This window comes from Musa acuminata, chromosome BXJ3-5 (genome assembly GCF_036884655.1).
Source record: "Musa acuminata AAA Group cultivar baxijiao chromosome BXJ3-5, Cavendish_Baxijiao_AAA, whole genome shotgun sequence".
Classification (NCBI taxonomy): Eukaryota; Viridiplantae; Streptophyta; class Magnoliopsida; order Zingiberales; family Musaceae; genus Musa; species Musa acuminata.
This window is the reverse complement of record NC_088353.1, coordinates 37,930,563-38,002,120: the sequence shown is the minus strand read 5'-3', so window position 1 is coordinate 38,002,120 and position 71,558 is coordinate 37,930,563. Positions and strand designations below refer to the sequence as shown.

General features: G+C 41.4%; 6 protein-coding genes and 1 long non-coding RNA gene across 10 annotated transcripts in view; 4 read left to right on the top strand and 3 right to left on the bottom strand.

The window, feature by feature from the left end:
• Positions 1-6,938, bottom strand: part of LOC103985669 (RPM1 interacting protein 13) — a 7,947-nt gene extending 1,009 nt beyond the window's left edge. The window contains exons 1-4 of one of the 4 annotated variants that reach the window (XM_065150272.1): positions 6,410-6,938; positions 5,832-6,312; positions 497-583; positions 1-332 (exon numbers count right to left, since the gene is read on the bottom strand). The exon at positions 1-332 is cut by the window's left edge and continues 1,009 nt beyond it. In XM_065150272.1, the coding sequence (XP_065006344.1) occupies positions 1-332; positions 497-583; positions 5,832-6,197 (785 nt within the window). In that variant the 5' untranslated portion in view covers positions 6,198-6,312; positions 6,410-6,938. Of the gene's footprint in view, positions 333-496; positions 584-5,831; positions 6,336-6,409 lie in introns of all 4 variants that reach the window. The other 3 variants (XM_009403444.3, XM_009403445.3, XM_009403446.3) reach the window with 3 other exon arrangements.
• A 3,036-nt stretch (positions 6,939-9,974) lies between these two features.
• LOC135638477 (pentatricopeptide repeat-containing protein At3g24000, mitochondrial-like) lies at positions 9,975-12,520 on the top strand. The gene has a single exon (XM_065151596.1). It carries the CDS (start codon positions 10,116-10,118, stop codon positions 11,793-11,795), a length of 1,680 nt encoding a protein of 559 aa, XP_065007668.1. The 5' UTR covers positions 9,975-10,115; the 3' UTR covers positions 11,796-12,520.
• Positions 12,521-13,877: 1,357 nt separating this feature from the next.
• Positions 13,878-20,323, top strand: LOC103985672 (uncharacterized). Its single transcript, XM_009403450.3, has 8 exons — positions 13,878-14,168; positions 14,915-15,360; positions 15,448-15,520; positions 15,667-15,747; positions 15,853-15,916; positions 18,379-18,466; positions 18,559-18,643; positions 20,007-20,323. Exons 1-8 carry the CDS (start codon positions 14,055-14,057, stop codon positions 20,043-20,045), a joined length of 990 nt encoding a protein of 329 aa, XP_009401725.2. The 5' UTR covers positions 13,878-14,054; the 3' UTR covers positions 20,046-20,323.
• An 18,311-nt stretch (positions 20,324-38,634) lies between these two features.
• LOC135638101 (MDIS1-interacting receptor like kinase 2-like) lies at positions 38,635-42,703 on the top strand. Its single transcript, XM_065151056.1, has 2 exons — positions 38,635-42,051; positions 42,129-42,703. The coding sequence occupies exons 1-2, from the start codon at positions 38,763-38,765 to the stop codon at positions 42,488-42,490; spliced, it is 3,651 nt and encodes a 1,216-aa protein (XP_065007128.1). The 5' UTR covers positions 38,635-38,762; the 3' UTR covers positions 42,491-42,703.
• Positions 42,704-53,449: 10,746 nt separating this feature from the next.
• LOC135638409 (uncharacterized) lies at positions 53,450-62,130 on the top strand. Its single transcript, XM_065151525.1, has 2 exons — positions 53,450-53,656; positions 61,152-62,130. The coding sequence occupies exons 1-2, from the start codon at positions 53,450-53,452 to the stop codon at positions 61,920-61,922; spliced, it is 978 nt and encodes a 325-aa protein (XP_065007597.1). The 3' UTR covers positions 61,923-62,130.
• Positions 62,131-62,233: 103 nt separating this feature from the next.
• LOC108952788 (uncharacterized) lies at positions 62,234-65,694 on the bottom strand. The gene is made up of 2 exons (XR_010496431.1): positions 65,192-65,694; positions 62,234-62,969 (listed from the first exon to the last, which is right to left on the bottom strand). It is a non-coding gene; the product is annotated as an uncharacterized LOC108952788 (long non-coding RNA).
• A 953-nt stretch (positions 65,695-66,647) lies between these two features.
• On the bottom strand, positions 66,648-70,602 carry LOC135638408 (MDIS1-interacting receptor like kinase 2-like). Its single transcript, XM_065151524.1, has 2 exons — positions 67,314-70,602; positions 66,648-67,236 (listed from the first exon to the last, which is right to left on the bottom strand). The coding sequence occupies exons 1-2, from the start codon at positions 70,600-70,602 to the stop codon at positions 66,875-66,877; spliced, it is 3,651 nt and encodes a 1,216-aa protein (XP_065007596.1). The 3' UTR covers positions 66,648-66,874.
• Between the last annotated feature and the right edge of the window lie 956 nt (positions 70,603-71,558).

Sequence of the window (71,558 nt, the reverse complement as noted above, 5' to 3'; positions counted from 1 at the left end):
CTATAAGAGAGAGCGGAAGGTCGATATTGGTTTCTCAGGTGGATTGCATCTGGGTTTGAGATAGTGGCTGAGCAAGGCTGGAGTAAATTTGGTCTGAGAGGAACTGGATTGAAATGATGTAGTCGTAATGAATCTTGAGGTGGTGGGATATTTAAAGAAGAGTTATATGATGTGAATTTCTGAGGCGGCACAGTCAACATGTTCTTCTGTTTGAAGGACTGTCTCATTGATTTCCACCTTCCCTTATCAGTAGAATGGCAATGGTCGGTACCTAAATCACCATTGCCCCAGTAATCGCAGGGGGCTGGAGAGTCACAGACATAACAATGGCACTGCAATAAGTAGGCATCAAACTATTTACACACATGAAAGCATGATAGAATAAAATACCAAATAAAAAATCTTTAAAGTTTCAGAAAGCATGGGTAGCAAAATTGCAGCAAATCATAATTAGGAGAAATGAATACTAGTCTTGAGTGGAAAGGGCAAGACTCACCAGGTCACAATACTTTTGATGTGGTGAGGTGCTAAAAGGGAAATTAGCACATAGATGTCGTGAATGTGGGTAATCCCGGCATGCCAACTGCAAAAATATAAAATATGGTTAAAGAATTATTAGATGCTGCTATAAGGAAAAGATGCAGCTGTTGCAAAAAGTCATAAACATAAGCATGTCTCTTTTTAAGGTCAAACAGTAAAGAAGCTGCAGATTCCGACATTAGCATTTAGACAATATAAGCATTAAAAACCTATTTCCATTTTCCAATATGCAAATAGAAACTTGAACTAACAAGTTTAAACCCTCAAATAATATGGATGATTAAAATTGGCTAAAAACATGCATAGATAGTAAAAATTGATCATGCATCTGCCACAAAAAAGCAAGAAACATTTATAATAGGTGAATAATCATTTATCTAGAAAGATAACTGTTTGCTGACATCATTTTATGACAAGTTATCCCCTTCTTTTATTTAACAAGTGATCCCACTTTAACCTTGACAAAATAAACATTATATGCCTGTTCTAGGAACAAATATGAAACTTCTCTTTCCTTTTATTTTAGTTATCATACAATCAAATGTGGTATCCATGGACATTTTATCTTCTCCAATTTTATTGTTTCTGACATTACTGTAAAGGAATGTAAAGAAACCCTTGATGAACAAGCAAATTGTGACCACAAAAAACTTCAAAATTTAGGAATCAACAGAAAAATGCTAATCATATAGCACAAGATCTCCTGTTTCAGATACATAACCAATAATGTGGTTCATCAATGGACCAATAAACTTCTTCATGCGCCTCCTAAATTTGAAGAAAAGTGAAGATCTTGTTTTCTAGGGAAAGAGTACTTATATAAATGAAAATTATCACTTTTATGGAAGTCCCAAATTGTTATGCATTTCGCTCATAAGTGTAAATTCAAATTAAACAGACTGGTTTGAAAAGCCAAGGAATTTTCCCATCAATGCACTGCCATAAAGCTCAACTCAAATTTGAAATGCTCCAGAAATAGATCCAAGAACATTAATTGTACATAGATATTACATAGTACCATGAAACTATTTAAAATGGTAATAATAATAAAGCTGAAAGCATACAGTTATAATAATATTTCTCCACTAAATAAGATTGCTAGATTCATACAATGGACTGTGTCGTACAGATCAGTGTTATTAAAAGAGCACCTAGGGGTGCTAATGCATAAGGCTCGCTGAAGCTCAAATTTTGGCCTCACCAACTGAGGCATGTCTTGGGTACACACCTCATGAGCTTTTCCAAAAAAAACCTGTTGCCCACAAGGCATGCCTTTATAATGTTGTACTACCTTCATTACTTGCTATGGTGTCAATGTAATAAAAGGAGCAAAACTTGGGCTCCTTTTAGCAAGACAAAATGGCCAACATATAGAGAAGGATTTTCCTTTGTTGAAATGCAAAGAAAAACCAGACAGTTGGGTTTCGACATATCATTTCATGGTCCTGATTATCCCAATTATATCTTTCTTCAGTTGTTAATTCCCTACTCTATTGTTAATGTTTTCAACTTCATCTTCACCACCAATGGTGTTGCATTTGACAATTGACCTAACAATCTTTAATCATTGAGCAAATGTGCCAGAACATATTTTTCATTGTTTAGAAACAATTAGATCTAAGTACCGAATATGTTATTTGCATAACTATCCATCATGGATATTTGTGTTGTGTGCTTTGCTTCAACAAGATTTGTGCCTCATCTCGCACCTAGGCTCCAAGAGACCTTAGCTCTTCAATATGCTACAAGCCATTTACTTTGATACAAAAACAAAATATTAAGTGAAGCTGATATCCAATGTACACTGCTACAAGTCTTATGCTCAAATCTAGGAGTAGAGTGGAATTCAAAAGAGGATCTGAAACTATTTCTTCTCATATAGTGAGGTCTGATGTGATCTACTTATCGCCCACCCCACAAGTGGCAGAAAATACAAAATGCAGATGACTGAAATACAGAGACATTGGACAAGGGAAAATGGATCATGCCAGCATTATAGAACAGATCAAAGCTGAAGCAGCAAAGAAATGGAGATAGCTGGAGGATTGTAGCAAATCATTTTCCCTACTCAATAGGTTGCAGTTTACACGTACACACACATATAAAATGTACATTCATCAAATTAGATGTTTTTTGAATGTTGTTGACTGTATATGCAATTACTGTGTTATTTGATTCCTGAAGGTATTCATAGTAAATATAGTAATGACACTTTATGTTCATCAGTCATCACAATTTTATTGACTCAATTATGTAACTGCAAAGAGACAAGTTTATCTTACTAGAAAGCACTAGATAAGTTTTTGACATGAAGTATCTTTTTTACAATCAATATTAATATTTGACATTATTATCTTCCAATCAACATAAGTAAGAAATATTAATATATTTTTTCTCTCAAATTATCTCTCTTTTGCCCAAAATTTCATCATCACATATCATTATTGCCTCTATATGAATGACCATGGAAGCAAAACATATTTAAAAGTTAAATCTTAAAGAAACTAGGGAAGCTGTGGTCTAACTTTAGGTGAGCTGACAGCATTCTCAGAATTGCAACTAAGGAGCATGGTTATTGAAGTCCTTTAAAATGATAAAAGAATATAGTTTTGCAGATATTATTCCAATCAATGGAATCTGACCATGGATTTGTTATCATGGGGGTGTAATAGGTGGCATTTAAAGTTAGAAGACAAAAGTAAAAAATTGCCACCAAAGTGTGTTGACGACAATGAGTTAAGGACAACTATATAAATGTCAGCACAGGTTGGTGAGCTACATATTAAGGTTTGTATTGCTTGACCCTGACAAGAATTAAAAGAATAAACTTGGAGAATTCAATGGTAAACAAACTATATTAACTTGTTGGTAATCAAGGTTGAACTGAATAATCAGAATCTGAATCCACATAAGAAATCAATATAGATGGAAAAATTTACACCAATGGGACTTGGATACCAAGGCTTCCTGCTATTAGTATAATCATAAGAGGGATGAACTGAAAAAAAAAAAAGAAGTTCCATAGTTGCAAAGGAAATCAAAGTTTTTTTCCCAAGATTACTCATTACCAGTTTTGCGGTTCTTCCCATGTCAAAGGTATTATTAGTTCTCATTCCCTATAAGACTAAAAGCTTGTTTTTAAATGAACAAAATCCTCCTTCCTAAAAAGCACTAATAAGTTTATCTTTACATGAAGTTCATATATAATTTAGGAAAAAATAGATAGTTTTAAGAAATAAATGGCTAGATAGAGATAGAATATATTGACTGGAAACTACTATGTGGTTCTTCTTTACCAGTAAGGAACTCGTCCCTAGATTGCACAAAGGTGGATCATGTTTCTAAGACCTTTCATAAAAGGTAAATAAGGATGAAGTTGGATAACAGATTCATACTAGTATATTATATGTGGTGTTGCCGTGGTCAACATCCATATACTTTTAAAGAACATTAATCATACTAACTAAATGAACTAGAAATCAATGTTGACAGTACCACAGCACTTTTATTGAAAAGTATTTACAGAAAAATGTACCAAATCATGTGAAAAAAAAAATCATTCTGTAGACAATAGCACTGATTCTTTTAAGAAAGATGTCCTAGACTCGAGGCAAAACAACTCTCAGACTAAGATAAATAAACAAAAATTGGACTTTGTTTGTGTCTCATTGCAACAATAAGAAAATATGTCGCATGTTTCTTACGCAATAAGATTCCTTTAGAATCCTTCAATTAAAATTTCATGCCACCATGATAAATCTGAAAAAAGATAATTTAGTAGATCATGCCCATGCTATTATTTGTCATAAAGAATTACATGCACGATAACCATTGCTAAAATAAAAACTGAAATGAAATAACAATTAATTAGGTCTACATAGAAGTGATCAATTGGTACTGGTTAATTCATCAATTAAGTACTATAAATCTAATGAGATCTAAACTATTGTAATGCTCTTGGTCACAGTGGATCAAACATCATCAGAATCTGAAATTTTTAATCATCTGTTCATGGTGACTGATCAATGAATCAAGTAAATTAGGGAACATATTAATCATGGAATCTTAATAGCAAACAAGCAGAAAAGACAAGTTTCATATTCATTAATCTTTAGTCTCTTCCTTAATTATATGGCTGTCATTCAAAATTTTGCTTAGTCTGGGTTCAAATCTGATCGTGTGTATTTGCACATGCAAAATGCTAGTAATAAATATGTTCAAAAGAGTTATCTCAGCTTACTAGATCCAAGGTTAAGCTCAATCAAAAATATTTTAGGTGGAAACAATTGATACTAGCTCGCTGTGAACACATATCAACAGCTAATAGAATGGTGTTTAGATGATTAATGTCCAGTTTGCCAGTTCTAATGCTAAGCTAAAAGTATAGAGTTTCAATAAACTGTTGCATGCCCCAAAGCCATATCAACAGGGCATAGAGCATCCAAAATTCTCCGTATATAGCTAGAGACTGACAGTGGAATCATATCATGGTAACGCAAGACAAGGTAAAACGTAATATTTGTAAACACCAACGTTAAAGGGCACAAACTGCACTATGCACATGAACAAAGATGTAATTCAGCAGAAAACATGAGGCACACATAAGTAACATGGATATCATGAAAAACAAAAAAAATTAAAGAAAACCAAATTAAAAAAACTTGTACATAACTAGGACATTTTGCTGAACAGCTCCAATATCTACGAAGTTCAACTCAACAGGGATCTATTTTGAATGCTTAACACATGTTTAGTTCTTATAAACAAGTCTATAAACTCTTTGAGAGTAACAAGTGAATAATGTTTTCAAGCTCCACATGTTTCATATGTGTGCCTTCCAATGGACATCCTGATCATATCTGCATCAAACATCGCAGTCATGATGTATAACGTACAAAATACTCTCTAGTAACTAAAAAGAGGCAAAACAAGGGTTGAATAATAAAACTCTTCTAGATTTCCAAGGACAGTTTTCTTTACATTTCAATATCAGATTAATGCAATGCAAAAAGGACCTAGGGTACATATCTCTTATTGAAAGCCAAAATTTAGCCCTCGGTGAGACTAAGCTGGACGTAAAAGGCTTTAATTCTCAGATCAAATACACAAAGTACTAGTGCTAGGCCACATGGAGAATTCACAGTACAATGAAACTCTCCGCGTCCATGTAATTAGAAGGCAAGGCACGAATAATAGGAATAAAGCAAACACCACTACTTTGAGTAGATCACAGAGAAAGAAACATCATTATGTTTATAAGAAGAAGAGAAGGAAACAGAGTGATTCCCCACCTGCCCCTTCTCGGCGACCACTAGAAGGTCATCCTCCTCCTCTCCACCACTATCCTTATCGTGCACGACTGCAACCGGCTTATCCGGGCCAGAATCCAGCACCAAGCAGTCGTCATCGCCGCCGTCCGAGCCACCGCACGTCCCCGGAACATACGAATCAGAATTCGGCTTCCGCCTCTTCGCCACGGGGACCGAGAACTCATCCACGAACACCACGTCGTCCGATTCCTCCACCTGCCGTTCGTCCACGCGATCGTGCAACTTGTCGACCCAGTCAAAGGAGGAGCTGACCAACCTGTCCGGGCCGGAATACTCCTCGTCGGAGCTTATATCGACAAGGACGTGCTCCGGTCCCGTGAGTTCCATCGCTTCGACGACTCAGATTAACAAGAGGATTTCCCAGGAACTGCTCGATTCCACCGACAATTTGGTGCATCGGCTACGACTTGGGGATTAATGCGGCGATCGTCAACTAAACCTACTTTTCTCGACCAAAAAATCCATCTTAGATTAAAGAAAACACACATCAGAAAGGAAAAAAACGAGTAAAAAAATTCTTGGTTCAGAAGATTACGAACCAAAGGAGTAAAGGAGAGATTTGAGAGACTAACCCTTCAATTTTCGCATACCACTCTTGGAGACGAGAAGTAGGCAACAGAAGACGGGTTAAAGAGCACCAGCGTGAGCATAAGAGGAGAGAGATTGTGGGGGGGGCGCTTTCGAGGTTAGGGACGTCGAAGGTCACGTTCAATTTTCTTTTGTGATAGTACATATCGGCGTAGAGAACGCGGCGAAGGTCTCTTATCAGCCCGGCGATTGGACTCCTACTGGGCTCTGTTATTTGGTCAATGCAGAGGACCGACTGCAAACTATGCCCACCTCCTAAAGCAAGTCGGATTCAGGCCTTAATCCTTTTCCATCTGTCTACCGCTGCCCGTTGTCGCCTCCCTGCTCACTAAAAGAAGGCGACGGTAAACCCCAGAGGACCGACTGCAAACTATGCCCACCTCCTAAATCAAGTCGGATTCGGGCCTTAATCCTTTCCATCTGTCTACCGCTTTCCGATGTCGCCTCCCTGCTCACTAAATGAAGGCGACGGTAAACCCCAGAGGACCGACTGCAAACTATCCCCACCTCCTAAATCAAGTCGGATTCGGGCAGGTAGCAGCAAGAGCAGGCGTAACTGGTGGAGAAATTAAATTGTTCTTGCAACACATTCTCATGATGGGATGAACTCCCTCAAATCCGACGGCTGAGATTGCTTCTCTGGAGAGTATGGGCAAGAATTCCCTCTAATCATAACGAACTACCATTTCGCCTACCTGCCCAGTTATTGGAGGCGACAGTAACCCCTTCTGGGACCCACTTGGGGCCAACGTCATACAATATCAGCATGCAAGTAGCAACACGAGTAGCCGTAGCGGGTGTCGAAAATATTAAGCTTAAATTTAAATTGTTCCGGCAACAAATTCTCATGATGGGATGAACTGTCTCTAATCTGACGGTAGATATTACTCTTCAGGAGACGAGAGGCATGAACTCCCTAAACTGGATCAAAGAATTACCCATGAAGCGTACCTGCTAGCTTATTGACAGGAAACCTCAGCAGGACCCACTCGAGGCCATCGCGTCGCGTTATCAACAGGCAAGTGGGAAGAAATATTACTCAAATTTAAATTGTTCAAAAAAATAATAATAATAACACCTCATGGCGGGACGAACTCCCTCTAATCCGACGGCTGAGATTGCTCCACAGGACAAGATGCCCATCTCGACGTTGCTTCTAGGTGAAGGAATAACATGTTGGAAGATTGACGGTTTAAATTCCTAAGATGGCATATGACCGAGATTAAGTATATCGAGATAAAATAAAAAAATCACATGACAACTATATGCGCATTTGAGAACCTTTTAATAATATATTAATTATAACCATCTAAGTAATGGAAGGTATGGTAAACCAAATATTTTTGGTCTAGTCAACGTGATGATGTGGTGTAGGGCACCGGTGACATGGCGCTCAACCACATGTCAAGCTTCCATTAGATGTATACATCAAAAATTATTCTTATTATTTATTTTATATTAGTTTGTAGAGAAATCAAAATTAATTTTATATTAATTTTATCATTTTTACATAGTTTTTGACCCAAGTGATTTTAATATCATCTTAAATAGAGTAAAAAAAACAAGAATTCAACCTTTTAAATATAAAATTAGTAAAATAAATATTTTAGTAGGTTAAAACGATAAAAACGATTATTTTGTTTTCTAAATCATTTTCAAGTTTTCCTTCAAATTTGAGATGTTTTTATTCTATTGCTATTTTATTTAAAATATACCAATAGTATTATTGCATCATGTTTTATTTTATATTCAATAATTTGATTTGATTTTTTTGTATTTTTATAATTATTTTAAGATAAATTATATTTTTTTTTAATATTTTATTACTACAAATTGATATATTAACAAAAAAAATTATATTTTTTATTCTGAATCTTTCTAACATTTTGGTTGATTAAATCGATTCAAATTGATGCAGTTGAAAGTGTTGATCTAATTGAATGAGTCCCGAAAGAAAGATAAACAAGTAAAAGGAGAAAAGGATAATTGAGGATATTTTTGTCCTTACAAATTAAATCGGTTCGATTTAAACTGTTGATCTGATCGAACCATAAAAGCGAAATGAGGAAAAGGACAAAAAGAAAGTGGTAGAGGAGATTTTTGTCCAATTATAAGTGAGAGAAAACCGTGCATTCCACGGAAAAAAAAAGGTATAGCTCCAAAATTCCATAATAATCAAAAAAGAATTTTAAACATTATAAATAGAAACATAATTATAATATTACAAAACTATTTTTCATGAATTAAATATCAATAACTAGTATTTTTAAATTTAAAATTTTAATAAATTACGAATAATTAAGCTAAAATCATGTGAACAAATTTCAGGTCAGAGAAAATACATCCTGAATTATTTAGAATAGATATATAATCAATAAGATTAAAAACTATTTTTCATGAATTAAAAATTTTATCCAAGTCAATAATTTCAAAGTAATACCTAAAAGTACTTGGAAATTTGTGAATAAACAAATAAAAATTTAAACTTCAGAATAGTTCATTCTAAGCAGAAATATAATTAAAAATATTTAAAACACATTTTCGTGATTAAAAGTATTATTCAAGTCAATAATTTTAAATTAATAAATATAATCACTCAAAAATTTCGGAATAAGTCAATAAAATTTTGGACATAAGAATAGTTTATTCAAATAGAAACATAATCAAGAAGGCTTCAAAATATATCTTTATGAATTAAAATTTATATAAGATCAATAACTACATATAAAAATTCTCATAATAATTGCAAATACACGAAAATCACAGAGTTGCCATTCTAATTATGCTGAACTCTTTATTTAAAATAAAAATATAAACTATTTCTATATCAATTAATTCAGATAAAAGTCCTGTAATACATAAAAATTTCAGATAAAAAAATTTGAAATAGTTAGAAGATAGAGAGATCAAAATATAATTAAATAATAATTAAAATTAAAATTTATTATAATAATTAATCTAAATTTTATGTATTAAATATAAATATCATAATAAATAATTTCAAAATTATAGAATAATTTATACAAATTATAAGTCAGATTATGCAAACCTTTAACTGTAAAAATATGAATTTATATATAATAACATATTAAGATTCAGAGAACCTATCATTTTGATGATTGTCTGCACCTCTTCACTTAAACAATAGCCTTGTTCCATTATGATAAATAGTGAAGATTTTGTCAGCTCAACAAGTTTAGGATTCTGGTAATATAATTTTAAAAATAATTTTTAATCAATCAAATATTATCTATTTATTAATTTAAAAGAGTTTATTTAGGCTTAAAACTCTTTTTTGGATCATCCTTCACCAAATTTAATCATAAAAATTGAATATTTACTTATGATGGAATATTTCGTAATTCCTAATTATTTTTATATTTAAATTTTTAGAGACTATATTCTTCCCTCCTAAAAAGAAATATGATCTTAAATTTAATATTACCAGAATATTTCTGATATTATTTAAAACAGAGACACCGTTAAAAAACACACACACACACACACGCACTCTTTTCCAGCGAACAGAAATCCTAATTTTAAGGGACGATTGAGGTCACACTCAAGCTCCGACCCATCGTCGTCTCAAGAATCCTTTATTGTACGTGGGAAACGAACATCTCCGGGGGATCGGTTCGCCTTCTTCGTTTCTCAGTAATGCCGGCGGCCTCCTTCCCGCCGGCAATGGACCCAGCCCGCCTCCATGCACGACTCATCAAGGCCTCCTCCACCGACCGCGCCCTCCACAACAACCTCATCACCCTCTACTCCCTCTCACCTTCCACACTTCCCTCCGCCCTCCGCCTCTTCCGCTGCCTCCCCTTCACCCCCACCGCGGCCTCCTGGACCGCCATCATCTCCGCCCATTCCAACGACCCCGCCGCTGCCCTACGCCTCCTCGTCTCCATGCTCCGCCGCCCCAAGATCCCCTCACAGGCCACCCTTTCCGCCCTCCTCAAGACCCTCTCCTCCTCCCTCCCATCGTTTCTCTTCTCCGGCCTGCAGATCCACGCCCTCGCCCACAAGATCGCCCTCCCTCGCCTCCCCTTCGCTGGCTCTGCACTAGTCCACTTCTACTGCAAAGCCCGCCGTCCGCGGGATGCCCTCAATGCGTTCGAAGAAATTTCTGATCAAGATGAGGTTTGTTACGGTGCGTTGGTCGTTGGTCTGGCGCAGAATCATTGTGCGGCCGATGCCTTAAGTGTCTTTGCCACAATGAGGTCAGACTCTGCTGTTTCGTCGACAATGTATAGTGTATCTGGCGCCTTACGTGCAGCGGCTCACTCGGCCGCTCTAGAGCAGTCAAGGATCATACATGCTCATGCAGTTGTTGCTGGACTGGAGACCAATTTGGTGGTCAGTACCGCCCTGGTTGATGCTTATGGGAAATCGGGTATCGCCTCTGATGCTAGGAAGGTGTTCGAGGGAATGGTAACTGATGCTAATCTAATCATGTGGAATGCAATGCTAGGGGGATATGCACAACAGGGCGACTCCGAAAGGGCAACCCAGTTGTTCAATGAGATGTTGAGACAAGACTTTCGGCCTGATGAATACACCTTCCTTGCACTGCTCACTGCGTGTAGCAATGCTGGGTTGGCTGATGAGTCCGAGAGATGGATCGAATTGATGACCTCTCGATATGGGGTTGTGCCAGGACTTGAACATTACACATGCTTGGTTGGTGTGATGGCTCGTGTGGGGCGTCTGGCGGATGCAGAGCGCCTTGCCTTGACAATGCCGTGTGAGCCTGATGCAGCAGTCTGGCGGACGCTGCTTTCTGGTTCTGTAGTCCATCATGCAGTGGATATGGCCACGGTTGCTGGCCGGCGGCTCTTAGAACTTGACCACAGGGATGACTCAGCCTATGTCATGCTGGCTAATATATATTCGTCAACAGGGAAAATGGATGAGACAGCCAAAGTTTGGACAGAGATGAGGGATCATGGAGTAAAGAAGGAAGGTGGCAGGAGTTGGGTTGAAGTGAGGGGCGAGGTGCATGTGTTCATCGCAGGGGATAGGAAGCACGAAAGGATGGCAGAGATACATGCCAAGCTGATGGAATTGATGGAGGAAGTCGGCAAACTGGGTTACAAAGAGACGGATGAGGACCTTTGGTACCACAGTGAGAGACTAGCAGTGGCATTTGGAGTAGTGAGTGGATCAGTGCCAAAGGGAAAGTCACTGAGAGTGGTAAAGAATTTGAGGATATGTGGTGACTGCCATGAATTTTTCAAGTATGTGAGTAGGGTGATTGGTAGGGAGATTGTGGTGAGAGATGTCAACAGATACCATATGTTTCAGGAAGGATGTTGCACGTGCAAGGACTATTGGTGAGTTTGAACTTGGTGGCCTCACTAAAAGAGTGTAGATGATGGTGGTGATTAACACCACAACATCACCACCACTATAAGCTTAGTGCTCTCTGTTGTTGAGGTGGACTTTAGGAACACAACGGAACAAGCAAAGGAATCATATATATTCATCATACTACTAGTTATTTTGTTGACTCCATAGAAGAGTCTGTCGCTCAAAATAAGCTCCATTGATATTTCTGTACGTGATTTTGAATGCCTTGGACAAGATGACTCTAATGATAATTCTCTGAGACACTGGAATGGGGATAGTTTTTAGAGACGGAAGGTAGTGTAATAGCCTCAAAATATATGCTAAGACTCTGAGACTGTGACTATGAGAGCATCTGCCAAACTTGCTACAAACGCAATCCCGAGACTCATTCAAGAGCCAGACTGTTTTCAACTGGTTGGCAGCATCAATTCCTCGAGACCTTTGCATTCTTATTTGGGTGTTCCAAGTGCAGGCATCTCCAGCATATAATTCTTCATGCCGAAGTTGAGGCTGTCAAGGAAGGACCTTAATGTACCTGCCTGGTATGATGATAGCCAAGGGAATCTTGAGGGTCCTTCTCGTTTTGCCTTATGTGTAGATGCTTTTAGAATTTTTCTCGGAAAAGAAAAAGGAATTATTTGGAATGAGATGCTGTACTTCAGAATATTACTTTTATTTTATTTAACTCATCAATCGCTGTTTCGTTTCGTTCACTCAATCTGTTTTTTATACTCAAAATGAAAGATAAAAGGTAATTTTGTTAATTTTTATGAAAAAGCAAAAAATAATAAATACATCAAAATTTATGGACATTAGTAACTTTTTCATTTGGTAATGTCGGGTTGTAAATAATGATAACAAAATCTCAAAAATGTAATATTGAAGCAAACCATTTTCATATTTATCTTTTTAAATATAAATTTAGCATATGCATTCCTATAGAACATTTTTGGATAGATGTTATACACGTAAGGGGTACTAGAATCGTTTGTTTCAATTCTGTCAAATTTAAAATTGAAATTATATCAAATGATTCTGATTCATGGTTTCGGTTTGGGAATTGATAATTTTGATTCCAAACCAGATATATAGGTAGATGGTGATAATGCGTGCATAGTTCAACATGAGAACAGCCTCTCATCTTCTCTTACCCCTTCCTTGAGGGTAACCCCCACTCGAGGCGGAGGAAAGACATGCATGATCTGGACAAGTAGGAATTTGAAGGAGAAGGGGAGGATAGTGGTTCGTGGTTGCGACTCATGAGAGACAATGATGATCATTAAAGGTGATAGCTTGGAAGGGGCAAGAGAAGATGAGAGGAGGGAAGGAAAGGGATTACCTTCTGCTTGTGGGGAGGAGAAGGGGAAGGGGAGTGTGGCGGTTGATGGCTAGGACTTGTAAGAAGTGATGATGTCTGAGAGATGCGAGAATTTGGAAGAAGCAATGGAAGATGAGAGGAGGGAAGGAAAACAATGGCCTGCCACTCGAGGTAGAGCAACGGCATGATCTAGACAAGTAAGGAGAAAGAGGAAGCAGAGAGTGGTAGTCCTCACGAGAGAGAGAGGTGAGGACTTAGAAGAGCCTAAAAGGCAACAAAAGATGAGAAGAGGGAAAAGAAGCCATGGAGCATTCTTTGGGTTATATATATATATATATATATATATATATATATATATTCTCCCTGTTTGGCTTCGAATTGAAATTGAACCGGAACCATCGATTTTGGTTCCGGTTCGAAGTTATAGAAATCAGAACCAAATAATTAGAAGCTGGTTTAGGTTCGATTCGGGAACTATTGACTAGAGGTTTAGTTTTAATTTTTAATCGGTTTGATTTGTATTCAAATCGATCCTAACTACTTCGAGGGGTCTATTATTTATTATAAATTTTATAAGGACAGGTACCCTATTTCAGAATTTGTAAATACCATATGTGGATGATTCTTCATTTTTAGAATTTGGTCTATTTCCGTGTTGCTTCGGGGGTATTATTGGAAACACGACATGGCGACCGAGTGCCGTGCTGTTTCTTCGGTCCCCTCACTATTTTGGTCGCTATTCCCCGGTCCGGTTTTTGTGGTTCTCCCTCCCTTTTTTATGTTCTCCTTTCCATATATGCCACAAACCGGTCGAAGGCGTCGCCGGAAGCCATCTTCTCGCTCGCCACCGCGTATCAGCGGGTGGTCCGAGATTTAGGGTCAGGGTTGGGGCTTCGATCGCCGGATCCCTCGCCCACGCTGCCGGGGCGATGCCGTTGTGGAAGGACAAGGTGGCGGGGAAGCTGTCCCGGCTCCTCGCCGAAACCCCCTCGGCCCCTTCCCCTCGGCCCGTGGATTCCGCCGTCGCTCCGCCGGAGCCGCAGGTGATTCTGCTTGATCCCTCCTGTCTTTATTCTTGCTTTCTCGTTACCGTTAGTGGTTGGATCTGCTCTTGGTTCGTGTTGTTTAAGATTCTGATGGCACATTGCATTGTTTTCGTTGTATCATTTTGGACATCTACTAATTGGTATGTCTTCCTACCAGACCGTTTCCTTTATCTGTTCTGTGAACCTAATGTTATGCTAAATGGTCGGTTTTTCCTTGTTTGATGGGATGAATGTTGTATCTTGGAAGCCTGAGAAGGGTGATCGTCCTTAAGAGAGATGATTTCCTACCCAGTTTTCCGAACTCACGTGGATCTGAGCCCTTTTTTAAACTACTAGGTGATTGTTCGTCAAGATAATCAATGACATTGCAATCCGAGACACTGGATATCATATCTCGAAATGTAATGGGAGACAATTGACATGAGAAATATTTCACACCAATGGCTTGGCAATACGTGGATCCCAAATTATTCGAATCACGACTCTCAGCTAGGCTGAGACATGAAAAATCTAGGCTCATGCAAGAAATCACTAATACTTTAGCCCTTTTTCCAAGGTTCAGAGTACGTTTGTATCCTTATCAGTTGTGTAATTACAAAACTAATAATTTAGAAGATGCATTTTTTCAATAATTTTATAATAATTTATTGAATATGGGATATCCATTTTGATGCAATTGCATGCTGCTTTATCGTATTGTCCAAATGCATGGTATGTTTAGCTTATATATTTTTTTCTTGCAGGAAATTGGTTCACAAGAATTTGTTTCTCCAAAGAGATCTTCTTTCTTTTCACGCGTTTTTTCTCTTCTGAACCCAGCAAGTTGTGGTATCGATGCAAGTGAGCGAAAATCACCTACTAATTCATATGGTGGCAGTTCGTCATCACGGAGAAGACGGAAATTAAAATTTTTTGCACAGAAAGATAGATCACCTAATTTTCTTGAGGAAAGTGTACCACGAAGTGAGAGTGATGCAGTATCTGAGGGTTCAAAGAGAAACATGGACCATTTCTCTGACAATCCCAATGGCTCTCACATACTTGACAAAGCTTCTACATCACATGACTCTGCTGAATATCTTTGTTATCTCACAGACAAGTCTGTATTCATGTCTGCCATCCTTTTTGAGTTTTTTGGGTCATGTTTGCCTAATATTGTGAAAGGGTGCCAATGGATTCTTTTGTATAGGTAAGATGTTGCAAAGTCTATTGTTTGCAAGTCTCTGTTACTCTCATTGATTCTGATATATGTTTGCTTTTTCCATATGAAGGGCAGCACATGGAAACATGGAATATCACTTCACACGCTTCTTCGTAACAGTATTAACCTTCCAGGTCCATGTCTTTTGGTAAGTTTATATTTGTCTGCTAGTTTCTTCTGGTTGCCAATCACTTTGATTGAGAAAACTACTAACATCTTCATGAGGTATTTCAACCATTTATCTGTTTCACCCTGGGGAATGTTTCTCGTGAAATTGATTTTCTTACTTGCTAGATTGTTGGAGATATGCAAGGTGCTGTATTTGGTGGCTTTTTTGATGGCCCTTTAAAGCCTGCACCTAAAATGAAGTACCAAGTAATGCTCCACAAACTTGTCACAATGAAACACATCTTCTTGTAAAATCTTTTTATGTTGCTTTTGTAATTTCTCAAGTTTGATTATCATCATACACTTGGGCAGGGCACAACTCAAACCTTTGTGTTCACTACAATTTATGGGGAACCAAGGCTTTTCAGAGCAACTGGTAATTGTTTCACTCATGTACATATTTTAAATATGCACAAGTATTTATATTTTCCAAGCTCTTTTTGGGACCATAAGGAACTTTTTGGTGTTATAATTGATGATGTTTTTCTGATTTATTAGCAACTAGGAGATATCCTTTTGAAAATACCAATATTATATGTCTGGAATGGTATATAGATCATTGATAATCCTGTTTAGTCTTGCTTAACCACTTCCAGGACAATATTGACTATTGACATTACAGAAAATAATTCTGTACCTTCCCATCCTGTTGTTTTTTCTGTTGACTAATGCCTGACATTTTCCAGTTTGATTCACTTGAAATGCTCTCAAAAATTAGATTCTACCATTGTCAAAGTTGGTGATATTTTTGGATCAAATAGTTAGCTGGTAATGGATCTACACACATTTTTTCATTACTACTTGTTAAAGATGGTAATGCCATCTAAGCACTGACAAAGTAGACCATCATCATGGTTTCTTTGTTAAAAAGAAATTTGGTTGTCACAACCAAGATTGTGTCAGTGAGTTAGTGGTTTATATTTTTCTTGTTTGGACAGCGGGCCAGCAACTTTTTGTCCACTTTGTAGTCAAGCTAACAAAGTTGAGATTGTTCAATTTATGAGGTCCCCAGTTGTAATTTATTGATGTCAATGTCTCTGCATGGATGGTCTTACAGTCAATAGGGGCCAATAACATGTATGAAAGTTTTAGGACACTGTTTTCTTAGGAAAATTTGTAAGAATCAATTTAAGCCTCTGAGGTTTTAAAAACTGGATCAAGCAGATAGCGATGAGCATAATTATCATTTGAAGTTCATAAAGCTCACTCAACATCGACCAGCATATTTGATATAGTTTACCCAGTAGCTTCATGGGAATCTTGGGTACAAGTTTTTGGATGCATTAAAAGTTAGTGCTTTTTGGCTTCTTGTTATGTTGGTGTTTGCTTAGAAATTAGTGCATTACAGATTGGCTTTAACTGGTTTAGAAGTCATCATGAAGAAATTTATATATAGTGTAAGATGTATTTTAAATCAAAAGGACTTTTTTCACCATTTTTTATGCTACTTAAAAAAATGACCTATTTAATTTTTGAATTATTACATCCATTGCTGGGTTAAGAAATACTATTACTTCCTCACAGAAGCACGTCAATGAAGAATACTTTTTTTTGCTACCTTATACAATTCTGTGCCTATCTGGAATCTTTGTCCCATTAAAGTGCTTTAATTTGACCTGCCTTTAACTCAGTAGTCACATATACTGAAGTTTATCCAGTGTGTTATCTGGGTCATGGTTCACCATTGTAATGTATATCCTGAAAGAAGGATAGAAGAAATTTGTCCCATGCATAGTTCGAAAGAGAGTCAAAAAAATATAAAATATAGAATTCTATCTATGATTCTATTTAATTTCATATTGCTGTCATTCTCAATATTCCTTTCTACCATCTGTGGTTTCTTATTTTTATTTTCATTTTTTTCATCTCTTGGTATGATATATTTCAGTTTGTGTTTGTACTTTCCATTCACTGCGGACCAAACATGATCCTTTATGTAGTCTAATTTGGGGTTATATATTTATTTTTAACAATACCTTAATTTATTGTGCATAGCAATTGCCCAAGTTTTGATGGCAACAGTTTTCATACACAGATCATACATATTTAAAGGTCTTTATCACATTTAGTATATCTACTAGTTTATGAAGTGTTCTCTTGTACTTACTAGTACTACTCAAGGTTTGCAATTTCCACTATTGGTATGTCAAGACTCGGACTGGTATCATATGGACCACTATCGTATTGGTCTACTTTTATGTACCAAGTTTTGAAAAAAACTTAAAAAGACTGAAAAACAAAAAAAAGAAACTATCTGGTGCAGGGCCAGTTTAGGTGGTATCGACCTATACGGACCTATGGGATACATCTTTGGTAGGAGCATACCACCCAGTTTGCTTGGTAATGTCTAGGTAACCTATCAGACCTGTAAATATTGTCCATACCAAATCATACCGAATGGTGCTGCGGACATTGCTCATACTAGTATATGTACTAGCTTCTTGTGTACCAGATTATTTAGATTCAAAGGTTTCTATCATATTTGTAATATCTGCTTTTCTCTAATATAGTAAATATTAAATATTTCTGTGGTCTATGACTATAAAGATAAGGATTATTTTTCTTTTTGAAATTAAATTATCTAAAAACAATTGACATCAATATAGTTGAGGATGCCAATATAAAGTTGCTCCTTTACAACCTAATTGCTAGTGTTTGAGTTACAAACCCCACATATCTGCATGCAAGAGTAAGATTAACCATCCTTTTAGTAATAGTATAATGTAATAACATTGAATTGGAGTATGCATATTTTGATGAAGATAAAATGAAGCAAATGTATTAAGCATTGTTAATTCTTAATTGTATACAACAATAATATTGGGACATTGCTTGTAGGTGCAAATAGATACTACTACTTGTGCTTGAATGATGTACTGGCATTTGGTGGGGGTGGAAGCTTTGCATTGTCCCTTGACGAAGATTTGTAAGTAATGTGCTTTTAGCTTGTCTTTATGAAAAATTTTAAATTGAGCAGACTGTTGGAGTCAATTTTGGCTTTCCTTTTTGTTTGAGAAGGTTACATGGAATTAGTGGCCCATGTGAAACATTTGGAAACTTATGCTTGGCTCATAGTCCAGAATTCGAATTGAAGAATGTTGAGGTAATATTTAATAACGTATCTATGATATCTTTTGATGCCTTCAAACATCCAAAGAAGTTCCTACTATGCATGTATGTTGTTTCTGGTTTTTGATTGTATATTATATCTAAAGTTCAAATTTATGGCATTTTGGGAAGATGACATAGTTAAATATGTTATTTCTTCAAGGCTTTGCATGAAAATAGTGAAATTGTCTGCTTTTGATGAACGCAGTGTTTGGTTGAACATGATTGTTTAGACACTAGAACAGCTCTACATTTGTAAATGTGCAATGCTCCAATTGTGGATAACAGAAGAATTATTAAATTCCTGGTGCAAGGAAGCTGAAGTGAAGAAGTGAAAACAATAGCAGGGGGAAGATTGGGGATATAGACAACAACCGAGAGGGAGAGAGAGAGCGAGATGTTATAGTAGGCAAGGGCGTAACAAGCAGTCAATGCACATGTCCATTATGCTGATTAAAATATCTTTTATTGCTGCCAGTTAACATTGATTTATTTCACTAGTGGATACAAAATTTAACTTGTCACATGAATTTAGAGCTCAAACCTATCTTATTGGTCCCTTACACCTAAAATTACTTTTTCCTAATTGAATACATTAATCTTTTCTCATTTCTGCATATTTATTGGGTTTGCTGTCGATTTTTTTTGTTTGCCATGGAAATCCCTTTCAGGTTAACTGAAGTTTTAATTACTAGCATTAGCTTTTTGCCCTGAGGTTGTTGGATCTTCTTTTATTGTTTGCATTATAATATTATCCTTCTCTTTTATCACCAATAAAAAATCGTGTACAACGATATGAAGATAAAATCAGCCCCCGTATCTTTGAATTAATATTCTTCCATTTCTATCCATGTGACTAGCCCCCGTGATTTGTTCATACTTGGAGTTGTGTATTAATGTTATTTTAATAACCAGAAGTATCAAAAAATTTGAAAACTATTAGACTGATTAGGCATGCACATTTCACTATCACAAGAAGACAAAATGATGATTTTGCACCCAAGGGGAGAAGAAAACTTGGATCCTTTTAGTTAATGGATGGTGAATCTTAATGGATATGAATTGTCTACAAGAAGATTGGAAAAAAGTGTCTAGTGTGAAACCTCCTACATGAAGCAGGCTGCTGTAGTAACCAAAAACCACTAAACACTTAGTGAGAGGTGACCTGACATGCATGTAGGAATATGTGACTCAACCCTGTCATTTCAGTTGTCTTAATTTTTCCTTTATATTCAACTCTTTAATGGAAATTTTAATGTCAAGTACTCAGTCATTACTTAAAAGTTGTTTGAAGCTTCAATTTATCTATTGTTATATGTTTTTCTGTATCTGAGCCTGTTGTCATTACAATAATGCAGTTGTGGGGTTTCGCTCATTCATCTCAATATCTCACCTAAGTGGCGTCAAAGATGCTAATTTTCTGTTAATTATTTATTTAATTTCTTCTATTGAGAAGAAATACATTATTGAATTAATACCTCTGTTCTACATGATATGGTGTGCGTCTCCCAAACTGTTTCCTGTGACATGAAGTTTGTACTTTTTGCTCCATTATTTTGTTGGATCCGAAATGACATGTATCGAGTGTCTTTGTACAATGATTTTTCGGACCGAGTATCCAACCCTGAAATGTATGATATTTTCTCTTTTTTAAATATGACATTGAAGTGCACTAGCCCTGTTCTTGGTTTTGGAATCGGTAATTTCAGTTTGGAAACCGGTGATTTCTAATTTTTTACAGTCAAGAATCAAACCAAATCGAACTAGACCGTTCGATTTGAACGGAATGACAATTAGAATCGACAATCCATGTTGGTGATTCTGATTTCGATTTGAACAATCAATTTTTATATTTTTAATTAAAAATAATTTAGAGTATAAAAATATAATACTTTTTTAAGATTTAAAAATTGGATGTATGATGAGTGTAATGTTTTAGAAAAAGTTGATTTAAAAAAAAAAGTAAAATTATAAAATCTTTATTTATTTTTGGTGTCAAATGTTTTAATTATCCTTTTGGTTGATATGTCAAATAAGCTTAGTTGTCATGCTTGTTTGAGTTTCAGTTTTATTGGAAGGTTTACTTCACTAACTTCCAAATGCATCCCCCACACTAATTTGTTTGATATTTTTATAATAAAAGTACATAATATTTTTTTATACTCAAAAGATTTATTAAGCAATTCATAGGTAGAATTTTATTGGGTAGGAACATCCATACAAAATCTTTTTAGACCTTTTACTATTTAATTTACAAAATCTAACCCACAATTTCACTACTTGTGGATGACCTCACAAGAATGAAATTGCTTACTTAATTGGAGAAAAAAAAAGTTTCAAGAGATCGTAAATCTTCTTGTACATGTAAATTTAAAACATAACGAAAACACCTAATATGAAAAATAAAATAAAATAAAAAGTCAGTTGAGACACTTCTTGTAATTTATTTGCATATGCATGATCAAAACCAATTGAAAACATTTTAAACACCAAACAGTAATTTTCTAACATAATTTTTATCATTCTATAAATGTTATCCACATATGTTGTTCATAAAAAAACCCTTAAGGCAATTTTTTTTACATGGCCCAATCACTATCAGTTCAATGACAAGTAATACTCATATACAAGTGCATTTGCCGGTGATTATTTCAAATATCAATAAAATAAAAACACGACCATCAAAAGCTTGAGATAACTTTTGTCAAAAAATTTTAAATAATATGTACAGCGTGAGTAAAATAGTTCGAGGAACATGTTGGGCACTGAGATTTAAAATGTTTTGATAATAATTAATAAAATTAAATTTTTTTATCAAAACTAAAAGATAAATGTAATTCATGTCATATCAGCTAGAAAACCCGAAGGCAGCACCTCGACTGAGCTAACATGCTCTTGAGTCGTGCATCTTGGTTGAAAAACCCGAGACCTATCCCTTGGCCAAGCTAACCCACTCCTAAGCCATACACCTCGATAAGAAGACCCGAGGGTTGCATCTTGACTAAGCTAATATGCTCCCAAGTCATGCACCTTGCCTAAAAGAATCAAGGGTTGTACTTCGACTGAGCTAATATCCTCTCGAGTCATGCACCTCAGTAAGAAGACCCGAGGGTTGGACCTCGGCTAAGCTAACACACTCCTGAGTCATGCGCCTCGGTTAGAAGACTCGAGGGTTGCTCCTCGATCAAGCTAATACGCTCCCAAGTCATGCACCTTGGTTATAAGTGATAGAAGATAAGATTTCCCCAACTATACGAGGAAATCTCTCTATTCCGTTGGGGAAAATCCTTTATTCTGTTGAGGGAAATCATTTCTCTGAATCTGTATAAATAGGAGAGGGAACATGTTAATGTATTAAAGCATTTTTTATTTCTTCAATAAAACTTCTTCACTTCTTCAATAAAGCTTCTTCAGTAATTGTTCTTATCTTCTATTCTTTTCTATCAATAAGACCTGAGGGCTATACCTCGACCGAGCTAACACGTTCCTAAGTTGTACACCTTGGCTAGAAGACCCGAGGGCTACACCTCGGCCAAGTTAACATGCTCCTAAGTCGTGCACCACGGCTAGAAGACCCGAGGGCTGCACCTCAACTGAGCTAACCCGCTCCTAAGCCATGTACCTTGGTAAGAAGACCCAAGAGCTGCACCTCGGTCGAGCTAACATACTCCCGAGTTATGCATCATGACTAAAAGACTCGAGGGTTGCACTCGGCATAGCTAAAAGGCTCCCGAGTTGTGCACCTCAGTAAGAAGACCCGAGGATTGCACCTCGATCGAGCTAACACGCTCTGCACCTTGGCCATAAGGCCCTCTAAGGCAGATGCCTATCCAAGTTACACACCTCAACAAAAAAACCCATGCCCGAGTCATACAAGAGCATCCTCCAAAACCTCTATTTGAAGCCCCGAAGGATGCCCTTTCGGGGGGACAAATGATAAGGATAATCATATCATATTCTCTCTCAGCCACCATAGAAGCAGACACCTAAACAATACTTTTAGTTACCAATTTCCTAACGACGTCGTGTCATGAGTGCGCCCTAATCTGTCTCGCATTAATGGATGGCGGTATAGCATAGCCCAGTAATCCTTTCTGCTATACGAAGGATGAGAGGACCATTCCTGCTTGTATAAAAGAAAGAAGGGAGTATGACCACATGATGATAGCCCTGATAGTCCTTCAAGCATAGCCTGCCAGCAATTCACCAATCTTTGTTGAATCTCGTATTTTGATGATGAAATCACTTGATATGTGTTTATGTTTTAATCTGTGTTTTGAGTGACGTAGGATGCTCCGATCAGGATGAGACAATTAAAGCAGGAAAATCATGTTATGCCGGAGGAACATGTCCGAAGATTGGACGTCGGGCCGGTGGATCGGTCGACGTATCGACAGAAGGCTTCGGGTCGTGGACTTGGGCATCAGGCTAAGAAGAAGGGGTATTGCGCCAAGGATATCAGAGTTGCGGAGTCAACTGGCCGATTTATCACGGACAAACTTCTAAACAAGGTGTTTGATGTAATGCTTATGTATGCCTATGTCTTTTGGCATGTTCATGCCTTGTACAGCATGTAGAGGGGCGGCCGAAGGCTTAATAGTCCCATTTTAGTTGGGTTGGTGGCCTCTTTAGGCTTGTAAATAAAGGTTGTGTCATGTTGACACGTGCGAGAGATTTTTGGTCTATAATGGACCATTTTACCCTTTGTTGTGCCACTGTTCAGAGCTTGTAAAGTCTGTTTGTAATTTGCATCGTCTATGAAGTGTTTTTCGGAGATGTTTGCTTGTGGATCTCGATTGAGGCGTTCTCTCTAACCCGTTCTCTCTTTTGTTGGTCCTAAGGGACAATGGGAGGCTTCGGGGAGGCTCACCTTTGCGAACGGACACGCAAGGGTGCCGCACGACTTAGGCAAATCCAGCTAAGTCCGTGACATATGGTATCAGAGCAGGACAAGCACTCATAGAAACAGTTAGCATGCAAATGTGGGGGACCTAGCGGGCTTGCGTTGAGGGCAGTCAGCACACGCGCGACCGTTTGGGGGAAAAACGGGCATGGAGATGTAGGGAAAAGGAGTCGCTCGGTGGAGCGGGCATCTGACATTGGCATTCAAAGGAATGGCCAACCCTTCGCGCAAGAGGCACCACAAGAACAGGCAAGCTTGGAAGAATGTGGAGCGCACAAAGGTTGGGATGGCTGAGTTTGAACTATGGCTCAACGTTGACAACTATACTTGATGGTGCTCAAGACAAGCGAGGCGCTTGGTAATGGATGAGACCATCCAAGGTGGAATGAGTTGCTCAATGACCAAAAGAGTTATGCAAAGCTCACAGAGGTGAGGGGAATTGCTAACTCGAAGAATTTGGTACTCATGCATGGCCTTGTATGCGGACGATGGAATGTTCGTGGCCATCCCAAGGCGACCGAAACTCGGCGCCATGGAGCATTGATACTTTCTCTTCGGCATGTGAAGGATACGTCCGTAGGAGGCTGAAGTGTACAACGAGTTCAGCATGTTGCTAGGCCTTGAGGGGTGCAGCGGGGACTATGTTGACTGGGAGTCACAATCTAGCAAGTGCGTTTGCAGGAGGCAGAACAATGCACAGTTTTTTCAGCAGATCGAAGTAGTCCAAGGGGATGGTGGTCTCCCAAACGAAGAGAGATGTTGCTCCAACGGGATAGTTATCCAGGAGGGATAAGTCCTGGCTCTCCAGAGGGAGAATCATGTGAGACGGACCTCACATGTGAGGAGGAGTACCTCAACAAACAACAACTCCACGAAGCTCGATGGACTGAGCAAGCGGCGAGGAGTCGTCGCATGATCTCGCTCGAGAGAATGCATTGGTAGATGCATTGCAAGATCAAGTGGGGGAGTGACCTAAAGCAACTTAAATGAAGGCACACTTGGAGTCGATGTGGAGATCGGACTCAAGGGAGGGCTAACCCGTGGAATGGTGGGCGCGAGGGCCACCATCGACTCAATGCAAAAACGAGGAGCGGAGCAACTTGGGTGTAACTTGGCGAAGTACCCAAGCCGCATGAAGGGAGCCAGCATAGAAGTTGGAACATGGAGCAGAGGCACAGTGCTTTCCTTGGACAGAGGTCAAGGACATGAACTCTTGTAGAGGCAAGAGCAGGATCATGTTGTTCCATGGGCCATTCATTTTGTCGGAGTGGACTCATCTTGCATGGTGTCGAAGATGAAGGGAGCTTCTGGGCACATGCACCTTATCTCGGAGGAGCATTTGATGGAAGAACTAAGGCGACTCAATTTGCGGAGGCGAAGTTGGGTTCAGAAGGCCTTAGCACGGGGCAAGAGGACGCAGAGGTGGGTACTCTTGAAGAATATGCCACAGTGTTGCCATTCAAGTTGCCATGAAGGAAGCAGTGCGCAGCGGAGATTGTGTTGGTAGGGGCAGAGGCCCAGGATCTAGACAATGGTGCACAAATTACAGTGAAGTCGGTGGACTTCGGGAGCTACTAGGCGACGGACTGTCCTAGAGAATTGCTTCATCTAGGTGTGACCCAGGAGTGGGTGGATGAAGGTCGATTGCCAAAGGAGCGAACAAAATCGAAGGTGGAAGAGACCCTGCGATGTATTGGCAGAGGCCACACATGGAGGGTTCACAATTCGAGTTTATTCCACAAGGATCAGAATGCAATGGAGATGTCACCAGGAGGTGACATGGTGCAGCGGATCGTGGTGGAACAGTTCGTGGCAATGTGATACACACAACCTAGACCCGTGAGGGACTAGATCATACGGAGGTATGATCGGGATCTACTGGAAGCTCTACTTCGGTGAACAACACGACGGCAAGAAGGGCTATGATTCAAGGAGTGAAGGCCATGGTACCGCAGAGGTGGGTCTTCCGTGCGTGCATCGAATTTTACATCGGATGAAAACCTTGGTCATCAGCATATGGGGGCTGGGTTCCACCAAGGGAAAAGTTCGAATGCAAGTACCAGTGAGTCCCATAGGAGGGACTTGATCATGCAGAGGTATGATCGAAGCAACTAGAGAGTTGGACTGCTCCAGAGCTCATATTTGCTTAAGGGAGCCCGGCAAGTCAGAGGACAAGGCCGAGTAAGCAAACGTTGCTACCAAGGAAGCTAGGGAGAACAGAATCGGTGCAAACTTAATAATGCGATGGCAGAGGCCATGCATGGGAGTTGCAGTCTGTCTTTCCATCGACCGGAGGGAGCTGCTTGGAGAACACAGAGGTGTTAAAGCAGGGGGTCGAAATGGGCGAGGAAGCGACGACAAGTCCAAAGGGACTTAGCTACCCAAAATCAAGCATCAGTTAGAATGGAGGTGGACTCAGAGGAGTGCCACGGAGACATATCTACTGATCGTGGAGAAAAGGGATGCAGAGGCGAGGAGACGGATAGTAGGGCCATGGGCATAGCAGCGCCATGGTACCGTAGAGGCGGGACTTCCGTGAAAGTCATTGATCCCTTGCTCTCATGGAGGGAGAGCGCTTGGTCGTGAAAGGGGCCGAGGAGGTGGAGCATGCAAAGGTAATCTCCAAGTACCGAGACAAGGCTGAAGGGCAGAGGCCGAAGAACTTCGTAAGACCGGTGTCAATGTGCTTCTCATCAAGATAGCCGAAAGTGAAGGACTTCGGGTCATGCAAGAGTGCATAACCAAGGAACGAAGCAGGCAGTACGCGGTGCTGTACCTTTGCTACTCAGAGGAGTAGGCGACAGGGTTGATGGAGTAGACGGTACAATCCCAGAGGCGACCAAACCTATGAGAGAATTACTCCAAGTTGGGGTGAAAACCTCCCGCATTCCAGAAGTTCGATGGTATTGAGAAGGTGAATCACAGTAGCTAACTCAACGCAAGGAGTGCAAACACTTCAAGTGCTTCAGAAGTGTGAGCAAAGAGCAGGCGAAGGCCAGTAACCAGCTCGATGCATGAAGTACAACCTCGAGGAGGCGGGCGAAGTCAAGTAACCTTTGCCTTCTCAACTCTTAAGAGAATGGGCGAAACCGAGTACCCCAATTCTCTTATGTATCCAGCAGAGGAGCTCTGCACAAGTTCAAAGACCCTTCGAAGATAATGGAAGACAATAGTTGTCAAATCCTCACCAACGGTGATTAGTGCTACTGAGAGTAGATTGTCCGCTTCATTTCCCAACGAAATGCCAATCGAAAGCGGAAGTGATGCGAACCTACTTGGATGTGACAACTAAGTGAAAGAAGAGTCAATGAGCAAATTTTGTGGAGGAAGGACCCAAAACTTCAGAAGTTTGCGAGACGATGCTCGTTAAAGCTCCAACAAGCATCCACCCAGTTCAAGCAGCATGTGGAATTTTGAGAGATTGGCACAGTAAGGATGGTCTTTTCCTTCATCTGGCGGATCCGCAGGAATCAACAAGGATCAACACAACTCAGCCAACCCCACACCAGAGTCAGAGTCATTGGTGAGTTGAAGCAACATGGCAGATCAAAGATTCGACTACTCAAAAACAGCAGCGAAGAGCAGTTGAGAGTCAAGAGGCACATTGTAGCTGGAGCAGAAGATTGAAGACTCAGCAAAGGCGAGGAGTTGCAGTGTTGACAAAGGCTTCAACGAGGACGTCGAAGGAATAAGTGGGGGAGAATGTCACGGACAAACTTCTAAACAAGGTCTTTGATGTAATGCTTATGTATGTCCGTGTCTTTTGGCATGTTCATGCCTTGTACAGCATGTAGAGGGGCGACCGAAGGCTTAATAGTCCCATTTTAGTTGATTTGGTGGCCTCTTTAGGCTTGTAAATAAAGGTTGTGTCATGTTGACACGTGCGAGAGATTTTTGATCTGTAATAGACCATTTTACCCTTTGTTGTGCCACTGTTCAGAGCTTGTAAAGTCTGTTTGTAATTTGTATTGTCTATGAAGTGTTTTTCGGAGATGTTTGCTTGTGGATCCCGATTGAGGTGTTCTCTCTAACTCATTCTCTCTTTTGTTGGTCCTAAGGGACAATGGGAGGCTTCGGGGAGGCTGACCTTTGCGGACGGACACGCAAGGGTGCCACACGACTTAGGCAAATCCAGCTAAGTCCGTGACAGATTGGGCAATAGGCCGCAGGAGAGGACAATGCGCCGAAGAATCGGACGAAGCGTCGAGGGACCAATGACATGCTGGACAACTTGGTTAATTGCTTAGGATTAATTGTCTCGATCGAAGTTTTGTTTGAAGTGTGCAGGATTAACTATGATGGAAAAAAGACATGCAGCAGGAGTTACGCCGGAGTCAAGACTTTGATCACGTTGGGAGTTCGAGAGTTCGATGGAAGTCCGGACGGTCGTCGGAGGTTCTACGGGAACAAATCCGAGAAGTCCAGAAGCTTGCCAAAGAAGCTCGTCGGAACTCGCCAAGTGGATCGTCGCAAGTCCAGGAGTTTGCCGGAAGTCCGCAGGAGCATCACCGAGGGTTCATCGGATGATCGACGGATGTTCGTCGGAAGCTCGCCGGCAGAAGTGATTGACGCACCGGAGCAAGTTGCAGTAAATGTCTTAGGAAACATCGTACTTAGCATAATGATTAAGTTAGAAATGGGAGGTGATCCCATTAACTTAATCTTGGGGCAATTGGGCCCTTGAAAAACCTAAATTGGGCCGAATGGATCAACCCATTCGGACCCTGATTTATGCCAGGCGGTTGAACCGCCTCAGTCAAGCGGTGGCACCGCTTGAGCTCAGTCTTCGAGCTCTGGCAGGAGGTGCAACCACCCCTGACAGGAGGTGGCACCGCCCAGAGGCTCAGTCTTCGAGCTCTACCAGGCGGTGCAACCGCTAGATCCTGAAATTCTGGGAATTGATAGTTTTGAGCTCAGAATTCAAACTAGGTTGGGGCCTATAAATACCTCACCCTTTCAGCATTAAAAGGGCACCCAAAAACCACTGAAATTCTGATTTTACCTTATGATTTTTAGAGCTCAAAAGTGTTGTATGAGTTGAAAGTTCTTCTTCCTCTTTTCTTCCAAGTTCTAATCTGTTAAGAGAGGAAAGAAAATTATGTAAGGGTTGTCTCCTAAGCCTATCAAAAGGAGTGAAACTGTAAAAGGGTGGTTAGCCTTCGTCTATTGAAGGAAGGCCTCTAGTGGACGTTGGTGACCTCGTCGGTGGAGGAAGCCAAAAGTGGATGTAGGTCAAGATTGACCGAACCACTCTAAATCTCGGTTTGCATTTACTTTGAGCATCTTATCTTTACTGCAAACCTCCTTAAAAGCTTACTGCCTTCTGCGCATATACGATCGTGTTTCAAGCTCTGCATTTTATGAATCGGCGTTTAGACGTAAATCGTTTTTATTGTATGAACATCATATTTCAGTTTGCGTTTACGTTCTGATTTCTATCATAACTGCAAACTGCCTTTATATCTTTGCTTTAACTGCATCTTGCTTGATTACAAGTTAAAGTGATTTACGAATCGGATTTTCTACCGAAATCACTCTTATCGTACGAACGCGATTTTAATCATCGAAAGTTTTCCGTTGCACTAATTCACCCCGCCTCTTAGTGCTCTTGATCCTAACAATCTCAACATCCCCATCTCACCAGGATTAGAGCATGAGAGGATAGAGAGAGATTTTCACTATCATGATCAGTCAAGGAAGCCTGATCTTATCTTCGATCAACCAATGCGAAGGTTAGTCGGCCCAACCAAGCACCCAAGTATAAAAGCCACCCACTAGCTCACACTAGCGGGGGGATAGAGAGAAACTCGACACTCATTCCATTATATAGCTTATATCACTCTCTCTCGTTCTACATCAATCTCGCACTAACTTAAGCATCGAAGGGATTGAGCCGCGAAGCCTCCCCCCCCCCCGGCGACCAAGAAAGGACCATGTAGAAAAGAAGACCTCGATCCCTTTACCTAACCTCTCTACTCCCAAGTCAGAGCCTCCTCGACAGACAACCTCTCACGTAGACCTCTTGCAGTGGTTCACCGTGTCAGCAGCCCTACATCTGTATGAAGGAGACATGAGGATGGACCTGCACCTTTGGTAGAAAACCAATTGGGCTAACTCACAAGTTTATGATAATCATGACACCATTAATAATTTATATCTTATTTTTGGTTAAATTCTTTAGTCACTGATCTAGCCTTATTTCGAACTATAATATCTTGTTGCTTATTCATAAAGTCTCATTTAGTGATAATTATAATATGATCATTAGATCTAAGAATAAGTATCCAAACTTTATTTCTTTTAAATTGATTTAGTTTTTCATGTATTGTCGAGACTCATCAGTCATCTTTAAGAACATTATGCATTTAGGCTCAGTTTGAAATAAAAAATAGTATTTACATAAATATGTTTTTAATAAATAATGAGTTTGAATATCTTTTGATATATCTCCAATAATTAGCTACTTAGAATGTGCATTTATATATTTTCAAAGTTGAGATATCCAAGTTACGTTTAGAAGAAAAATCCTCATTCAAATTCAATTTATCAAATTCAAAATCATCATCAAAATCATTTTTCTTAGTTGCAAGAGATTCATAAAAAACAACATGAATAGATTTTTCAATGATTAAGAATCTCTTATTAAAAACTATTAGGATCGAGTTAGCACTAAGAGGGGGGGTGATTTAGTGCAGTGGTAAATATTAATCAGTTTGAAAATCTTCATATGATTAAAATCGATATCCGAAAAGAGTTTAACTTAAAAGCATTCGTAAGCATAGTGAATAAGTGAGTAAAGCAATTTACAATGAAAGTAAAGAGTTTAAAGTAAATGTAAACCAAGTTTTATAGTAGTTTGGTCTTCATGACCTACATCCACTCTCGATTCCTCTTCACTCGAGGCCATTGGCTTCCACTACTGATCTTCATTCAATGGGCAAAGATCAACTACCCTTTTATACTCTTTCTTATTTTCATGGGTTTAAGAGACAACCCTTACAATCTCTCTTTCTTAGACCTCACTTCTCCCTTTAGAAGAACTTTCTAAATACTAAGAAAAAGGAACTCTAAATCCTAAGAGAGATTACACAATTTTTCTCAAGTATTTTTTTCCCCCTTTCAACTCAATTTCGTGTTCAATTCTTACATCTCTATGCAAGAATAGCTGGGGTATTTATAGACCCCAAATGACTTCAAAATTGGAGCAAAAAAATGTCTCATCCCGGATTTCTCGAGTACTAGCGGTACCATCGCGTGTGCTGGGCGGTTCCACCGCCTGCAGCATAGACACTTGGCAGTACCATGGCTCAATCTAGCGGTACCACCGCTTGACACAATCTGGGAGATTGTGTTTGTGCGGTACCACCGCCCAGTTTGGCAATACTGCCGTCTGACATAGTCTTAAAGATTGTGTCTCGGAGACTGAGCCACTAACGGTGCCACCGCTTGACCCAACTTTTGGGTCACTAAATGGGCCTTTCTCTTGGCCCAAACCACCCCACTTTGGGGCAATTGGCCCCTAATTGGGTTGGCTTAATTAAATTCTAAACCAACCAAATTATGACCTAAACTAACTCGATCTAGACAAATTATTACAAAGCACGAATCATCTGTTATCCAGTATGTCATTGGTTCTTCCGGCGCTTCATTCGATCCTTTCAGCGTATTGCCCAATCGGCATATTGACACTCGCAACTTCCGATCTCCTTGGCGCAATGTTTGATCCTTCGGCCCAATGCCCGAATTCACGACACGAAGGGAATTCACGGCACGAAGCCTTCTGCCAATATATCGACCGATCCTCCAGCCCAACGTCCAATCTTCTGACATGTTCAACTCCGACCCAACGTTCAATTCCTCCTACTTCAATCAATTTGTCTCTCCTTGATCGAAACTAGTCCTGCGTCACTCAAAACATAGATTAGATCATAATATTATCAATTGGTGTCATTATCAAAATCCGAGATTCAACAATCTCTCACTTTTTAGTGATGACAACCAATTGATGACGAAGTTAACCTTAACTCCCCCTATCAATATGTCTTATTGATAGAAATTTTAAATTCATAGAATTATAAGTATTTCACCATTGCATGAATCATGAATATTGAAAGAACCAATTAATCATATCATTGCATGTAACATAAAATCATGCATAATCAAAATATCCAAGTATATCATCCGATGCATGATTATACATCATCATCGGATCTTCTCCCCCTTTGTCATCAACAAAAAGGAGAACTGTAACTAGCAATTTTTGAGACATAATTTCAAATCATTGCATAATTTCAAGTTTTTGAAATATCATATATCATCGCATAATTTCAAGTTTTTGAAACATCATTGCATATATCATCATGTAAGCTAGCAAGTTTTTTATATGAAAGTTAGTAATTTTTTTACATCTTTTGAGATGTGCAAGATAATACTTTTGTTTCTCTTGATATTGTAAGCTAGCAATTCTTAGTGATGTTCAAGATAGCAAGTTCTTTCTTCTCTTTTGAGAAGTACAAGTTAGCAATTTTGCTTCATAGCAAGTTTTTCTCCTTACAATGTATAAGCTAGCAATACTTTCTCCCCATTTGTCATTGTCAAAAAGAAGGGAAGAATACAATGTTGTAATTCTTTTCCCTTTACATTAATTTCCAAATTGAAATAAGGTATCATTTCATAAAATGATAATTGTTGACCTTCACATCATTTCATCAAAAAATTAAGTATTGCATGCATCATTCTAAATCATAAATATTTCAAATCATGATTATATTAAAATATCAAATTACATTACATCCTACCATATGATCATAACTTCTCATTTGTATGTATCAATATAATATCATGAGTATTTCATGCATAATTTTATAGCATCACAAAAAGAATATAAAAAAATATTAATTAGATGATGAGATATACACTTCATGAATACAAGGGAGTTATGAACCAAATTTCAAATTGTGAATATAAAAAAATCAAGAGAAAAATTATGATTCTTTTTTAATGACTCAAATAGCCAAAAGAAGAATAATAGTAAATGATCTTGATTTATAAAAAAATATTATGTTATAATTCTAAGAAATCAAGAGAAATCATGATTCATATGTTAAAAATTTTCAAGTTATAATTCACAAGAAAAATCATGATTCATAAAAAAATCTCCTTTTTAGTAAACGACAAGAAGAGAGGAGAACTTGGTTCATGCATAAGAAATATCGAGTCATCAAGTGAAGGAATCATGATTCATGTGATAAAAAGATTGTCGAATCATGCATTTGTGTAAATAATTTTTAAACTATCATTACTTCAATTCATCATGTATAATTTTAAAATATAGAACCATCAAGCATGAAACAAACATTTATTTTTAAAACATTCATCATTATTTTCAACTCATTCAATTTATCAAATCATCAAAATCACTTTCAAGGGATTCTAAATGACATAAATAGATTTATCAAATTCTTATTGAAACACCGATAAGATAGAGATAGAGAAATTTTCAAAATGCCTTTGTCTTTTATGCCAAATCAAAAATATGTATCATCATTTAAAAGCAAAATTCACCATGACAAAGATCAATAGTATAATATAAAAAAAATCATTATTACTTCAAATCATCATACATCATTAAATCATCAAGCAGGATTTCATTGAATATAAAGCATCTTCAATCAAAATCAAAAAATAATATGAAATCATTAAGATACACATTATTGCTTCTTAAAAACATACATTGGATTAATCTTATTTGGTGTACCAGCATTAAGATTTAAATCTAATATTTTGTTCCTTTATCATAAAGAAATGTAATTATCATAATCAATTTTTTAATTTTTCAAAAACACTAGAAGAAAAGCATGATGCCCTTTTATTTATTTATTTATTTATATTTTATATACTAATTTAAAATTAACTTATGAAATGTATCAAATAATTTCATAATAAACTAAGGGGATTTTGGTTACCTCGTCGTTGAAAGCCATTAAGGCGTAGTTCACCACCTTGTCTTCGTTGGTTTGCTTCTCGTCTTCGGATGAGCTCGATTTGTCCCAAGCCACCTTGAATACTTTCTTCTTCTTTGGCAACTTATTTTTTTTTAAGTTCATTTTTATTCTTAGTCTCAAGTTTTATAAATTTTATAAATTTACTTGTGAGGAGTTCTATATCATCATCACTTAGCTTTCACTCAAGTGGTCTTCTTTTGTTATAAGTGTCAAGTCCTTACTATTCTTTGGAAGGTTGTTCTCAAGTTCATCATATTCATCATATGCCTTGCAAGCCATTTCATGTCATCAATGAACCAATAAGTTCTTCCAATGGAAAACTATTTAAGTTCTTTGCCTCTTGTATTGCAGTTACTTTCGGATCTCAACTCTTTGGAAGGGAACTTAATATCTTGTTAACAAGTTCAAAATTTGAAAAATATTTACCAAGAGCTTTTAAACTATTAACGACATTCGTAAAATGGGTGTACATATCAACAATAGTTTTGCTCGGCTTCATTCGAAATAATTCAAAATCAAAATCATGCATCAAAAGATTGACTTTATACTTGTTAACTCTATTCATATCTTCGTCTGTGATTTCAAGAGTGTGTCAAATCTCATAAGCTGTTTCACAAATACAAACTCGATTGAATTCATTTTTATCCAAAGAACAAAACAAAGCATTCATAGCTTTGGCGTTCAAAGAGAAAATCTTCTTCTCCAAATGATTATATTCATTCATTGGAAGAGAAGACTTTTGAAATCCATATTCGACAATATCCCATAAATTAAAGTTCAAAAAAAGCAAGAATACTCTCATCCAAGTTTTTCAGTAAGTGTAGTCCGTCCCATTGAACATAGGAGGACGAATGATAGAGTGACCCTCTTGAAATTCGATAAAAGTCATTTCTCTTAGGTGTTAAACCAAATGAGAAAAACTGGCCCTGATACAAATTGTTAGGATCGAGTCGGCACTAAGAGGGGGGGTGAATTAGTGCAGCGATAAAAATTACGTCGGTTTGAAAATTTTCGTACGATTAAAATCGATACCCGAAAAGATTTTAACTTGAAAGCATTCGTAAGCATAGTGAATATGTGAGTAAAGTAGTTTGCAATGAAAGTAAAAAGCTTAAAGTAAATGCAAATCGAGTTTTATAGTGGTTTCGTCATCGTGACCTACATTCACTCCCGATTCCTCTTCACTCGAGACTACTGGTTTCTACTATCGATCTTCCTTCAATGGGCGAAAATCAACTACCCTTTTACACTCTTTCTCCTTTTCACTAGTTTTATAGCAATTAGGTCTCATTCTCCCTTTAGAAGAACTTTCTAAATACTAGGAAGAAGGGACTCTAAATCCTAAGAGAGATTACATAATTTTTCTCAAGTATTTTTTTCCTCCTTTCAACTCAATTTCGTACTCAATTCTTGCATCTCCATATAGGAATAGTTGAGGTATTTATAGACCTCAAATGACTTCAAAATTAGAGCAAAAAAAAGTTTCATCCCGGGTTTTTCGGATATTAGCGGTACCACCACCAGCAACACTGACACTGAACGGTACCACTACCTGACACAATCTGGGAGACTATGTCTATGCGGTACTGCTAGTCATAGGTGCCCAGCAAGCCAATCACGTGAGTGATGGCACGTGTGACTTGATACAGAATCTTTTTGCTTATTATATTTTGGCGTATATCACTTTATAACTATTGCATAAATGCATACATATATTGTGATGTCCTTAGATTTGTGCAATGGGAATCGGATCGTGATGAGATCATGATAATAAGATCAATTCACCTTTAAACACATATCCTAAATAATCCCGGTCATAGGTTACTCGAGAGGGACATCGTGATAACCGGATAGACTGGTGTGCTGTATACCCGTCCATATGATGGATGCAGCTGGTCTCATAGCTGCTCGTGTAGGGACACTAGGGATACAGTACAGGTGCTCATTGGAGAATGAGTTCATTGATTGATCCGCTTACGGAATGCTGGATGGTTGATGATGCCTTATTGTCAGACAGCGATTCCGTAGTCCTAGTGGTGTATCTGGTCCTTAAACTTGAGACACCAAGGATGTCCTGTATGAGTACTCCACTCTTTGATACCAGACTTATAGGTTTGGCTGTCCCAGATCTAGTACAGCTAGTCATTGGGAGTGGTAGTCGACCTTACAAGGGCTATTGAGTGTCGATAGAGGATCATCCACTCTCAGCGTCATGAGAGGAATATCACATGTGTTCTTGCTCAGACAAATCCCTGGCCAGGGTCATTCGGGTTGAGAGAGAAAGAGTTCTCCGGGAGAATCCGATTAGAGCGAGACTCGAGTAGAAACCGTATGGGTCTGACAACACCATGCTCGATATACGGTCTCTGGGATATTAGATGGATGAGGGATTATAGGTACACGATAACTGAGGACAAACAGGTCCAATGGATTGGATTCCCCTGTATCGTTTGGGGACTACGGCGTAGTGGCCTAGTACTTCCGTAGTCGATGAGTCAAGTGAATTATTACAGAGATAATAATTCACTGAGTTAGAAGGAGTTCTGACGGGTATGACTCACGGCCAGCTCGATATTGGGCCTAGAGGGTCACACACATATGGTAGGTATTGCGATGAGTAGAGGTTCGGATATGAGATATCCGACGGAGCCCTTGTCTTATTGGATGCATATCCAATACCCACTAAAGAAGGACCCATTAGGATTTGACAGGGGACCTCTATAAATAGGAGGGATTCAGAGCCTCATAGGCTAGAGTTTTTGCTTGCCTTTCCTATTCTCCTCTTCCTCTCCACCTCAGATCAGGCCTGGAGTTTTTGAGGAGCGTCGTCGCAACCCTGCTGTGTGGATCACCGCTAGAGAGGAGGACCCTTGACCTCCTTTACCCTCTCCTAAGGATCTGCAAGGAAACAGGGATATACGATCTCCCTAGGTAACACAATCTACTCTATACGCAGTTTCATGTTTCGCGGATTTTTGCGCACCAATCTTCGCACGACGACGAACATCTTTTTGGGAATCGGGGATTTTGTTTTCTTGTTCTTCAGCTGCGCATGTGATGTTGCCCCCATGATTTCCCAACAAGTACCACCACCCAGTCTTGTGGTACCACCGCCTGGCATAGTCTCGGAGACTGTGTCTCGGAGACTGAGCTACCGACGGTACCACCTCCTGACCCAACTTTTGGGTCACTGAACGAGCATTTCTCTTGGCCCAAAACAGCCCCACTTTAGGACTAATTGGCCCCTAATTAGATTAACTTAATTATATTCTAAACCAACCTAATTACGACCTAAATTAACTCGATCTATACAAATTATTACAAAGTACGAATCATCTATTGTTCGGCATGTCATTGGTTCTTCCAGCGCTTCGTCCGATCCTTCGGCGTATTACCCAATCGTCATGTTGACACCTGCAACTTTCGATCTCCTTTGTACAATGTCAGATCATTCGGTCCGATGCCCGAATTTACAGCACGAAGCCTTCTACCGATAAGTCGATCGATCCTCCAACCCGATTATCAAAGGCCCTTTCCACGAGAGCCAAGATTCTGTGAATGCTTAGGTGTCTCACCCAAAGGGAATCGTGACATGACGTCTAATCTTATGACATGTTCAACTCTAGCCCAACATCTGATTCCTCCTGCTTCAATCAATTTGCCTCTTCTTGATCGAAGCTAGTCCTGCGCCACTCAAAACGCTGATTAGATTATAACATTATCAATTGATTTCATCATCAAAATGTGAGATTAAACAAAAACTTATAAGCTTTAGAGATAGAAGAATATCAACAAAAAAAAGTCTTCATCTAATTTTGCATTAAATTTTTCTAAGGCAATTTTATCATTTAAAATAAAATATTTATAACCAAAAACTTTGAAATATAAGATGTTGGGTTTTTTATTATTTCACAATTCATAAGGAATTTTAGATAAATGAGGTCTTATAAAAATCTTGTTTACGACATGTCGTATTAATAACTTCAGCCCAAAAATATGTTGGATATGCTATATTTATTATTATGATCATACCCATTCAAATCATAAAATTCTTTTGAAGTATGATTTTTAAATTCATCACTATAATCACTACGAATATAAAAAATCATAAAATCTTTTTTATTTTGAACTTATTTATAAAATTTAGTAAAATATTTAAAATAATAATTTTTATGTGTCATGATCGAGTATATCTAGTATAATCATCCATAACCACAAAAGCATATTTGTTACCTCATACACTTATGATATTAATATATTCATGCGAGATTAATTATAAGATTCTTGAATAATCTCTAATTAAATATAATCCTTTTGTATATTATCTCATATAAACTTAAAGAATATATATATATATATATATATATATATATATATATATATATATATATATATATATATATATTCATCCTCTCCAAAAATCCTATAGAGTATCCTCTTTCATATTTTATAGAAAATCTTCAATTTAAAGATACATAACATATTTATAAAATAATTAAATCTTAATTTTTAGTGTTTATGTGTCACAAAGTGTTAGCTAAAATATCATGAGTTTTCCAAAAGCTAACCCTTCTTGCCATAATTTAGTCTGTTAAGGCTTTAGTTCAACTGCCTATCCAATAAATTCTAGTAATGTTTCATAAAGTTAGACTCAAAAGAATCTACTTGGTAAGTATTTTTTTTAATTTTTTAATTAGATTATATGATGGACAAAGAATTCTCTACATTTTTCAGATTTTTCAGATTAGATTTTTCATCATATTGAATTTATGTGAAAATAATCTCTACATTTAGAGGTAAAGTGGTGTATATTAGTTCTCTTTAAATCCTGTATTAATAGAAACCCAGTACAATGGATCTGTCGAGAAAAAAAAAAAAAATATATATATATATATATATATATATATATATATATATATATATATATATATATATATATATATTTGTGATCTTCACAGGATGTGTTCAATTAGATAGGATGTGAATAATCCAGCAAAAAGCCGCCACATCCACTATTAACTGTCGCCCTCTCCGTTAAAGAGAGTCCAAAGACCTTCACTAATTCCACAGTTGGAAAAATTGGTCATGGAAGTTTATTCAAATCAGAAAGCAAATGATTTCACACCCTCGTCCTCTTCCTCCCCTCAGCCTTATATCTTCCTCCGCCACCGTGTGGCTACAGCAACCTCCATTTTCTTCAGTCAGCCATGAAGCTGATCCATGCCCCAACTCCCCTCCTCAACCTTCTCTTCCTCCTCTTCTCCTTCTCGCCTTCGAACACCGCAGCAGAAACAGAAACGCAAGCTCTTCTAGCGTGGAAATCCAGCCTGCTCCAGCCTGACTCTCTTGCCTCATGGTCCCTCGCCAACTCCACCACCCCATGCGAGTGGTTCGGCGTTCGCTGCGACTCCGGCGGCAGCGTCGTCGTGCAGCTGAGTTTACCGTATTCCAACCTCGTCGGCACTCTCGGTAACTTGGATTTCTCCTCTTTGCCCAACCTCACAACTCTCGATCTCAGCTACAATAACCTCGCCGGCGCCGTCCCTTCCAACATCTCTGCTCTGTCCAAACTCACCTCATTAGACCTCAGCAGTAACAACTTCAGCGGATCCATTCCGCGGGAGATTGGGCAGCTGTCGGAGCTCCTCGAGCTCCGTCTCGACAACAACAGCTTGGGCGGAGGGATACCCTACCAGCTTAGCGGTCTGCAGAAGGTGCAGCTCCTCGACCTCGGATCCAATTACTTGGAAACACCGGACTACTCCAATTTCACCGGCATGCCTTCTTTGACATACCTCGATCTGTTCCTCAACAGCCTGACAGAAGAGTTCCCTCCGTTCATACTGAAATGCACCAACTTAACATACCTTGACCTCTCAGAGAACAGATTCACAGGTCCAATCCCAGAGTCATTGGCTATCAACTTAGTAAGCCTCGAGTACCTGAATCTTTCATTCAATTCCTTTGAAGGAGTAATTCCAGCCTCTCTTACTAAGCTACCGCGGCTTCGAGACCTTCGCCTGGGAGGAAACAACCTCGTCGGAGGGGTGCCGGCGACTCTAGGATCCATTTCCAGCCTTCGAGTTCTTGAGCTTTACAACAATTCATTGGGTGGACCGATTCCACCTTCGCTAGGTCAGCTCCAGAAGCTGGAACGCCTCGACATCAAATTGGCAGGACTGAACTCCACCATCCCTCCTGAACTCGGCAACTGTACCAATCTGAACTACATAGAACTGTCTACCAATCGGCTCGAGGGAGAATTTCCAGGTTCCTTTGTGAAGCTCACCAAAATGAGGGAGTTCGGGATCTCCTCCAACTCGCTTTCCGGCAAGATCCCGTCGGACTTCTTCGGTAGTTGGCCTCAGCTTATTTCCTTTCAGGTGCAGAACAACTCCATCACTGGGCGGATTCCCTCGGAGATTGGACTAGCGAAGAATCTGACATTACTCTTCCTCTACACCAACAATCTTTCCGGTCCAATTCCGGTGGAGATTGGGAATTTGGTGAACTTGTTCCAGTTGGATCTGTCAGAGAACTCGCTGACGGGTACAATCCCTTCGACAATCGGCAACCTCACGAACTTATCTGTCTTGAATCTCTTCTACAACAATCTCACCGGCTCGATCCCGGAGGAGATCGGAAACATGACGGCACTGGCTAGCATTGACCTCAACACCAACAATTTAGAGGGGGAGCTGCCAGGTACCATCGCTGAGCTTCCAAACCTTGCTTCTCTATCCGTCTTCACCAACAACCTCGCTGGTAGCATCCCCCGAGACCTCGGACAGAATGGCCTGTTGCAGAACGTCAGGTTCTCGAACAATTCCTTCTCCGGTGAACTGCCTCGAGGATTGTGCACCGGCTTCGCCCTTCACCACCTCCTGGTGAATAGCAACAATTTCTCCGGCTATTTGCCGTCTTGTTTGCGGAATTGCTCGAGTCTGCTTCGAGTCCGATTGGACTGGAACCACTTCAGTGGGAACTTAGAAGAAGCTTTCGGAGTACACCCCGACCTTGTTTACTTAGACCTCACTGGAAACCAGTTGACTGGCACGCTCTTGCCGGACTGGGCAGAGTGCAAAAACCTCACTTACTTGCACGTAGACGGCAATAGCATCTCCGGTGACATTCCCGCAGCATTGGGAAACATGACCAAACTACAAGATCTGAGCTTGGCGTCAAACTATGTGGCAGGAGGCATCCCACCTGAAATCGGGAAATTGGAGTTCTTATTTAAGCTCAACTTGAGCAGCAACATGTTAACAGGTTCGATTCCTTCAGAGCTAGGAGAGCTTGATCCACTAACACATCTTGATCTATCAGGAAATGAACTCACTGGCCGAGTCACTGCGGAGCTCGCTAATCTGAACGACCTGTTGTTGTTGGATCTGAGCATGAATAAGTTGAGAGGGGAGATACCATATCAGATAGGAAACTTGAATTCTCTCCAAATTCTGTTAGACTTGAGTAGCAATTCTCTCTCTGGGACGATACCATCAAATCTTGGGAAGCTGACGAGGCTGCAAAAGCTCAACATCTCCCATAACAATCTTTCAGGTGAAATCCCAGATTCTTTATCAGAAATGGTCAGCCTGGAATCTGTGGACTTCTCCTACAACAATTTCACAGGTCCGATTCCAGAAGGAGGTGCTTTCCGGAATGCGTCTTTCGAAGCCTATGTGGGTAATCTGGGGCTATGCGGAGATGTGAAAGGCTTACTTTCTTGTTTCTCTACCTCCGTTGAAGTTTCTCACAAGCATCACAAACGACTCGTCATCGCGATCGTTGTTCCAGTTGTGGGGGTGTTGGTGTTGGCGGCCACAGTCATAACGATCATGCTATTATGCAGGGATGACCCTCGAGAGAAGCTTGAGATGGAGAAAGCAGCCAGGGAAAGTTCCGAGTCATCGATATGGGAAAGAGAATGCAAGTTCACTTTCATGGACATTGCGAATGCGACGGGCAACTTTGACGAAGCTTGCTGCATTGGAAGAGGACGATTCGGAAGCGTCTACAAGGCGGAGCTGCCGACAGGGCAGGTAGTTGCTGTGAAGCGTTTTCACGTTGCGCATTCTGAAGAGATGGTGAACATGTATCAGAAGAGCTTCGACAACGAGATCGCAGCTCTCACAGAGGTCAGACACCGAAACATCGTGAAGCTGCACGGGTTCTGCTCGAAGAGCGGATACATGTACTTGGTGTACGAGTACGTCAGCAGGGGTAGCTTGGGGGAGGTGCTGCATGGGGAGGAAGGGGGGACGAAACTGGACTGGGCGATGAGAGTGAAGGTTGTACACGGGTTGGTTCATGCCTTGGCCTATCTGCACCACGATTGCTCCCTGCCGATCGTGCATCGTGATGTCTCGGTGAACAACATCTTGCTGGAGTCGGATTTCGAGCCTCGTTTGTCCGATTTCGGAACAGCGAAGTTGTTGAACCCTGATTCTTCCAATTGGACCACTGTTGCTGGATCCTACGGCTACATGGCTCCAGGTAACAACACCTCTTCCATTCTCATACTGCATTCACCTGGACATTATATGATTCAACCTGATGAACTTGTTTTGCAGAGCTCGCTTACACAATGAGGGTGACAGAGAAATGCGATGTCTACAGCTTTGGGGTTGTAGCACTGGAAGTCCTGATGGGGAAGCACCCACGGGAACTCATTTCCTCTCTGCCTTCGTTGCCGGAAGGAAAAGAATTGTTGCTGAAGGAAACGCTGGACCAACGATTGCCTGCTCCGGCCGGCCAGTTAGCAGAGGAGGTCGTCTTCATCGTGAAGGTGGCACTGGCGTGCATTAGCAGCAATCCATCGTCGCGTCCTTCCATGCGTTTCGTCGCGCAGGAGATATCTGCTCAAACCCAAGCTTGCATTCGTCAGCCGTTCGAAACGATTACAATCGGCATGCTAAATGGTTTTCAGGAATGATGAATTAATCGAGCTGTAAGAGAAGAAATTGTTTTGGCTGAGGGAAGAAGAAGAGGATGTGCAGACAGTATATGTGCAGCAGTACAGTTTGGTATTTCATTTTCTTTTGTATACTTGTATAGATTGGATGTGTCACAAATCCTGTCAAAGAAAAATGTTTTGTATTTAAGGAACATATCTCACATCATTCATGAAAATGCTTAGTCTCGAGAATTTTTAGTTTTTTATGTTCAAAAGATTCAGAATAATTCAGCTTTTACTTTATATCTTTGGTCCGCTTAAAACCACGACCTCTAATTTGGGTGGTGATAGGACGTATTTTGACCCTATGTGAATCACCGACAAACGTTGCAAACCGACACAATATCGTACGCCTTCATAACCGCGGGGTGTATGACACATCAAACTCCAACGGTGCGACTATGCGGCCTAACCACCCCAAGGGCTGGGAGCGGTGTCGTCTGTTGTTAGGGCAGTGTCGTCTGACATCGCTCAAGTACCCCCGAAGATGCCACCTCATCAGAGAGGTTATTCCGCCCCAGAGTCAACGGCCATGCCAAACCAGGGCCCAACCAATTCCTGAATGCAGGTATAAATACCCCTAACCTGATCCAGGAAAAGGGGGAGGGGAGAAAGATCAATTGATCACTCCACAGACTTGTTCGTCAGAGGGGCCTCGTCGGGTGATCCTGACGAGGGCCATTTTTGTAGGAAAATATGGCCATCTCACGAAGACGAGCTGCCAACCATCCCGGAGAAGGAGAGACGCAGCACGGTATACATAGCGCCCGAATTAGCACACCAAGGAACACTGAACAACACCCCGTTGTGAGGGCCCGGTCGACCTCGGCATCCAGCTCGGCCGGTAGAAGACTCCCAACATTGACCCGTGGACCAGGTCGTGCTGGCTCATCAGCCACGACACATTTGTTCACTAACATTTTGACACTAGAAGGAGGGCCATGTTGTAGGAGCATCCCGTGGGAGCTCTCCCCGAGGGAGAACTATCGGTCGATCACCCTTCTGTCAGGCCTGGAGATTAGCCCCTCCCCATCCTTCGAGATGAGGGGATCCCGGTCTTGACACTAGATCGCTACTGGCGCCCATTCCTAGACTTACCACGGGACCCTCGATCGTGTCGCTCGAGGCGTTCCTCAGCCTGACCAAGCAAGTACAAGCGATGGTAGGGATGATGGAGATGCTCGTCCCGCTTATTCCCCTTTCATGCAGCTAGCAGCTCCCTCGATTGACCCGACCCGGTAGAGGCCGAGCAGGGAGTAGGTCAGGACGGGAGAAGCCCGAGACCAAACGACGGACCCAAGAGGTCTGCCCGAGCAGAGCATACTCGTACCCTGCCGAGTCACACTACCCCACTTCGAGCATGATACCGTATCATCCGACTCAACGGACGACTCGCTTAGGGCCCAATTGTCCCAGGTCAACTAACGTTTGGATGCGTTCCAGCATGAGTTTGAAAAATCGTGGGATGAGTCCAGCGAAGGAAGCTCGGGTGGGTCCCCTTTCACTCAGAAAGTACAGGACAAGCTGGTACCTCTCAACTTCAGGCTGCTGACATTGGAGACATACGATGGCGGCTCCGATCCCACGGAGCACATCTTTGCATTCCAGGCTCAGTTGGCCCTCTTTGGCACCTCCGATGCATTGATGTGCTAGGCATTTCCGACCACTCTAAGGGGACCGGCATGAGCATGGTTCAGCTGGCTAGGCCAACACTCGGTCTCATCCTTCGACCAACTCACCGGGGAGTGTGAGCAGAACTTCCTCGCCAGTGCGCGACCTAGGCCTTCCATGGCCACCTTGCTTGCGCTATCCCAGCACGAAGACGAGTCGCTCTCTTAGTTCGTGGCATGCTTTGCCACTAAGATCCAGGGATTCCCGGATGCTCACTCCTCTCTTATCATGGAGGCATTTTTGATGGGCGTGAAGCTTTCAAGGTTCTTCTGGTCAATGATCAAGAGGCCGCTAGTAGCCATCCTCGAGATGCTCTAGCGCGCCGACCAGTACATCATCGCCAAAGCTTTGGTGGTGGAAAAGCGCATGAATAGCTAGAGGCCAAGGGTGGGACAATCCTAGGGAACAACTTCAGCAGCCCCGGTGCAACCCCGCCAGAGGCCCGATTGACAAGAGCCACTGCTCCCGAGGCCTCCGCCTCTCCGTCTGAACATGTTCCACTGGGACTACGACCACGACACGGAAGATTACCATGACTGTTATGATCCTTTTATTTTTCCTGTGCTTTCCTTTTATTTTCTGCGTATTTATTAAATCTGTTTAGTTTAGTTAAAGTCGGAACTCTATAAATAGAGATGTAACTGCTTCTTTTAAATCATCTATGAAAAATATTATTTTGTCTTTTAACAAACCCTAGGAGGCCAATCAAGGAGGCCGATCCCCTCGAAGCGATCAAGGAGGCCGATCCCCTCGAAGTGATCATCCCCTTTCTCTTCTTCTTTTTTAGGATAAGACTTTAGGGTCTTATCATTTGGTATCAGAGCGACGATCCTTGGCGTTTCCGCTGCAACGTAACTAGAAAAAAAAAAAAAAAAAAATGGAAAGGAAGAGAGAAAGGAGAGAGAGAGAAGAAGAAGAAGCCGCAGCCAGCCCACCGCCGCCCCTGCTCTCCGGCAGGCCGCGCCCTCCCGTGCTGCCTCCTTTCCACCGTCGGCGCTGCTTCCCAGCCGATCGACCAACGCCGCCGCTGCCCCCCAGCCGGCGACCTCTCCTCGCTTTCCCGTCTCGCTCGAGCGAGAAGGATCCCCAGCGCCGTCTCCCTGCTAACGGACCACCCCTTCGTCGTTGAGACTCTCGGCGGCGCTGCCCTAATTTCTCTGCCACCGTGCCCCCCCCGGGTCGCAGCCGCAGCCTCCGGTTGCCCCCCTCTTCACGGCGACCGAAACAGGGCAACTCACCGCTGCTGCCCTTGTTTCCAGCCGCGACTCCACCAGCCGCGCCTCCTCCAGCACTCCTCCTTCCCTCGAGTGCCGTTGCCGCCCAGCCGACCCATCACCGCTGTGGGCCACCGTGCGACGACCGCCGCTGGCCTCCCAGCTGTCGCCGCTCCACCTTGCTCTGCATCTAACCGAAACAGAGCACACTTGCTCTGCCCTTGTTTCAGCCGCGCCACATTGCTCTGCATCTAACCTAAACAGAGCACACTTGAGCTGCCCTTATTTCAGCCGCGCCACAGTCGCGTGGATTCCCTTGCTGCTGCCGGCCGTCGCCACCGTCGCTGCTACTGCCCAGCTACTGTACAGATGCCCTTGACTAGATATCAGAAATAAGAACTGGGGATTACCGACTTGCAATCGTACACAATGACAACCGATAACTCAGTGAAGGCACAAATGGAAGCGTTAGAAACCAGAATTGAAAACCGGCTACAAGAAACTCTTCATGATTTCAAAAAGAGCTTGTTGGAGCACTTTAGCGGGTTTCAACAAGATGGAAACTCAAGATCTATGCTGAATAAATCGAGAGATACAGGAAAATGGCCCCAGGATGGTGACACACACTACCCACGTATCAGGGTAGAATTTCCACGATGGGAAGATGGGGATCCGACCAGTTGGACCTCTAGGGCGGAAAATTTTTTTCGTTTTCACAGAACTCTAGAAGAATCCAAGGTAGAAGTGGTCTCAATCCAGCTCGATGGAGATGCAATCCAGTGGTATGATTGGTACGAAACTTGCCATGGAATTCCTTCGTGGGAGCAGTTTAAAAGAGGACTTCTTGTTCGCTTTGGCCCATCCGAATATGAGAATGTTGATGACCAACTCGCGAAAATTCGTCAGACTTCTACAGTGTTGGAATATCAGAGTAGATTTGAAAGATTGTCCAACCAAGCTAGAGATTGGTCAGAACGACAACTTCTGGGTACATTTATTGAAGGGCTTATTCCCGAGATCCGGTGTGAGGTTAAGGCTCGTCAACCTCGTACTATGATGGCTGCGATTTCATTTGCACGCCTACATGAAGAAAAAATCAGTGTGGAATGTCGTCGAAACAGAGGTGCCAATAAACAGGTGATTAGCAGGCAACCTACCTCATCTACTCCTAGTCGAAACTATAACACTAGCAAACTAACCCAAGAAGAACTCAAAGAAAGGTTAGTGAAGGGTTTGTGCTGGCATTGCGATGAAAAGTGGAGTAAGGAGCATCGATGCAAACAAGGAAGACTTTTGATGATTGAACCGATCGAGGAGGAATCAGAAATAGAAGTATCAGATTCCGATCATGAAGAAGTGGAAACTAATGATGATGTTGAAGCCGTCACACATACAATGCATGCATTGGCTGGCTACTCTAATCCACAAACTATGAAAATTGGGGGAACTCTGAAACACCAGTCTGTCATTGTTTTGATTGATACAGGTAGCACTAATAATTTTATGGATAGGAAAATTGTAGCCCGATTAGCTTATCACAACAAATGTTGTGACAAATTTGAAGTCAAGGTCGCCGATGGACGGATTTTAACCTGTGACAGCAAGTGCTCAAAGATAAAACTAATTTTGCAAGGTCAAGAATTATTTGTGGATTTCTTTTTATTACCCTTGGAAGACTATGAAGTGGTGCTCGGAATTGAATGACAATCAACCCTAGGTGATGTCCCTTGGAATTTTTCTAAACTGATTATGAAGTTCTTTATTAATGGAAGACAGGTGACACTCAAAGGAAGACGTGGAGGTAAGGTTACAACTATCACCAGCCATCGGATGGAGCGGGTCCTTCGGAAGACACACACCAGATTTTTGGTGCAATTGCATAACATTGAAAAGGACATGACAGTGAACATTCCGACTGGAAATATTGAATCATTGCTAACAGAGTTTGCGGATATATTTGCAGAGCCACACGGACTTCCACCTCTTAGATGTCATGATCATCGGATCCCACTATTACCCGAGAAGGCACCAACCAATGTCCGACCGTATAGATATCCACATTTCCAAAAGGTAGAGATGGAGAGGATTGTCATAGAGATGCTCAAAACAAGAGTTATACGAGCTAGTGTTAGCCTATATTCTTCCCCAGTCTTACCAGTCAGAAAGAAGGACGGCTCATGGCAGATGTGTGTCGACTATCGAGCACTTAACATCATTACAGTGAAAGATAAATATCCTATTCCAGTAGTGGATGAACTATTGGATGAATTTGGAGGAGCACAGGTCTTCACTAAATTGGACCTACGATCAGGCTATCATCAAATCAGAGTACATGAAAGGGATGTTCAGAAAACTGCCTTCAGGACACATAATGGCCATTATGAGTTTCTAGTAATGCCTTTTGGGTTAACTAATGCACCCTCTACTTTCCAGAGTTTAATGAATGATATATTTCGGGCTCATCTTCGTAAGTTTGTTTTGGTTTTCTTTTATGATATTTTAATATATAGTCATTCCCTAGAAAGTCATTTATTACATTTACGAACTGTCTTTAATATTCTTCGTGAGTATGGTCTTTTTGTCAAGAAATCCAAGTACAGTTTTGGGCAACCTGAGGTTGAGTACCTCGGCCATATCATATCTCAAAAGGGTGTCGCAGTTGATCTTTCAAAAATCCAAGTGATGACAGACTATCCAATTCCAAAGTCAATCAAAGCTTTAAGGGGGTTCTTGGGACTAACTGGCTATTATCGAAAGTTTGTGAAGAATTATGGCAAAATTAGTGCCCCCTTGATGTCACTTCTAAAGAAAAATACATTCAGATGGTCAGAAGAGGCAACTCAGGCATTTCAATTCTTGAAAACTGTAATGTCTACTACACCCGTGCTGGCTTTACCCGATTTTAACAAGATGTTTGTGATTGAATCTGATGCTTTTGGAGCTGGAATAGGGGTTGTATTAATGCAGGAAGGTCGGCCTATCGCTTATGCTAGTAAGGCTTTTTTCCCTTCCCATTTGAGTTTATCTATTTATGACAAGGAGATGCTAGCCATAATACATGCAGTCAAAGTGGAGACCTTACCTAATTGGTCAACGGTTTCAAATACGCACCGATCACAAAGGCCTCAAATATTTTCTAGAGCAAAAGATTTCTTCTCCAGAGCAACAGAAATGGATCTCAAAGCTACTGGGATTCGATTATGAGATCATTTATAAAAAGGGGAGTGAGAATTTAATAGCAGATGCCCTCTCACGCCTTCCACAACAAGCTGATAAACACCGAAGTGAACGAGAATTCACTGTAGGTGATTGGGTTTTCCTTTGTCTTCAACCCTACAAGCAAACTTCCATAAAGGTCTGATCTTCCATGAAGCTATCTCCTCGGTTTTTTGGATCTTATGAGGTATTAGAATGCATTGGACCAGTGGCCTACCGCTTGGATTTGCCTGCTAGCTCTAAACTACATCCAGTCTTTCATGTTGCATGCCTTAAAAGGAAATTGGGTGAAGATGCAATAGTGCAGTGCCACTTGCCAGACACTTCTACTACTGGGGAAGTTCAAACTCAACCACAAGTCATACTTGATCGACGAGTTGTAATGTACCGCAAACATCCTATAACTGAAGTGCTGGTGCAATGGGCCAACTTACCAAAGGAAGATGCCACTTGGGAGTCCTACAACATGCTAAAGGAGAAGTTTCCATAATTTGATGCTGCTCAGCCTTGAGGACAAGGCTGAATTGAAGGAGGCGGGATTGTTATGATCCTTTTATTTTTCCTATGCTTTCCTTTTATTTTCTGCGTATTTATTAAATCTGTTTAGTTTAGCTAAAGTCGGAACTATATAAATAGAGATGTAACTGCTTCTTTTCGATCATCTATGAAAAATATTATTCTGTCTTTTGACAAACCCTAGGAGGCCGATCCCCTCGAAGCGATCAAGGAGGCCGATCCCCTCGAAGTGATCAAGGAGGCCGATCCCCTCGAAGTGATCATCCCCTTTCTCTTCTTCTTTTTTATGATAAGACTTTAGGGTCTTATCAATGACTTCCATAATCAAAGCGAGGACTTCATTCGAAAGGGTCACCTCGGGCGCTATCTTGAGGAACCCTGAGAAGTAACTCCATGTCCCAGGGGACCCATCAAAAGATGCCTCATCATCCAAAATCTCACGCCAAAAAGCCACTCACGACAAGAGGTCCATAGGCTCTCCAGATCGGTTCCCGACCTACGACTCGCTGGCCCAGCCCTCGCCCGAGCCTCTCCAGATTGGTTCCCTACCTACGGCTCACCGGCCCAGCTCTTGCTCGAGCCTCTCCAGATCAGTTCCCGACCTACAGCTCGTCGGGCCAGCTCTTGCCCGAGCATCTCCAGATCGGTTCCCGACCTACGGGTTGTCGGCCCAGCTCTTGCCCGAGCCTCTCCAGATTGGTTCCCGACCTATGGCTCGTCGGCCTAGCTCTTGCCCAAGCCTCTCCAGATCGCTCCCAACTAGCGACCCGTCAATGCCCCAAGCTCGATTCTTGCCCGGGTCGCTCCAAATTGCTCCCGACGAGCGACCCGTCAGCACTCAATTCGGAGCCGAGCTCACAACTCGGTCCCCAGATTCAATTTGGAGTCGAGCTCACAACTCGGTCCCCAGATTCAATTCGGAGCCGAGCTCACACCTCGGTCCCCAAACTCTATTCGAACCCGAGCTCACAACTTGGTCCTCAGATTCAATTCGGAGCCGGGCTCACAACTCGGTCCCCAGATTCTATTCGGAGTCGAGCTCACAACTCAGTCCCCAGATTCAGTTTGGAGCCGAGCTCACACCTTGGTCCCCAGACTCAATTCGAAACTGAGCTCATAAACTCGACCCCCAGACTCGAATCGGAACTTAACTTATTCAGTCCCCAATCCAATTCAGAGTCAAATATACCCACTCGGCCCCCGGATCTAGCTCCCATCCGAGTCATGCTAAATCGCTCTCGGTTTATGACCCACCGGCACCGAAACTGAAACCGAGCTTAATCGCTCGGCCCCCAGGTTCATTTTCTGCTCGGGTCGATCCAGTTTGCTCCCGATAGGCGACCTGCCAGCAGCGAAACCTGAGCACGAGTATAAACCACTCGGCCCACAGGTCTAGATCTGATGCCCAAGTCACATCTTGGCCTAATCCAATGCCCGAGCCACGCCTCGCGGCCAGTATAATGCCCGAGTCACATCTCAGCTCGATCCAATTCTGGAGCCATGCCTCGCAACTAATCTAATGCCCGAGCCACACATTTCGACCATCCAACGCTAGAGTCATATCTCGACCAAATTCAGCATTTGAGCCATGCACATCAGCCATCCAACGCCCGAGCCACGCATCTCGGCCAAATCCAGCATCCAAGCCACGAACATCGGCCATCCAATGCCCGAATCACATCTCGGCCAAGTCCAGCATCTGAGCCACACATATCAACCATCCAACGCCCGAGTCGCATCTTAGCCATCCAGCATCTGAGCCATGCACCTCGGCCAAATCTAGCGTCCAAGCCACACACCTCGACCATCCAACGCTCGAGTCGCATCTTGGCCAAATCTAGCGTTCGAGCCATGCACATCGGCCATCCAACGCCTGAGTCACTCATCTCGACCAAATCTAGCATCCAAGCCACGCACATCGGCCATCCAATGCCCGAGTCACATCTCGGCCAAACCCAGCGTCCGAGCCAAGAACCTCGACCATCCAACACCTGAGTCATACCTCGGCAAAATCCAGTGTCTGAGCCACGCACCTCGGCCATCCAACGCCCGAGTCGCATCTCGGCCAAATCCAGCGTTTGAGCCACGCACCTCGGCCAAATCTAGCATCCAAACCATGCACCTCGGCCATCCAACGCCCGAGTCTCATCTCGTCCAAATCTAGCGTCCAAGCCACGCACCTCGGCCATCCAACACCCAAGTCGCATCTCGGCCAAATCCAGCGTCTGAGCCATGCACCTCGGACAAATCCAGCGTCTGAGCCATGCACCACGGCCATCCAATGCCCGAGTCACATCTCGGCCAAATCCAGCGTCTAAGCCATGCACCTCGGCCAAATCTAGCGTCCAAGCCACGCACCTCAACCATCCAATGCTTGAGTCGCATCTTGGCCAAATCTAGTGTCCAAGCCATGCACCTCGGCCATCCAACGCCCGAGTCACATCTCGACCATATCCAGCGTCCGAGCCATGCACCTCGGCCATCCAACGCCCGAGTCGCATCTCGGCCAAATCCAGCGTCCGAGCCATGCACATCGGCCATCCAACGCCCGAGCCACGCATCTCAGCCAAATCCAGCATCCGAGCCATGCACATCGGCCATCCAACGCCTGAGCCACACATCTCGACCAAATCTAGCATATGAGCCATGCACATCGTTCATCCAATGCCCGAATCACATCTCGGCCAAATGCAGCATCCGAGCCACACACATTGGCCATCCAACGCCCGAGCCGCGCATCTCGGCCAATCCAATGCCCAAGACACAGCCTCAGCACACCTCGGCCAATCCAACGCCTTAGCCACGCCCCAGTCGCATCTCGACAACCGTAACTCCGGGCCGTGCCAAACCCATTATCCGACCTATGACACGTCGGTTTCACCTCGACAAGCCCCTACCCTTTGATCAGTAGAGTCAATCCTCCCTGAAGCATGGGGCACCGCCCCTCTAAAACGCCCCCCGACGAGTCAATCCACCCTTGCCTCGCCGGTTTCTACGCTTCGGTTTCACCTCGACAGACCTCTATCGTTCGACCGATAGGGTTAGTCTTGCCCAGATCACTGGGCACCGCCCCCCTAAATTACCCTCGACAAATCAATTCGTTCCTCCCACAAAAAGCCCAGCGCTGTCATATCCCTCAAACCCAGGCATGCCTCCCGGACCGTCAACGATCCGTCGGCACGCCTCAGAGGGGGGGGGAGGGGAGGGGGGGGAGTGATAGGGCATATTTTGGCCCTATATGAACCACCAACAAATGTTGTAGACCAACACAACACCGTACTGTCACGGACTTAGCTGGTTTTGCCTAAGTCGTGCGGCACCCTTGCGTGTCCGTCCGCAAAGGTCAGCCTCCCCGAAGCCTCCCATGATCCCTTAGGTCCCATAAAAGAGAGAACGGGATAGAGAAAATGCCTCACTCGGGATCCACAAGCAAACATCTCCGAAAAATACTTTATAGACAATGCAAATTACAAACAGACTTTACAAGCTCTGAACAGTTGCACAACAAAGGGTAAAATGATCCATTATGGACCAAAAATCTCTCACACATGTCCACATGACACAACATTTATTTATAAGCCTAAAGCGGCCACCGACCCAACTAAAATGGGACTATCAAGCCTTCGGTCGTCCTCCTACATGCTGTACAAAGTATGAACATACCAAAAGACACAGACATACATAAGCATTACATCAAACACCCTGTTTAGAAGTTTGTCCATGACAGTACGCCTCCAGAACCGCGGGGTGCATGCCACGTCAAGCTCCAACGGTGTGACTATGTGGCCTGACCACCCTAAGGGCTGGGGGCAGTGTCGTCTGACGTCGTTCAAGCATCCTCGAAGACGTCACCTCATCAGAGAGGTTGTTTCGCCCCCAGAGTCAATGGCCATGCCAGACCAGGGCCCAACCAATTCCCGCACGCAGGTATAAATACCCCCAACTTGATCCAGGAAAAGGGGGGGGGGGAGAGAAAGATCAATTGATCACTCCACTGACTTGCTCGTCGGAGAGGCATCGTCGGGTGATCCCGACAAGGGCCATTTTTGCATGAAAACACGACTATCTCATGAAGACGAGTTGCCAACCACCCCGGAGAAGGAGAGATGCAACATGACATACATAACGCCCGGATCAGCACACCAAGGAACGCTGATCAGCACCCTGTCGTGAGGGCCCGATCGACCTCAGCATCCAGCTCAGCCGGCAGAAGACTCCCGACATTGACCCGTGGACCAGGCTGTGCTGACTCATCAACACATTTGTTCGTGGGAATAGTGACTAAAGAAAAAATTGTGTATTTGAACAATGAGGTTTGTCCATGACAGTATGCCTCCAGAACCGCGGGGTGCATGCCACGTCAAGCTCCAACGGTGTGACTATGTGGCCTGACCACCCTAAGGGCTGGGGGCAGTGTCGTCTGACGCCGTTCAAGCATCCTCGAAGACGTCACCTCATCAGAGAGGTTGTTTCGCCCCCAGAGTCAATGGCCATGCCAGACCAGGGCCCAACCAATTCCCGCACGCAGGTATAAATACCCCCAACTTGATCCAGGAAAAGGGGGGGGGGAGAGAAAGATCAATTGATCACTCCACTGACTTGCTCGTCGGAGGGGCCTCGTCGGGTGACCCCGACAAGGGTCATTTTTGCATGAAAACACGACTATCTCACGAAGACGAGTTACCAACCACCCCGGAGAAGGAGAGACACAGCACGACATACATAACGCCCAGATCAGCACCTCGTCGTGAGGGCCCGGTCGACCTCGACATCCAGCTCAGCCAACAGAAGACTCCCGACATTGACCCGTGGACTAGGCCATGTTGACTCATCAGTCAGGGTACATTTGTTCACTAACAGGTGGAAATAGTGACTAAGAAGAAAAAATTGTGTGTTTGAACAATGAGGTTCGACTAAGTTTTGTAGGATTCAAAAGTTTCTTGTGGAAAATTTATTGCATAAGAGTTCTTCATGCAGAGCACATTCGCATAAACTATAGTCAGGAGCAAGTAGGTTTACCTTCTTCTGCCACCAGTAGAGTAACTGATTGACCTCCAAGCCACAAAAATGCCACCAACTCTTCCATTAGAAGGAGTACAATATCCTTTCTAGTTTCTCCCACCCAAAAGGTGCCGTAGGAAGGCAACATTGTCCGATTCTTGTAAATGAGTTTCCAAGAAGAACTAGTAGAGAAATGTTGTGTTTATTCAGATGGCCTTGCCGGTGCTGCTTGCGGGCATCTTGACAATCCCAAACATGTTAAGTAGAAGTAGATGATACATTCTCTTAGCATGAATAGTCGTATCAGGAAGAGTATCTTTCTTTTTCTTTTGTCTAGTGTGTTTAAGAGCACTGAGGTGGGGAGGTTTATTGCGAGCTTTGGGGCCCTCTTTCTCAAAAAATCTCGTCCATGCAGGATCATCATCATCTTGTAGAAAACATCCCTCGATTTTTGTAGCGGCATCAGTGACTTTCGTTAAAAGCCTTCGAAACCTTGGCTACCAAAGCTTCATTAGGTGGGAGGGTGGTGAAGAAGATTGCAATGATGAAGGAATGGATCGAGCAGAGAAACGAAAGGAGTTGAGAGGCTTCGGGGAATAGTAGTGAGGAGGGAGGAAGAGAGGTTGTGGCATTACGAGGGACAAAGTGATTAAATAATGTAGTAGGAAGATGGGAAGAAGGTATACGTTTCATAGAGAAGAGGGGTTGATGCTTGTCCTCCTCGTTTCAAAGGAGGAGGACACCATTTTTCTCTTAGGGTTCCAAACTTTTGATAAGGACATTAAAACCTTACGTACTATCCCATAAAAATAATCCATTGACAATTTATGATAATACGATGAGATAACTAACTCTCTCATTAATTTATTAAATATGAACCATTGATAAAAAAAAAATTTAAACTTCAGATAATAATAATACATATATTATTCACTCCTAAGTCAATCTAAATCTTACCCAATATTAATGTGAGAATACATTAAGGTATTACACATCTTATCGTGTAGGATTAAATTGAGATGTCAATATCTAAAAATCCAAGTAAATATGTCACTAATGATATACTTTGACATCATCATTAAAAAAATCAAGTTTATATTGATAATTTTCAAAGTACAAAAATTATCAAAAGTAATTTCATAGAAATTTAATCCAACTCTTTAAATTGAAAGTGTTATACAAAGCATACATGAATTTGATATTTAAATCATATAATTATTTTTTAAAATATATCATTTTTCAGTGGTTTTGTCACTATAAATCCATTTATGATTATAGAATATTTTAAAATTTATTTTCAATATTAAGTCATAAATCCAACAAGACTTAGATAGTCCATCAAATGGAACATAGATGAGTTATAAAATATCTCTCAAGGACATTAATCTTACTGTTGAGAAAATCAAGCTTTGATATTATCACATTAATAGTGGTTTAGCCTTAAATATAATTTTAAAAACTTGTAAATTTTAAGAAGTAAAACACAAGAGCAAAAGAACCAATATATATATAATCTTTAATAGTCGTTTGATCTGATTACTCTTAATTTTTTATCTATTGAGGCTACCGATATCGATCTTCGAAAATATGTCACTCCCTAAATATAATTCTAACACATAAATCCTCATATAACACCATCACATGAGAATAATTTTAAATTATTTGTAAAGATTACAAATATATTGTGCCCGAACGCTTTAGCCTAATTCCAATCATAGTCTAACAGCTACTTAAAGCAAAGATAAATAAATATTTCAATGAATTTAGAGGCATTTAGATCAAATAATCGGTTATCATGTTGATGTCCACTATTATCCTGTGTGTCAAAAAAAAAAAAAAAAAAGGCAAAAATAAAAACATCAAGTATAGATTGATTTACACATGAGAGAATATGTTAAAGTTGATAGATATATTGGATCATTCTAATAGCCGAAGCTTATCAATTTTGACAACCAAGAAGAATAAAATAGGATGTCACGGTAGATTGTGGATTAGCAGCAGGGAATCTATCTATCTGCACTTGTTCCTGATAAATCTTCTCGATTAGATTCCATTCCGACTTCATAATGGCTACTTATTAGGTAAACACATGCATTCTTTGCTGCCATATTAGCGATATGCCTTGAGATTTTTATTCGGCTTCATCAGCCATCAATTTCCGCATATGAATTGGAACAGCCACTCACATCAAATGAAGTGATAGTGGATGTGATTTGGTGGAGTTGTTCTAAAGTGGGTGAAGTGCCTCCCGGTGAACATCGTTATCGGAATAGGTTGTCTGTGGAATTGCTCCTACTGCTAAGACGATTAAGCTGCAGTGGTTTGACAACAAAGTACAAGCATCCACATCGTCTTCCTTCCCCCATTTTCCCCTCTTTTTCTTTTTTTTCTTCTCCATGCATCATACCAAAAGAATTATTTAAAAAAATTAATAATTTAGGATGAATTTTCGAGAAAAAAAATCTCTTTTTACTCTTTTTTTTCCAGAGATGTCTTTTTTCTAATTTTCCAAAAGATATCATTCATTTGTTGTAATCGCTAAAATGTATCAATGATAAAACAATTAAAATAGTATCGACTCATGAGATGAGATGAATCGGTCCTATTTTTAATTATAGTATTTTTTTGAATAAATTTATAGCATATTTGCCAAGAAAACTATGAGTCTATTCAAAAACAATTTAATTAGTATTTTTAATTATAATATTTTTGAATAATATATTTGCTAGACGTGCTAAGAACACTATACTATGAGCTTATTCAAAAACACTTTATTTAGTGCAGAAGTCTTCATATTTGGTTGTTCTTGTTTCTTTACTGATGATACCTATGAGCTATTTTCTAATTGAGTTATAAATCAATTTATCTCATTTATAATATTCTAATGAATAAATTCTATATTGTTAGCATCATTGAGCATGATGGTTCTCCGAGGATATGACGTCTCGTCAGCATCGACTAGAATATTGTCTCTTTTGCAATATATTGGAACACAATATATTAGGGGTTCAAAGCTGGTGGATTTCATTCACGTCGTCCTCATGAGGCACAACACCAAGCATTCCGGTTCATGAGGACGGTGAGATAGTTTGCTATGTCCGGGCGTCATACATAAGGCCATAGGCAGCAGCCCAAATCATCCAAGAGGAGACATCAACAGTTGTTCGAAGAGGAATGAAAGGCGTGGAGTTCACCCCACACGCCTAAAGAAGCAGCAGCGACCACCACTTGAAGGAAGATGTCAGTCTTACGTATTTTCCTTTCTCCTCTCCTCTCTCTTTAAACTTTGCAAACATTACAGTGGAATCCCTGTATTAATTACTATGTGGAGGGTGCGGGGGGATAAGATATATATATCTTAAGTCTGATGGAAGGCCTCCTTTTTTGAGACTGATGGGCATTAATAAATGCTGGAGTGGCACGACTCTGAACTAGTCATGTTGATTGACAGCACTGCCTTAATCTTGCTATTAGATGACAGAACAATGACTTGAATCCTATTCTTGAATAAAGGTTAACAGATGCATCAGCTTTTCTTTCTAATGTGTTTTCTTGAGGTTTTCGAAACATACGACACATCTCATAGTGTTTAACTTCACAGTTGAATTATGCTGCGAGTCTTGTCTGCAACCAGCAGTTATCCAATGCGCTGGACTCTCGCTGGTGTCTTGCCCAAAGATAGTATTGGAAGCGATGAGAATTTTAGTCATCGTGGTGATGTGCCAAGTGCTGATTTGCCTGCAGGTTTGCATTAGATTTTGATCCGCCTGTAGACTTCAATATATGTTTCTCTATGTTATATTCCTTATGTTTCTCTTACCTTTGATGCTTGCTTATGAGACACTTGGATTCGAGGAGAAATCTGCAAGTCGTATTGGCAGCTGACTCATAAAATAGAAACAGACGTCAGAGGTTCCCCATGATCCTCCTTTCATACATAGGTTAGAAGTTGGTTCTACGAAGAAGACTATGGTTTCATGAAGAGGTTGAGAGAGAAAACTTGTTGAGGAGATTTGAAGTTCCAAAAGCATCGAGCATGTAGATATATATATATTTAGACTTGTCGAAGGGCTATAGCGTTCTGTTCTTTCTTGCCTGCAGAACATATATTGATCGATATAAAGGTATCGATTTCAATGAAACTGAGTTACTGATGCAAAGATGTTGATATCTTTCGAGTTGATCAAAGTGTCTTATAAGTAAATTGAAGCAAGTCTCCGTAGACAACGTGACTCATGTCGGTCGCAGTGATATCTGCCACCGGGATGCCATGTCATCGTAACAGTACACGTCTCTGGATGGGTTGGACGGGATCCTCCAACGTGGCATGGGTACGGATATGTGATTCACGCCCCCGATCGAGGGCATAAAAGTCATTTCGCACTCCTTTCGGGCAGGACTCGAGTCGTGATTTGCCGGGTCACATGGTGCGCCCAAAACAGGAACGCGCCGGCACGTGCGGGATCGTTCTCTGCACGTGCCCGACGACGGCTGTTGTACTCGCTCCCTTCTAAATTCCCACCTTCTTCATCGTTTGATCGTTTCTCCTTCCCCTATTCTTAGAAACGCGAACAACCACTGCTTCTCTCCTTCCTAACCATCCCCTTCTTCTCTTGCATATACATATTCACAGGACGGAGGTCCATGCATGGTATGGGTTAAGTCTTTCCCTTCCTTTTATCCATTTTCTTCCCTGTATTTTGTCTTCTTTGAGATGATACAACGATTTGTCTTAGACTAGGCTTAGGGTCAAAGCCAAGAAGCAAACAATACTACTCCCTTCTCTTTGTCCTTACTTTGCAGTTCATTAATATTGCGGGGAGTAGGCGACAAGGGCATGCAGGAAGACTTGGTTTTTCATGCAGCGGCAGCGCAGCTCTTCGGTGTAAGTGTCTTATAATGCTTCCTAGTTTGTCTATTTCTTTGAATTTTTTTATTTTATATTGAGAGTTTTACGTGATCACTATGCACATATAACTTGTATCAGATTGTGTTGTGGAGACCTTTGTGTCTTTTACCTTTCTATCGTGAAGTAAGTTCTCACATTAATTCTCATCAAGGTTTTCAGTCTGTAAAAAGGATTCATCACTCTTCTCTCTCTCTCTCTCAGTCTCTCATGTTTCATCTGGGAATTTTCCATGTGAATCTCATAAGCTTGTTTGTTGGTAATAATGCTTTGCGGATTGTTTCTTGTATCATAATCTAGACTACCTTGGAACTCAAAACTTCAAATATTTCTATTCATTATTTTCACTAGATCTTTAGATATTTCTCTATTCCTTATGCAGCTTGATATCCTTTATGGTGTTCCCAACGTTTACTAGGGGTTTCATCCTCTCCTTCTTCAATCTTCTACGTCATTTATTACATGATCTCTTTTCCTTTCACTTGTGTCTTGCACCTGAATGTTCTGTTCTCGATTCATAATTCTTCAGTAAACTCCTAATCATAAGCCCATATTGTTGGAGTTATTTATGTTGATCGAGAAACATCAATGCCTGAAAGTATTAATCTTTACAAAAACTTCATAGAGGGCGAGTCTTAGCACCATGAAAAGGTGGTCCCTTTACGATCTGGATTGGCATGCATCGTACTGGCTTAGCAGATCAGACAATAGGAATCACATCTGCAGGCGATTGCTCTCCTTGTTAATGGGACACATGCTTTTGGTGGCTGAGAGATAGAAGGGTGTAGTAAACAGTAATATGAGGAAGGTGTTCACCTTTCTTCTAAGAATTCTCTTCCTAATGCTTGCCCTTCCCAAGTTCACATGATGTCCAATACATAAAGGGAACCCAATCCCAATCCATATCAATTTGGACAAGGCAAAGAGCACTTGCTTGTGGAGAATCTTTTAGATTTGGCTTTAGTGCATCCACCAGAGGACCAGTGATCTCGTTGGTCATCAGCTTCAAAGTCCTGAAATTTAAAGGTAGCTCTCATTCCCTAAACGTGTCAGCTTTGTACAACTGTTAACTGTTGTAAATGCTGTTGAGCATATACCTGTCACTGTTACAAGACAAACAAGTCGAGTTCCCTTCTTTTATGATGACTTGTGATTGATCCTTACATGAGCTCGGGGCCATTCACACTTTGATGTTCTTAGATTTATGGGATTAAAATGATATTTGCATACTTTTCACTTTACATATTTCTGTAAATAACTTAATTGGTCGAAGTTTGTCTAACATCCACATGATAATTAAAATAAATCAAAATTGACTTGTCAATCTCATATTTATCTTGTTTTCCAAGCAGAAAAAAGAAGAATAAGACATAAAAATAAATAAATCAAAGAATGAACTTTCATGTCTTGAAGAATATATATTTAATGGATCTCATCTGCTGGTATATGGGTAAATGCCAACATCAAGTAACTCTCCTCCTTGGTTGACCTTGTGAGAGAGATCATGGAACGGTCTCCTGAGACGTAGGTCATCCTGAACAGTTGTGGTGAACTCGCTGTCATGATTGCCAGGAGCCGCGTCTTTCCGTCCTATTTCTCTTCACGGCCAACCCTACTTTCCCCGGCCATCCCCCACCCCACCACCACCGGAAGTCAACCATACACTTTGACATTCAAGTCAACACCACAACATGTGTCGTGCCTGCCTGCCTCATCGAACCCAGAATGGCCAGTACGCGCCAAAAGCACGCCACCTTATCACATACCAATTGTCTTCTCCCGCTTCACTACGATTGAAAACTAATAATACGTTTAAGAAGACCATAGATAGATAGACATCGAAATCTGTCAGTGTCTTATCAATACTTACTATGCAGTGTTGATCTCAGTATCTCTGACGCTTCTTGATGGAAGTGGCGTAGTTTATAGTGGGTAAGAATATCTTTATTTATCTTAATTTAATCGCTTTTACGTGTCTCTTTCCATGTGGCTTATTCAACGTAGACGCTTTAAAATGTATCTCTTTTGTGTGTTCTTTTTGCTGGAACAATCCAACTGTAGCAACAGTTTGCACACTTCTTGTAGCTCCTTATTTAAATGGCTATTGCGCGAGCAGGAAGAGAATGAGGAGGGCATCTGCAGCTCAATCGCCCCCCGAATCCTTGACTTCGACGATGACGACGACGTCTCCCCCCTCGCGCTCCTCAACTACGCCGACGACGTCAACTCCTCATCATCTTCCGCCACTGCCGCCGCTGTGAACACCGGCACCTCGGCTTCCACCCCTCCCCGGTGCTGGGACGACGTCGGCTCCTTCTCCCCCTTCCCCTCCATCGACGCGCTCTTCGACACCCCTCCTACCCAGCAGCCCGACCCCGTCCCCGCTGTCTGCTACCCTTCATCCACCTCCTCCTCGTCGTTGAACCCTCCTCTTCCCGCCATGTTCCCGGTCCCGACGCCGTACGCCGGAAACCACCACCTGAACCCCTTCGACCACCAGAATCCCATGGTCGTCGACGCGATCACGAACGGCTACCCGCCGTACTCCCCCGACGCCGCGGCATTCCCACCGAGCCACCAGCATGCGGCGGCGTACGTGCAGCAGCGGCAGGGGTTCACGGGGATGGAGGCTGGTGGCATCGAGGCGTGCGGAGGACCGTACCGCTTCTTTTATGCGGGAGATATATTGGCAGCCGACGTGTTGAGGCCCGACGACGGTCTCGCGAACCCAGCCGACGTAGCGGAAAACCAGAGGAGGGAGAATGACCATGTGTGGTACGGGCAGTCGCAGGCGCCGCCAACAGCGTACGGCACGGACGACTTACGGGTACTAACTGTTACTGTGTCTTTAAATGCCGTCATATTTTTCATGGCAAGCACGATTTAAGTGGCACTATGATTGGTCAACCCTACTGGAGTAGAGACCAAAAGATCTAACGTTAAAAATACAAGCGCCGCCTCAACATCCTCGTGATCTAACTCCTAACCGGACAACCACATCATTCTCTTGAAATCCTCATTTGGCACCGCATGACGTGTTTGGGTCCCATGTTGCCTATTCAAAATCATGTTGACTGGTTCAATTACTTTAGTGGGTCCATGAGCTAGATTTACTTGATTCTTATTCTTCGAATTCATCAGAGCATCAAGGAAACGGGTCTGAGATAATGTACACCCAATTCTAAAGCCCAATAGAGATGCCTGAACTGTTGAACAACCAATTATTAGAGACGGGAATAGTATCTCTCCAGCAGCACTCCTTTGACAAAAGTTTTCAGATGCCTGATCTGTTAAACCATTATTCTACACAAGATTTGGGAATCGAAGCCTATTATTTATGTTTGACCACATCACCAACAAATAGATTCAGCACGCCAAGTACAAATTGTCAAATCATGACAGTAATTTGGCACCTTATATCTTGGCCTTCTATTAAAAGTCTCATTTGCCGGGTAAAGGTGCCGATGGCGGGAAGTGGCTGCAGCCCAACACCTCTGGCAGCTACTGATATATCGGCAATGGATGATTCCAGCTTCAAAGTAGGGCGCCTGTCAGTGGAGGAGAGGAAGGAGAAGATCGACAGATACATGAAGAAGAGAGCTGAGAGAAACTTCAGCAAAAAGATCAAGGTAAAAATCGATGGCATCAAAACTAATTTAACTGGTCATGAGATGTAAGCCTAAATGATTTCATCCTCTAACAGCCAAGTTGATCACAATACCTGCAGTATGCTTGTAGAAAAACTCTAGCAGACAGCAGACCAAGAGTCCGTGGGCGGTTTGCAAAGAATGATGAACTTGGAGAGACAGCAAAGTCTGGTTCCAGTAACAATGATTTTGATGATGAGGGAGAAGTAAGCACTCTTCTTTTCCGTTGTTGCTTGTTAAGCAAGATGCATTCTTCCAAGATGAGTTCAGACTTCAGGTCTAATATACTGCAGTTCATAGCTTAGAAATCTGTCACATAAGTACATTCATAACAAAACAAAGAGGATCTAGCAAGGCAACAGAAGTTTTTGAGTTCATGCAAAACTAGAATTTATCTGCTAAAAGGTAGAAAGATTTTGAGGTTAGCTGGAAGGAAAATTTAGAAATTCAAAAATGATATAGAATTTGAAATCATAAGCCATAAAATTACTCCGATATTATTTTGCATTACATTTTTACGGAAGCATAAGAGACAATTTTTGCTTCCACACTCTCATGCTTCACTTCTAGCAGTTTTTCTTAGCACTTGTTAACACGAGAAATGAATAGCCCACCTCACTTTATCGTCTTCAATACAAATGATCAAAACATGATGAAATCTGAACACTAACTTGATAGTACCATGCAGAATACAAAAACGTAAAATATATGAAGAAAGAACTAATACAATCAATGTTATTGAGGTTAAATAGCTTAAAAGACAATCAATGTACAAATTCAAGCTACATTTTGAAGATTCAATTTTCTTACGATCAGAATAAAAGAATCAAACACTTACATAAAAAGGCTCCAGTCGGAATTCACTCACAGGCTGTAGCATGATTTAAATCATGGATTCACAGGAAACAAGATTTTATAAATGAGCCTCAGTATCTAAGCTAACTTCAAGAAGTTGCTCTTACTTCACTAGGAGAAAGCATATCTTCCAAATTTTGAAGCTACAGGAAACAAAATTTTATAAATGAGCCTCGTATCGAAGCTACCTTCAAGAAGTTGATCCTACTTCACCAGGAGAAAACATATCTTCCAAAATTTGAATCTACAGGAAACATGATTTTATAAATGAGCCTGGGTATCTAAGTTAACTTCAAGATGTTGCTCCTACTAGGAGAAAGCACATCTTCCAAAATTCTTGTAACATATTGTTGTTTCTATTTGCAGGTGGCGGTGAAGGAAGAAGACATACTTGACTCGGACATCCTTACGCACATTAGTGGTGTGAACTCTTTTTCGTACAACTTTACTCTAGAATCTTGGATATGAGCACAGAAATTAAGATCTGAGAAGTCTTTAGTTTTGGTTGTTGTTTTCATCTGTAGCCATTCAACAGCTGATGTAGCCAATATCACCATTTAATAAAATGAATGACCCAGAAACTGATGTTAGCACCACAAAGTTTTTTACCCCCATTGTCTCATACCATTGTTTCAGCAACAAGAAACATATCTTCAACCTTAACACCATAGGCTTTGTAAGTTACAAAGGTTGAATAACATGTAAGTTTATGCATGATTTTTGAAACAAAAAAATAGAGTGAGAAAAACAAAGAATTACAAGAAAAGTTTCTTACGGATGCATTGTACCTAGTTAGCATGAGAACTTTGGATCAACGTTTTTCAATGTCAACAAAGATACACAAAGCAGAAGTTTCTCAGGGATATGCATTCCACCTATTCAATGCAAGAAACTTTGGATAAATATTTTTTGACATCAGACTCCAGTTTGATTATGAAACAGGAAAGGCAAGATGTCTCATGACAGCACACACATAAGAAATGGTGGGTTCTCGAGTATTCTGGATCTTCAGCAGATACAGTAATTAAATAAACAATATGGAGAAAAAAAGATCCTGACATGATAAAGAATGTATTGTTGGTCTTAACAAGAATGATCATGAATGTAAGGTGCAACTTCTTTTTGCTACAAAATCCAGAATACAGTATGATGGCACTTATCAATTAAGGATATGTTTTCCCTCTTCAAAAGAGCATTTCACTCAGCTACTATGTCCCTAATCCGTTGTCTAATACTTGAAGAAAGCCTTAATCCAAATCCTGAGATTATTTTTTCTGACTTGACTGACTGAAGTAGGTGTAGCCACTCATAATGCCATATTATACATCTCCAGTCACTGTAGCATACACGACAAATGAAGAAGCAATCTCCTCTTCAACAAGCTCAGTGACAATGACAATGAGGAACCGAGTCTTGAACAATGCTAAGTCCGTGGTACTGATGATTTGCAGCATACTTTTTAATCATCAGTCATAGAAAGCTGTTCACAAGGTTATGTTATCAATTTACAGCTGCAACCATATATTTATGTTCTAATTAACAGACAATATGAAAAATATACAGTAATTATATCAAGGTCATTGGCATTACCTCGTTTACAGGAATTGATTTAAGGAAAGCAATACAGAAAGTCACAAACCTAAAGCCATCTCACCTGAAGGAAATTGCTTTGCTTGAAGAACTCTCGTACATCCACGGAAACCATCAAAATCCGGTTTTTTATAACTCAAACGAGCTCCATACCTCGAATCGCATCCCAAAAGTCGACGCTCCTGCGGGTTCCTGGTGGACCACTTGGTCAACGATTAACTGCCCCTGAGAACTCAATTGTAACGTTTCAGGAACCCTTGACCAGCGGACAATCCGGGGGGTGGGGGTCGTGTATCTGAGAAGATTGGTGGCGCCAATTCAAGCTTTAGGCCGCCCGATCGCAGCGGAAGGGAGGCTCCGGCCGGATCGAGGCGTTTCGGGCCCTGTAGCTCTTGGGGAAGGATTGGAGCAGTGGAGCAGTGGAGCATTTGACGGGCCTTGGAGCATTGATTTCGGCGGCGAGGGGTTGAGGGGCTGCGATCGAAGTGGCAAAAGGGAGGCGAAAGCCAATGATCGCGTCAGATGTCGGAATTGGAAGAGTCGTGTTTGGATCGAGGGAGGGAAAGGGGATCGGATGTCCATAAAGGCCCATATAAATGTCAGGCCCCATATAGAAAACAGGAAGGAGGGCGTTGTCGCCCATCAACGTTGATCCAATCATATTGTACAAAGCGTATATATATATATATATATATATATATATGAAAGTCTGTTGGAGCGTGTATATATATATATATTCTCTAACAGGCTTTCAAAAAAAGATTAACTTAATTTAGTGGTCTTATGATTAAATTATTCTATTACTTGGCCTAAAAGAAAATCTTATGAGATAATTGATACTTAGTTCAAGTGGTCTAAATCATGAGTATAAATAATAATAAAAATAGTAAATTCCTGTAGTTCAATAAATCAATTGAATTCATTTTTATTTTCATTATGGGACTAAACTGGTCAAATTTTGAGCTGGGTTTCACATTTGAGGAGTATAAAAGACCAACGAGGATGGAAAATATTGACCATTCTTGTCAAATATATTTGGTTATCATAAAAAAATTCAGAAATCTAACAAATAGTCAACGACACATGCCGTCGAAGATGAACTACTACTACACTCAGAAATAGATTATATCCACATTTAGAATTTGACCAACAATATGAAAATAGTTAAGATAAAGACTAGTTCTTCTGAGAGTGACCCAAAAGAACATTAAGAATTTGACCAACAATATGAAACTAGTCAAGATAAAGGCTAATTCTTCTGAGAGTGAAGTAAGAATGCATGGTGACAATGGCAAGGGTGAGATAGGCACGAGTCTTGGCATTTTAATATATAATAAATGCTCTTATGAAATAAATTTTCCACAAGAAACTTTTGAATCCTACAAAACTTAGTCTAACCTCATTGTTCAAACACAATTTTTTTTCTTCTTAGTCACTATTCCCACCCAAATTAGAGGTCATGGTCTTAAGCTGACCAAAGATATAAAGTAAAAGCTGAATTATTCTGAATCTTTTGAACATAAAAAACGAAAAATTCTCGAGACTATGCATTTTCATGAATGATGTGAGATATGTTCCTTAAATACAAAACATTTTTCTTTGACAGGATTTGTGACACATCCTATCTATACAAGTATACAAAAGAAAATGAAATACCAAACTGTACTGCTGCACATATACTGTCTGCACATCCTCTTCTTCTTCCCTCAGCCAAAACAATTTCTTCTCTTACAGCTCGATTAATTCATCATTCCTGAAAACCATTTAGCATACCGATTGTAATCGTTTCGAACGGCTGACGAATGCAAGCTTGGGTTTGAGAAGATATCTCCTGCGCGACGAAACGCATGGAAGGACGCGACGATGGATTGCTGCTAATGCACGCCAGTGCCACCTTCACGATGAAGACGACCTCCTCTGCTAACTGGCCGGCCGGAGCAGGCAATCGTTGGTCCAGCGTTTCCTTCAGCAACAATTCTTTTCCTTCCGGCAACGAAGGCAGAGAGGAAATGAGTTCCCCTGGGTGCTTCGCCATCAGGACTTCCAGTGCTACAACCCCAAAGCTGTAGACATCGCATTTCTCTGTCACCCTCATTGTGTAAGCGAGCTCTGCAAAACAAGTTCATCAGGTTGAATCATATAATGTCCAGGTGAATGCAGTATGAGAATGGAAGAGGTGTTGTTACCTGGAGCCATGTAGCCGTAGGATCCAGCAACAGTGGTCCAATTGGAAGAATCAGGGTTCAGCAACTTCGCTGTTCCGAAATCGGACAAACGAGGCTCGAAATCCGACTCCAGCAAGATGTTGTTCACCGAGACATCACGATGCACGATCGGCAGGGAGCAATCGTGGTGCAGATAGGCCAAGGCATGAACCAACCCGTGTACAACCTTCACTCTCATCGCCCAGTCCAGTTTCGTCCCCCCTTCCTCCCCATGCAGCACCTCCCCCAAGCTACCCCTGCTGACGTACTCGTACACCAAGTACATGTATCCGCTCTTCGAGCAGAACCCGTGCAGCTTCACGATGTTTCGGTGTCTGACCTCTGTGAGAGCTGCGATCTCGTTGTCGAAGCTCTTCTGATACATGTTCACCATCTCTTCAGAATGCGCAACGTGAAAACGCTTCACAGCAACTACCTGCCCTGTCGGCAGCTCCGCCTTGTAGACGCTTCCGAATCGTCCTCTTCCAATGCAGCAAGCTTCGTCGAAGTTGCCCGTCGCATTCGCAATGTCCATGAAAGTGAACTTGCATTCTCTTTCCCATATCGATGACTCGGAACTTTCCCTGGCAGCTTTCTCCATCTCAAGCTTCTCTCGAGGGTCATCCCTGCATAATAGCATGATCGTTATGACAGTGGCCGCCAACACCAACACCCCCACAACTGGAACAACGATCGCGATGACGAGTCGTTTGTGATGCTTGTGAGAAACTTCACCGGAGGTAGAGAAACAAGAAAGTAAGCCTTTCACATCTCCGCATAGCCCCAGATTACCCACATAGGCTTCGAAAGACAAATTCCGGAAAGCACCTCCTTCTGGAATCGGACCTGTGAAATTGTTGTAGGAGAAGTCCACAGATTCCAGGCTGACCATTTCTGATAAAGAATCTGGGATTTCACCTGAAAGATTGTTATGGGAGATGTTGAGCTTTTGCAGCCTCGTCAGCTTCCCAAGATTTGATGGTATCGTCCCAGAGAGAGAATTGCTACTCAAGTCTAACAGAATTTGGAGAGAATTCAAGTTTCCTATCTGATATGGTATCTCCCCTCTCAACTTATTCATGCTCAGATCCAACAACAACAGGTCGTTCAGATTAGCGAGCTCCGCAGTTACTCGGCCAGTGAGTTCATTTCCTGATAGATCAAGATGTGTTAGTGGATCAAGCTCTCCTAGCTCTGAAGGAATCGAACCTGTTAACATGTTGCTGCTCAAGTTGAGCTTAAATAAGAACTCCAATTTCCCGATTTCAGGTGGGATGCCTCCTGCCAGATAGTTTGACGCCAAGCTCAGATCTTGTAGATTGGTCATGTTTCCCAATGCTGCGGGAATGTCACCGGAGATGCTATTGCCGTCTACGTGCAAGTAAGTGAGGCTCTTGAACTCTGCCCAGTCCGGCGAGAGCGTGCCAGTCAACTGGTTTCCAGTGAGGTCTAAGTAAACAAGGTCGGGGTGTACTCCGAAAGCTTCTTCTAAGTTCCCACTGAAGTGGTTCCAGTCCAATCGGACTCGAAGCAGCTTCGAGCAATTCCGCAAACAAGACGGCAAATAGCCGGAGAAATTGTTGCTATTCACCAGGAGGTGGTGAAGGGCGAAGCCGGTGCACAATCCTCGAGGCAGTTCACCGGAGAAGGAATTGTTCGAGAAGCTGACGTTCTGCAACAGGCCATTCTGTCCGAGGTCTCGGGGGATGCTACCAGCGAGGTTGTTGGTGAAGACGGATAGAGAAGCAAGGTTTGGAAGCTCAGCGATGGAACCTGGCAGCTCCCCCTCTAAATTGTTGGTGTTGAGGTCAATGCTAGCCAGTGCAGTCATGTTTCCAATCTCCTCCGGGATCGAGCCGGTGAGATTGTTGTAGAAGAGATTCAAGAAAGATAAGTTCGTGAGGTTGCCGATTGTCGAAGGGATTGTACCCGTCAGCGAGTTATCTGACAGATCCAACACGATCAAGTTCACCAAATTCCCAATCTCCACCGGAATTGGACCGAAAAGATTGTTGGTGTAGAGGAAGAGGTATGTCAGATTCGTCGCTAGTCCAATCTCCGAGGGAATCCGCCCAGTGATGGAGTTGTTCTGCACCTGAAAGGAAATAAGCTGAGGCCAACTACCGAAGAAGTCCGACGGGATCTTGCCGGAAAGCGAGTTGGAGGAGATCCCGAACTCCCTCATTTTGGTGAGCTTCACAAAGGATCCTGGAAATTCTCCCTCGAGCCGATTGGTAGACAGTTCTATGTAGTTCAGATTGGTACAGTTGCCGAGTTCAGGAGGGATGGTGGAGTTCAGTCCTGCCAATTTGATGTCGAGGCGTTCCAGCTTCTGGAGCTGACCTAGCGAAGGTGGAATCGGTCCACCCAATGAATTGTTGTAAAGCTCAAGAACTCGAAGGCTGGAAATGGATCCTAGAGTCGCCGGCACCCCTCCGACGAGGTTGTTTCCTCCCAGGCGAAGGTCTCGAAGCCGCGGTAGCTTAGTAAGAGAGGCTGGAATTACTCCTTCAAAGGAATTGAATGAAAGATTCAGGTACTCGAGGCTTACTAAGTTGATAGCCAATGACTCTGGGATTGGACCTGTGAATCTGTTCTCTGAGAGGTCAAGGTATGTTAAGTTGGTGCATTTCAGTATGAACGGAGGGAACTCTTCTGTCAGGCTGTTGAGGAACAGATCGAGGTATGTCAAAGAAGGCATGCCGGTGAAATTGGAGTAGTCCGGTGTTTCCAAGTAATTGGATCCGAGGTCGAGGAGCTGCACCTTCTGCAGACCGCTAAGCTGGTAGGGTATCCCTCCGCCCAAGCTGTTGTTGTCGAGACGGAGCTCGAGGAGCTCCGACAGCTGCCCAATCTCCCGCGGAATGGATCCGCTGAAGTTGTTACTGCTGAGGTCTAATGAGGTGAGTTTGGACAGAGCAGAGATGTTGGAAGGGACGGCGCCGGCGAGGTTATTGTAGCTGAGATCGAGAGTTGTGAGGTTGGGCAAAGAGGAGAAGTCCAAGTTACCGAGAGTGCCGACGAGGTTGGAATACGGTAAACTCAGCTGCACGACGACGCTGCCGCCGGAGTCGCAGCGAACGCCGAACCACTCGCATGGGGTGGTGGAGTTGGCGAGGGACCATGAGGCAAGAGAGTCAGGCTGGAGCAGGCTGGATTTCCACGCTAGAAGAGCTTGCGTTTCTGTTTCTGCTGCGGTGTTCGAAGGCGAGAAGGAGAAGAGGAGGAAGAGAAGGTTGAGGAGGGGAATTGGGGCATGGATCAGCTTCATGGCTGACTGAAGAAAATGGAGGTTGCTGTAGCCACACGGTGGCGGAGGAAGATATAAGGCTGAGGGGAGGAAGAGGACGAGGGTGTGAAATCATTTGCTTTCTGATTTGAATAAACTTCCATGACCAATTTTTCCAACTGTGGAATTAGTGAAGGTCTTTGGACTCTCTTTAACGGAGAGGGCGACAGTTAATAGTGGATGTGGCGCCTTTTTGCTGGATTATTCACATCCTATCTAATTGAACACATCCTGTGAAGACCACAAATATATATATATATATATATATATATATATATATATATATTTTTTTTTTTTCTCGACAGATCCATTGTACTGGGTTTCTATTAATACAGGATTTAAAGAGAACTAATATACACCACTTTACCTCTAAATGTAGAGATTATTTTCACATAAATTCAATATGATGAAAAATCTAATCTGAAAAATCTGAAAAATGTAGAGAATTCTTTGTCCATCATATAATCTAATTAAAAAATTAAAAAAAATACTTACCAAGTAGATTCTTTTGAGTCTAACTTTATGAAACATTACTAGAATTTATTGGATAGGCAGTTGAACTAAAGCCTTAACAGACTAAATTATGGCAAGAAGGGTTAGCTTTTGGAAAACTCATGATATTTTAGCTAACACTTTGTGACACATAAACACTAAAAATTAAGATTTAATTATTTTATAGTAGCTTGAAACCTAAAAGTTAACTAAGTATCTCTAGTTCATTACAACTAATTCATATTAATTTATTTGAATCCATTAATATCATAAGTCTATGAGGTATCAAATATATTTTTTAATTATTGATGATTATAGTAGATATTTTTTAACATAATTCTTAGCACATAAAAATTTTAAATATTTTACTAAATTTTATAAATAAATTTAAAATAAAAAATATTTTATGATTTCCTTTATTTGTAATTATAGTGATGAATTTAAAA

Bases quoted from the DNA above. Each gene is read 5' to 3' on its own strand.
- LOC135638477 (XM_065151596.1), top strand. From the start codon at position 10,116: ATGCCGGCGGCCTCCTTCCCGCCGGCAATGGACCCAGCCCGCCTCCAT.
- LOC135638408 (XM_065151524.1), bottom strand. From the start codon at position 70,602: ATGAAGCTGATCCATGCCCCAATTCCCCTCCTCAACCTTCTCTTCCTC. The intron at 67,237-67,313 runs GTAACAACACCT...CTTGTTTTGCAG, and splicing joins CTACGGCTACATGGCTCCAG to AGCTCGCTTACACAATGAGG.
- LOC103985672 (XM_009403450.3), top strand. From the start codon at position 14,055: ATGCCGTTGTGGAAGGACAAGGTGGCGGGGAAGCTGTCCCGGCTCCTC. The intron at 15,361-15,447 runs GTAAGATGTTGC...TATGAAGGGCAG, and splicing joins CAATGGATTCTTTTGTATAG to CACATGGAAACATGGAATAT. The intron at 15,917-18,378 runs GTAATTGTTTCA...CATTGCTTGTAG, and splicing joins AAGGCTTTTCAGAGCAACTG to GTGCAAATAGATACTACTAC.
- LOC135638101 (XM_065151056.1), top strand. From the start codon at position 38,763: ATGAAGCTGATCCATGCCCCAACTCCCCTCCTCAACCTTCTCTTCCTC. The intron at 42,052-42,128 runs GTAACAACACCT...CTTGTTTTGCAG, and splicing joins CTACGGCTACATGGCTCCAG to AGCTCGCTTACACAATGAGG.
- LOC135638409 (XM_065151525.1), top strand. From the start codon at position 53,450: ATGACAGTATGCCTCCAGAACCGCGGGGTGCATGCCACGTCAAGCTCC. The intron at 53,657-61,151 runs GTATAAATACCC...TTGCGCGAGCAG, and splicing joins CAACCAATTCCCGCACGCAG to GAAGAGAATGAGGAGGGCAT.